At 34.6% G+C, this 63,424-nt stretch overlaps 1 protein-coding gene across 1 annotated transcript; it reads right to left on the bottom strand.

The window, feature by feature from the left end:
- Positions 1-17,771: 17,771 nt before the first annotated feature.
- On the bottom strand, positions 17,772-20,331 carry LOC124641703 (homeobox protein H17). Its single transcript, XM_047179869.1, has 3 exons — positions 20,307-20,331; positions 18,968-19,152; positions 17,772-18,491 (listed from the first exon to the last, which is right to left on the bottom strand). Exons 1-3 carry the CDS (start codon positions 20,329-20,331, stop codon positions 18,243-18,245), a joined length of 459 nt encoding a protein of 152 aa, XP_047035825.1. The 3' UTR covers positions 17,772-18,242.
- Between the last annotated feature and the right edge of the window lie 43,093 nt (positions 20,332-63,424).

The following is a 63,424-nucleotide window of genomic DNA, read 5'->3' as shown; positions in this document are numbered from 1 at the left end:
ATTTGGGTCGAATTCGTATCGTTAATATAGAGTCGTCGAGAGCGCGCACCCGTTTGTACCCGCGTCATGCGAACGGTCGCTTTTTGTCGTTTTTAATTATATTTATTGTTCTCGTTATTTATTTATTGTTTTGTGTTTTGAACCGTTCTCGCTACCGTGCGTGCATTTTAACGATTTCGATGGAGATAGCGGACGCATCCAAATTAGGCCGAATGTGGTTTCGGAGGATGCAAATGTGCTCCTTTGCATACGCTCGCAGAAAAAAGTCCCCATCGATATTCAGAATGAACTCGGATGAAAACATCATTAATGTTATGCAAATGACCATGAGAAGGAATTTTACTTTCAAAATAATTCAAGGTATATTGTTGTTCCTTAATAAGAGTCGCTTTATGGTAATATTTATTGAAACAAAAAGTACGACAGCTTTATAATTTTTCCGTTTTCTTTTTAGCTCTGTTGTAGTGGAAATGGGAACATATCGTTAAAAGAGATAAAGCTGCGCCATTATTTATTGATAATTGTTTATAAAAGCCAAAGAAAAGTAACACTAAAGTGCATATTTGCAAACAAAGGCCCGTCAATTGTATCCAATAAAATCGATGAGATGGCGCGTCACTCGCTGCCGTCGCCACCAGACAATGTGGAGAAATGTCAAGAAATTCCAATACTACTTACTGAAAACTGTGACATTCTTTTTTTGAACGATTCCATTCTGATTGGCGCATTTAAAGTTCCTTTTCTTACGACACCTCGTAATAATACGAAATGTAGCACAATTATTTAAAATGTCACCGTTCAAAAGACCAAATTCGTCATTATAAGCAATAATTCAATATCGAAATCGCTTTATAAGTAACTCTGTGGGCAGTCGTCGTCAAAACATAGGTTTTATGGCACTTATATTCTTAGAAAAAAATAGCAGTCCATATTTTGCAAATAATAGTGAACTATGAATTTGCAAATTGGATCAAGCGTTCTTGATATTTTGGCTATACTATTCTGCCTTAGAACTTAAAGCAGATACTGAACTTATAAATGGTTTATTATGTGATTAGTAATCGTTTATCAATTTCAATTCCTTATGTTTTAGCAGGCCCATTTTTATTAAGTCTACATCTTTTATTGAAATACTTTCACTCAAGTACTATGCTTCTAAAATATTCGACAAAGCCCTAAATTCCTAACAAAATATCACAAAGCAGGTAAAAGTAAAGCAACAAGTAAATATCACTATCAAAACCGATCGGTCGTAGTACACGTGAATGAGTTTAGTTTCGATCGCGAATGAATGAACGAACGACAATGACTCGGCGGGTTGCGCGCTGTGAAGGCGTTCACAGAACTACTCTATTAATTTTTGTCAATATGCGTATGGGCCCGCCATGATGTCTGGCGAATTTTGGCAATACGGTTAGCTGATGAATAGACATAGATGTAGGTTAAATTCTAAATAAGCAAGGTTGTTTTTCATATTGTCTGATTTAATAGAGCTGGCTGAAGAGAGCGAGAGTTACTCTTACATTATAGTTCGGCCATTCAGAGAATGCGTTCCTGACACGTCGCGATTGAACGATACTAACAGCGATTTACTTGCGTTGCAGTTACGATAAAAATATTTTTGCTGGTTGTTTACCGTTTTAACAATTGAGGAGCATTAAAACAACATTATTATATCAATAATCAATGAATGTAGTTACGTCGTCAGTTCAATCGCGACGTGTCAGGAACGCATTCTCTGAATGGCCGAACTTATAGGTACCGAATATAGCAGAAAAAACAATAGCAATAGGTGTGTTTTCTGCGTCTCATGTCCGTATTGTACTATCAATATGTCGTTAATATTATGAAAAAAAAAACAATTGAAAGCGGCAAGTAAATAAGGTGTTGTCAGATTTCACAACTGTCCAATTTTAGCAGTAATTTCTCGTACAGTTTTTATCAAGACTCACGAGCGGGTATGATCTTTTCTCTTCGTGGTGGCCATAAAAACGTACAAGCAATGTCAACATAAGCCTTTTTCGTAGGCGCTACCTCCAATTACCTTCGTAATGAGGAAAATCGTAATACCCGTCTAATTAACCATAACAAGAGAAAAGCATACCACTTCTTATTCCGTTTAAATATCTCGAAAGACTTTGTCGGCAAAAATCAATCGAACCACTCAAATATGAACATGAAAACAAGAAATATGATTCACACAATTAATTTACGAACCTACCTATATCAATGCATCCCACAATAGACCATTAACAACTTCCTCTAGATTGTTTTTAATTGTCTATGGAGTCTTAAAGTTCCTGCGTGGCGTCTGCGAGCAGAGACTACGCAAAAAGTATTTGTTCAAAGATATAACGAGAATCATTAGCAGATTGTCTCTGCAGTATTTATATTAACATTCTTTATGGGAAAAAGTCGCTGTGTTCCTGTCTATGTGATACGTCAGTTGGTTTTACTTATTATCGAGATTTATCGGACGTGAGTTGAGCGATAAGTAGGTGCCATGGCTTGGTATAATGGTGGTGTAAGTTACACCATAGCTTGCTCTACATTATAATGTTGTCTAAGGTTCTACTGATGCAACTGTCGCTAGAAATGGACCTTCGAGATGGAAATTCTCATTTTTGTCAATTAAAGACAACGACTTTACGTATAAAAAGGTCGAGGTTTACTCTTCTGCAATAATAACTTCATTGAAGCCATCAAATAAATCACACTCAAAAAGGCAAACTAGCATACTAACGTAATTTTGTGAAAATAAGCCCTTTAAAAATCACTGCCTGATTAAAAGGTAACAGGTCTAGTTAATGAAAAATAATTCAGTGTAATTACGAAATTAATTTCATAATGACAGAAAACCAACATGGCTGCCGACGGTCGATTAATAAAAATGTCTGTCCTCTGGCACGCCTAATTAAAAGCGATTCGCAAAGCATTTTAATTAAACAATAGACCCGTGAATATTTTTTATGGAGGTCCCATAATTAATATAATAATAAATAAGGAAATGAGGTTTGAATGTTAATGTTAAAATGTATCTTTTTAAAAGGACCTAGGTATTTTACGAAGGGCGAGTTCTTTATTTTTATTCTTGTGTTTTTTAGTAGGTATATGAAACAAATCGTCATAATTTCCTGGTCTAGTATTTTCGGATTTTCATGCTATTCTATTGTGCGTCTCAATAAATACTGAACTCACATTCGTAAGGTTATTGGACATTTTCATTTTTCAGTTTAATTACAGTGTATCCTAAGACAATAAATTTTAATTAGGCGTTTCCACAATTTACAATACTTTCCATAAACTTAAAATTCACGATACATTAATTACTTAAAAGTATACTTAGGTCCCTAATTACAAAAGAATAAAAACCACAAAATATCGTTTAAGTTACCCAAAGGTCATTTCCAGCTCATAAAACAAGCTTAATAGTTGCCAAAGCGTGTTGCCAGTCCAAAAATAAATTTCCCCGCGATACCATAGTTAATACAAATTATATTTAATTACGAAGATATTTATTCGAGTCAGAATCCGCAGTGTTCGGCCGACACGACAGAATTCACGAATTTTAATTTGGGCACACAGTGTTTATACGATACTTTTTGGTGATACCACTTGGGTTGCAGTGCGAATGACTGTTCGGACATTTTAGAAATCTTCTGAAGACCTAAGTAATACAAAAAAAAATGAACATGTACATTCTCGTTGATATATTTTCTTGATTCGTTGCGTTGGTAGAGCGATGGTTTTTTTGGACACACGTACCTATGGTTGTAATTAAAAAAAAATCTATTTTAATTGTGATTCACATATTCCAGAGAAAAAAAAACAACTTGTATACATAGTAGAGTAGTCCAGTGTCATAGTAGAAAACAATTTTCGAAAAAAAAATGCTCAGGATCCTATCTGGTTTTAAATGGTTGTTGTTTTTCTGATAAATTGATAAACATCTTGTTTCCCACTTAGCAAAGATAATATTGATGTTAAATCTTAATTATTCTTAGATAATGTCATGATTTAATAGAGTTATATGTGTAATAATTTTTATATAAATACTTTGGTCTATAAAAGATGGTTTAAAGTTATCTACGTTAATGGAGGTTTTATCTAGCTAGATCTTTTAACAAATTTTATATCGCCATTAGATAGCGGAAGCATTTAAGCAATTCATAGAAATCTTAGCAATTTATTAAAATTATATAGTTAAAGATAATATTTTATTATGCACACTGTAGGCGTGTCAATGTTTTTGGCCAATCCAAAGCGAAATGTTTTATTTTATACTTAGTACCTAGTGGTTTTGGTCAGCCAACTATTTTAAGTATCTGGATCCAAAACTATCTACCTACATAATACGAAATTGTTAAAACTTTTCGTGTTTATATAAATAATATCCACAAATGGCGTTCCATGAGAGTTTGTCGACATATGGAAATATGTCTAACGCTTAACATGAACTAGAGTTACTTTCAGTTTATAGTTACCAATAGTCTGTTTTATACATAATTAATTTACATTTGTTACAAAACATAACTTAAGAAAAGCGTGTTATATATATTAAAAAAACAAGATTGTCAGATACGATTGAACTAGAGCGTCAAACATCTTAACGAGATATATTTTAATAGTCTCACAGGTATCCCCATCAAAATTCATTAACCGTTCTCATTATAATTTATAGAGTACTTAACAAACTAACGACAACTTTAATAAACTAAACATGTCTTAAATAGTATAAAATTTCATCCGCCCACAACATGAGAACGGACCTACCTATGTCGTTTTTTTTCGACCCGACCGGTATTGTAAGAACTTTGTCACAATAAAAGCTCCTCGAAGATAACTCCGATGTCCGAAGCCATTGAAGCGAGGAGTTCTGTAGCTTTATTTAGACAAGGTTGCAACTGTTGTCGAGTGTCGATCTCAAAATCCGGTAGCTAAAAGTAATTTGTGAAATTACTTTCTTAGAATTGGAGTCAATTAAAGAGTGTATGTCGCCTGGTCTGGCGATTTCAGACAAACTGGACGGTCGATTTGTGTTGTTTTTTCGAAAATGTTTGTTTAAAGGTGTAGGTATGGCCAAGGGTTCAGAGATAAGGAAGGGACGGTAGGATGGCATAATAAGAAAGAGTTTGAGTATGCAACCTGTTTTTGATTAAAGAGAAAAGAGACGATAGAATTAGCATTCATTAGGGGTTTTATCACGTTTTTGTTGAGGAAACCTTTTTCATTGAATTAGTTTTCGAACTAAGGAGTTAAGGACTATGGACGACATTGAGTGTTTGTGACATAAGTTACTTTTGTTAATTGTGACAAATTAAGGAAGAAGAAGATACATTATGGAGCTCAGCATAATACTTAGTATAAGTGTAGTGTGTCTAAGTACCTAAGTATATTTTTTTATATTGTGTCGCCAAGTGTAAACTTAAGTCTTGCCCATTAAAAATGTCAAATGCCAATTAAATCGACATTATCGCGAAACCTATATCTTTTGCCACCTAAAGAAAAATATATGATAAGTATGTAGTATGAAACTACACACAATTTGTATTCAACAACAGCACGTTTTTAATTGAAACGCGAATCGTTAAAAAAACTTTTTACGAGGTGACAACTGTTGAACAAAACTATATAGTTCTAAAAATAATGTCATCATAACTTCATATTGTTTCTTATTATTGAAATAAAACGTATCATTGCATTCAATCATACAAACTTATTGTCCTACATTAAATACTCTATCCTACTCTATTATTCGACCATAGACAAGGAGGTTACATAAAAAAGGTATGCGTAATTGTAAGGTCTTTAATTGTCTCTGGATAACGATCTCTATTGGTTAAAAATTATGTAGTGTAAAAAGTGGCCGGTGTGGCTGCTACCGGGAATCGAACTCGACTAATTAGCCAATGGACGGGTGCACAGTTACTTCACGACACTTGTATGTGTAATAGGAGGGTCGGCATAATACTCTGGTCAGTTGCTTCATATTTATTTAGGATTTTAGGTAAGCATGCTAAAAATATTTAAATTGAAGCGTGATATTCTGTGAAACGTAGGATTTTTTTGGAAGCTCGTCATTATGCGCGTTACTTATAATGATCTATTGCAGATTTATTAATCAGACCCCGTATTTAGGTAAATTGGGCCTAGGCTTGCATTTGGGAAATTAAAATACAGACTTTTCTTTTGGGTTTGTTTTATAAACAGCACCTTCCAATGAGATAAACTTGAATTTTTTTGAGTATACAAGAAAGTCCAAATCCAAGTTTGAAAGGCAACAAACTGCCAAATTACAACTAAGCATTTTGAAAATGGAACACCACACATATTCCGGCCAGGAAAGTCACTGTTAAAACCTCGTTTGTTTGCAGCCAGTACGTTGGCACTCGTAATAGGTGTGCGACATTCGCCCAGCGGGATGCTACGTGGAAAGTCGCCATGTGCCCATTTAACAACTATAACTATAGTAAAAGTCGACACAAGAACTGTCTTTTTGTCATCACCTCGCCATATTGGCGGCATTACTCATTTCGAAAGTTTAATATGGCTTTTAAGCTGTAAATGGCTATCGGACAACCGTGAGACGAGTTTCGACTCACATTTTATTCTTAAACTATTTTAATTTGTTTAATTGCATGTAAGTGCTCGATTTGAATTTGAATTTGGAATCGATATTATCTGTGTAATGTGACTGGTTGTTATTGGCTTTGATAAGATTCGCAACGGGCGAGCAAAAAGGTTGGACCTTACTCAAAGTTGGAGTTTCACTAACGAGCAATGGCTGACTGGTTTTTAGTTTAAACATCTTCAGGATTATCAGAACATTACTGTTTTATAATAAAATCAGTTTCTTCGATAGCCTTACAGAAAGGTTGATGATGTACGTTTTGACTTTCATATTCAAATTGTGGTAGAAACATATTTCCATAAGATTTACAGTAGTATGAAACTGAATGTAGCGAACCATACATACAGGTCTAAAGTTCAGAACATGTCTACATAAATATGCGAGTACCGTTGAAGCCAGTCAATTGCTTTAACTTGCAAGATTTAACGTATACCATATAATCGTACATACAACGTTTAATAAAACGAAAATAAAATTCCAGTGAAGATGTTCTCTAAATGATTTCTCACGAATTAAATTCTCATGTACACATTGTCAATACAAGAGTATTAATAACAACAATTTATAAGGAGAATAGTCCACGCCTCACAATAAATCGAATCGTGTACCAAAATCGCAACGCATAAGGAAACGTATCGATCATCCAAAAAATCGATTACGAAGCGCGAATACGAAAAACAAATAAGCATAACTCATCGGACACTGATCGGTATCGATTATTAAAATGGCGAGTGGAATCGATTAATCGGAGAGAAATAATAAAGTGAGCGGCCGACGGTTAATTGCTTTGCGCGGACGTAAAACATTGCCCCTGATAACTTACTCCATACTCAGAATGTATGAATCGATTTAGAACGATTAATCGGATGTGGTAATCGTCATTCGGTAAATTGGTGCTCTATCCGTGATTCTATGCGGCTGTGCGTGTTTCTTGAGATAGACATCCTTTAATTAGATTTCGATTAATGATTCATACGGCTCTCGGAGATGAGACTAATTTGTGGCGTCTAAAATATTGTATTGCAAATTGAATTCTACTGCATGAGTGAGAAGGTATTTTATTAATGCAAATCTATGACTAATAGGTATTTTTCTGTTTCATTCCTGGACAGTAAGTTCTACCGGTAGTTCTTTTATGTCTAAGAAAGTTGGTTAACGTGTAGTCAGTAGCTCAAATGTCTTGACTATATAACTGTATTAGTTGAGTTGTAGAGGAGGTTAAACAGTTGAAGTAAAATATGGTTATTCAGCAGGCCCGCCGTAAGCGGGCGTGCAGCGCGTGCACAGCACGCGGGCGGCACGTCCTAGGGGGCGGCAAATCTAGCGAGTTATCACGTAATATTTAAAAAATACAATATCTTTTTACTAATGATTTGATTTCAATATTTCCGAACTCAGCAATAGCGCTAAGAATATTACTTATACTGCCGGTTTCAGTTAGGTACATCTGTTGAAAGGACATTTTCAAAATTAAAGATTCTTAAAAACGATTTAAGATCAACCAGTGGCGTAGCGTGGGGCAAATGCTATTTAGGGGGCGGCAAAATTAAACCAATAAAATTTCGGAAAAAGCCGCCCTAGCTTTGGTCGTCTCCTATCAATTTTGACTGTTTCACCCTTTGCATCCCCAAAAAAATTCGCGCTCGCTGCGCTCGCGGCTCCATATCAGATATCGCATTTTATCTTTGTTTAATTGTTAAGGCATTCAATTCCGAATAAACATTTTTCGCGCACGTCCGTTATGGCTTTTTATGATATGTTTACTTCATGAAAACTCTAAGGAAAAAATCGCGCTCGCTTCGCTCGCGGCTCTTGCACTTCACTTCTGTGCATATCTTACTTTTTGACTTTGCTTTGTTAATTTACAGTGATTTTTATTTGTTTTGTGTCCTTTAAAAATAAAAATTTCGCGCTCGCTCCGCTCGCGCTTCCTTACATATGGAATGTGTCTTATAATTTTTCAACGGGAAACCCACCAAATAACGTATTTTACTGACTTTAAACATTGTTATAGATATTTAAGTGCGTCAGTTTAAGTTAATCACAATCTTTCAATACATAGGGGCCACTTGGGTAATGATTGCACTGCATTGATGCCCTAAGCAATTGCTTAGTTTGCTTATGGGCTAACCCAGGACTGCTTAGGGCTTAGGTTACTCTGAACATTTCAAGTAAATAAAAAGTTATGTGTAATGTATGTTATGTATTGCAATAGTTATTTATCCAAAAGTAGGTGGGTTTTCTGCAATCAGAGCGGTGCATGTACATATTTTTTTCTGTTGGACAAATAAGATGGATATGAATGGGCGGGGGGTCCGGACACCCTGGATCCGCCCCCCCCCCTTATATATTTTTTGACAAAACGTATGTAGTCGTAGGGCGGCATAATCAGTTTTGCACGCGGGCGAACAAACAGCTAGCGGCGGGCCTGTATTATTCAGTTCGAGTTACAATAGATCGACTACAAAATGTTTTCGTATTTCATAAACATTTCAGCTGTGATCATTTAATTATCGTTATTTACTACTACTAGGTACTAACTACGGAGTTTTCCGCTCAAAAAAATGACTTTTCCAAATTGAACTTTAAAGAAAAAACCTGTTTACATTTTTAATGGTTTTTAACAGTTACTTGGTAATAAATCCAATTGATTCAGTATTGAAACTTAGATAATAAGAAATTATACTGCCAAAAATAACAGTTATGCAAATACATCAAATACCACGATAGCCTTGCAAAAACGGGAACATTTTTGAAAATATTTTCTCTCATGAAACCTTAGATGTTGTACAATTGAGGCAGCACACTTGGCTTTCAATTTAGCTGCGAAATGAAGAGATCCGCCGACACTGGAAAGGCGTAAAACAATTTTCATGGGCCCTTAGCAGTAACTAACCGGGCTACAGATAGGGCTACCTACTGACTTGTGGAGGAAAATATCTGTATCTTCTAAATATCATCATAGTATCTAGTACACTGCAGTAATGTTATACAAGTTTGAATGTGTGAATGTTTGTTGCTCTTTTACGCAAAAACTACTGATCGGATTCTAATGAAGCTTACGGCAGTAATAATTAAAGGTCATGCATCAGAATATCATAAGTAGGCGTCAACTACAATATCCAGTTGCAGAAAGAATTTCCCTGGGAACGTGGATAAAACCAATATTTCCATTGCTTTAAGTGCCATAATTTTTTTAGACCGAATAATGCTTTTTGCAAGTGTCATTTTCTAAATACATAAATAGCATTTCCTTGTTCAGTCCGTAATACCTGTAAGAATCAGAGTTACATATTGGCTTCTGATGCCAGCCACACAATAAACATTTTCTCTCATTATCTCAATAAACATACTGTATATATTTTTTTAATTGCAACGTAAGAACTCCACAAAATCCGTGGCAACCCTAAAGGAGGCTGCAATTGGCTGTCTGGCTAAGTGCCGTTGCCTGTGGGCTAATTAAAACATCAGGCAACGGCCATGTTGCTTCTGTCAGATAATCTTTCATATTTTGTCTTAGCTGTCAAACAGTGCTTAAGGCTTGCGGTCTGTCGTTTCAGCTTAATTTTAGCTTGGAGCATCAGCCCTTGAGATTTGTCTGCAATCAAACTAATGGCCGCGAAATATAGCCCTTTTTGTTGATTGTAATTGGCTTTCTTAGGAGTTAATATCTTCATGGACATAATATTTGTTGGGAAAGTTGTTGGGTAAGTTGTGTTTTTTTCTGCTTACCTATAATAACGCCGAGATTTACCCAATTTATAAGAGCCACCTTCAATGCAATCTTTGTTACAATTTCAATAAATCTAATTTTATAGGCCAAACAAATGAAGTCTTCATATCTTCTATACCTACTTCATTGGCATTAAATACAGTACTATATACTAGAATAGATAGGTACCTTTCTCGAAAGACTCTCACACCAAGCAAGGCAATATCCCATTCAGCCTCTCCATTTTCCTTTTTCGAACGGTAACTTCACTCGCAAAGGTAATATCGCATACACTAGAGACTAGCATTTGATATTTCGATCAGTGCACTACAATCCCAATATTTTATCTATCCGTTGTTTTACTTACTAGCGATAGAAATTTGACATTATACCCCGACCGTTTTTTGTTGTAGTTGACAGCTATCAGTTTTGACAGTAGCTGTCAAATGCACCAAATATTTGGTACCCCTGTACTTGTACGGAGCTAAAGTCAATTCCTATCTCTAGTATGCAAAAGAACAGATCGATAGCTTATTGGGATAGTGTGCTAGTTATAGTGTTACCTTTCGGAATGACAAATGAATCGATATGGCGTCGAGGGCGTGCGCTGATTAGTTATAGGTGGCACTTGGCTATTACGCAGCCGCGCCCACTCACAACTGAATTTAAATTAACTTCAGGCCGTACTTGCTGTTTTAGATACTGTTTCACTTAATCGAATCCCTAGAACAGGGATGGCGAATCTTTATTACGTGCTAAAGCACTGAGTGGCGTCGATATTGAGTAAGCAAATAGTGATCATTAAAAATCTAGGTAATTATCTTTTTTTTTAATGTTCTTTCATGCTCCATGCTCGAGTCTGCATGTCATCATGTTGTTCCATTTTTCTCCTACAAAAAATCGGTCTCCGATTTTCAGTTGCTTAATTGAGTCATTAAATATTTGTCACAAAGTCAGGCATTTAACAAACCTTGCTAGTTTTGTTCCCTTTTGCTGATTTGTTTTCTTTGCTAATTAGCAAATTACAACCACTAAAACAATACTTATAGTAATTAAAATTACTCCAGTACCTATTCAAATATTGACCAAGCTTTGTAAACAAAATCCCAGACTGAATATCAAAAATGTAGGGACGATTTGTAATTTGTAAGCAACTGCTCTGCAAACTCATGAGAACTTCTAGTAGGGGTAACGATTTATGAAATTAATCGACTATTGCAAAGAATAAGAATGATTCACGTTTTAATCTTACGATTGTGCGTCAGATTTGTTATTGGTTTATAAAAATAAATAATTGGTGCGCCGTGTTTATGATTGGGGAGAGAAAAATTATATTTTTAACAGTGCGAATATTAATCGGAGTTGATTTTGTACTGCAAAACTTATATTAAGACCTCAGATAATATATTGCTTAATCTTTACACACAGCGCATTGCTTCAATCTGATTTTAACTATAACTACCAGAATATATTTTTGAGAAAGAGTTGAAAATATTATTGAAACGTGGATGAATGAGAAGGAAACTTGGTCTATATAATTATCTAGTCAAAAGCCTCATTTAATAGCAATGTTCTTTGACAAAACTTTAACAGCCATACAAATGAATAACAACAAGCAACAACAAAAATACAATAGTAACAATTTTTAACCCTACCCAGCTAGATAAAATCAAGCAGCTTTGGTGGCCAAACGGCCAAACGGGCCTGAAATATTCAAAGAATCTAAATTGGCCCAAAAGGGTTAACCCCGGTATGCCATCGATCTGATAATTAAAAGTAAATTATGTTTTATTCATGTTTTCGCCCAATTACTTGTGTACTTGGCTGTATGTTTGTTGTTTCCTTTGCGTATTAATTATGACAAATTGGCGCGCTTTTCAGTAGTGATTAAATTGACCAAAATGTGTCTAATTAGGAGTTTTTTGATATAACGTGCCTGTTTTTGAAATGAATAATAGTGGATTGAATTACAGCGTTAATTCTATAATTAAATGTAAAACATCAAATAGTGATGCATTTTAATGGCTTGCGCATAGAATGTCTGAACAAATCTCTTCATTTAAAAGAGGTACTGTAATATTTATATTTAGCTTTTAAATACAACGCAAATGCATTTACTAATTACTGGTACTTATTTAGAAAGCATGTATTTTGTAGTACACACACATTACCTTAAGATATTAATCTTGATGCTAGCTACTTTCCCTGTCTACGGCGTAGTAGACGCTACAGCGTAGGCGAACATTGTAGTAAGTAGCGTAATGTTACTTTAGTACCTACTAATTATATTGTAGTTCATCTATGTTCCTTTTATAGACCATTTCCATAGATATCTTCATTCTTCTGATATCCGAGATATTTAGTTAGGTACTTTCTAAATTGAAAGTTTCATTGAATAAATCCATGTATTTTCTTACGATTTTAAGATTTTTTAGCAATAATTATTATTTCTGTCATTTTACGTAAAAATAGTTGGAATAGTTCAATTGAAATAGTTCTTGTACCTAAGTACCTAATGTGAAAGGTTCACTAGTAATACCTCTTTTTAAGCCTGGAATAAATAAAGTGGGATAATAATGGAATAATTACGTCATTTACCCCTTATTAACTTCCAACATATTTAATGACAATCATAAACAAGTTTCCTTTAATTACTGGCCTCTTTACTATCCTAATAATTGTCTATGTAATTGCGCAGCATAACTTGCCATAGACCTATAAATTCTCGCTTAAACCTTCTTGTAAAAACAATAGATATGCTTTGTAAAAGTCATAGACTGTTATTTAAGTTACTAAGTTCTCATAAAACAAAAGAAATGCCAATTTAATGACGATGAAAAAGAATTGTGGTGACGTGCTTAGCAATTCATAAAGTAAAACTTAGCCAGTTTATAAGGACCTCGGCGGGAATTAGAAAAGTTGGTATTTACTCCTAACTTTTACATATGAATTAAACTGTAGGTATATGTATAGAATAGTATGATATGAAATCCCCGCTGGCCTATATAAGTTTCTTTAACCTTGAGTATCTACCTACTATTATAAACTACCATCTCTAAGAATAATATAGGCACACTTATAATTTGGACTCAGATTATTCAGACTAGGTTTTTTGATGACTCACTTCACTTAATAGGATTTCCTCCTTCACATTTTTTTAAATATAATATAAAACAAATTAACCCATAACAATAATGATAAAACGCTTCATCAAAATGCAGTTATGTACGAGTACTGCTCAATTACTTAGATAGTGTGAGTGCACATGCAACAAATGAGTCTAATAAACGTTTAATTACTCAAACTGAAGTAGTATAAATATGAATTATTCTTATGCTCAGGCTGTTTTTCACATTTTGAGCTTTGATTTACATTTAGATGTTGACTTAATATCATTTTAGATTCAAATTTAAATAATGTTAACTTGAAACACTCAAACGTTACCTAAGACTTTCTGTCGAAGCAATTTACGTCAGTGTGACAAATAGAAAATATTTTTTTCAGCGTAGACGAGCTTTACAGAAACTACATGTACCCAATGTAATGAAACGACCCAATGATACTTATAAGATACCTACACGACGATCGACGCTTTAGTTTACAGTATATTATATAATCTATGCTTTACACCATAAAGAAATTACTAACTGCGGTCAACTTACATTGGTCATGTAAAACCTATAACTTAGTAAAGAGGCATCATTACGAATAAACTGGCCAATTACAATAAATTACCGGCCAGTAACGGCCATTTTGGAAAATATTTAATTATGCTTGTAATAAAATTGTTTGTACGTAGCACGGAGTTGGAGTTTTTTGCTGGGGACCAGCTAGCGTTTAAGTTGATGTTTACATGTATTTTTGTAGTATGAAGGTGATGTCTGTTTGTTTGCTTGCGTAGTTGTCAAAATATCATTACAATGTTTAATTGTTGCGTTGTAGCATGGAGATTCTCTTCTTAAAATGTATAAGTGACGAGTTTAGGTTGCATTATTAATGGTTTGCATTTAGAAGAATCTTCGTAATTATTTCAATTCTAAATTACTTAATACTCACTTAATATAATAAGAGATAAAATTTCTTTGATTTCGGAAAACATGACGTTGTAAGTAAAGTGTTTTCATGACTTCAGCTGGGTTTGCATTATTAAAACTTAAACAGAAGTAACGATATTTTCAAAAAAACTAAGTTTTCAATTTCGTCGTGATAATATTTTTTAGGTAAGTAGCTGAAAACAATATGAATCTTCTCAGCTATTGTCTCTAGAACCATGCCCCAACCCGCGGGCACCAACTAGTCCACAAATGAGTAATTAATGTTCCTCTGCGCGTTCAGACTTCGATGCGGCATACAAATCTCTACATTTAAAAGTATTAACATTCATTATGGCGCTGCAAGTTTTTAGCCAAACCACCAATTAGCGGCCCAAGCAGGAAGTTATGGCGTCCCTACCCCATAACAGAACATATATGGTCGCCATGATAAACTTTATGGCCGATGTCTTCATAGACTTTCAATCGAGCGGATAGACTCGAGTTGTTTATGGTAAATTGTGATAGATTTGACGAGTATTTTATCAGTGTTGTTGTTTATGATTTAAAAAATGGTTTTGTTTATGGTCTTCTTAATGATGAAGTTTTATTCGTTAAGCGTCCTATGAATAATGGTACATAAATTTCTATTCAAAATGTTTAAATAATGGTTCATTAAAGTGAACATTGAATTGCGTTATGATATCGATTACTGTAAATTTATTTTATAGATACTTACGTGATATTGTTTTTGAATGAAACCGCATTATTGTACTAATAACGAATTTATAATTTAATCAATAATTTACAAATGTTTGATAGTCCACTCATATTTTAGGTAGGTATCTATTAAAGGCGATTATAACATAGAACGAAATTATTCCAGAAACATTATTACTTTTACTATTTTTATACAAGATAGTGACAATACTGGTTGTTATGAGCAACGATTAATTTCTTAATAACTTGAATACCTACTTACAGCGTCATCAACAAGGTTAAAAACTGCACCAATTAAAATTATAGAAAATTAAAAAGCTGTCCACTCTTTATTATCGTACATATTTCAATATTTATTTTTTAAGTTATTTATGTGTATTAACCTTTCTACTTATAATTTTTTATACCACCATGTTCTATTTAAATTGTCTATTGTTATCACCGTTGCTCATAACAATTCAACGAACAAATAAAAAAAGTAATAAATAAGCACGATTTTAATTAATATGACACAAAAGCGATTAAAAATAACTCTTTCAAGTACTTCTTAAGGTGATAAAACTATGGCTTAGCAGTAGTAAAATAGAAGATTTATATCGGATACGACAACTTAAGTATTTTTTTCGCGCCATTAAAGACGCCATGTTGTAATTTAAAATTGTCTATAATTTCACGAAGATAACTTATGATCAGAAGTCAGCAGGTCTACCTAGCCAAAGCTGTCAAATATTACCAATCGACATTAAACTTCCACTATTGTGATAAGGTTGAACATCTATTGAAGAAATTCGACAGACTGAGCAAGAACAACTCTTAATTCTTTTTAAACTAATAATCAGAATTGAATTTATCACATTATTCGGATAATCAGAATTGTTAAGATTTTAGTTTGCCATATCCAGAACAAATTTTCTAAAAAAAGTTATGTCCACAATATCTATGATCAGTGATTCATTTAAAAAATCTAATGCTTTAGAAATACACTTAAGTAATACATAATAATATGTAGTCGATCTTACGTATACAATAATTTATTTAAATATTATTTACATTACTATTTGCACATCAGTAAACTTACTTAAACATAATTATTAAGTACAGAAACCTTTTAGTTAACATCCGTGTGGGTATGAGAAAGTGTGGGTTGCAATATTTAATAATGAAAATAAATGCTTTTCACTACTGGCAATCCAATCCTTGCTTTGACAGTTCTATGTCAAAATTGATGAAAAGAATAGGTAAAAAAATCTATCATGTCGCTATAGATAAAATTGATTTATTTTAAGTTTGTTTTTATAAACGTAGTAACAAAACACTTATCTTAGAATAGGAATAATTGGTTTTAATGTGTAGAAGCTAATTGAAAAGTTTTAAAAGTAAAACATTTCCCGAGAACTGATTTAAAAACATTCAGTAGATAACTTACTTATTTACCATTTAAATAAATTGACACTTAAACTTATTTACAATTTACTATCCAGTATTATAATTATTAGTATTTTGAGAAATTGCACTTATAGAGAGTTTTGCATATTGTGTAGGTAGTTACCTATATGTATGAGTGATCAAAACATTTTCTACAAGAAGTTATACACGCAAATTCGTTTTAACAGTTGAATAAAAACTTTTTACAATACACTGTGACTTATTATCTAAAACTTCCGTAATGATGGTGTGTCCGAACCCTTATATCTGGTATAACACCATAGATATAATATTACTAAACAAGATTGCGCACGCTCAAAATATATATTTACGAAAATAAACTCTATTCTAACGCAATAAGGTACTAAATTGGTTGCATAATACACAGAGGCAAATCCGAGCCGAGAGGGATAGTTCGAACGGAGGCTGTTTGTCTCTTTCTAACACCTTGCCAGCATAAAAAAATGTTGTGATCAAAAGTTTTGTCTTCCCAAAAACAATTGAATCACTTATATTTTTATCTTATTTTAACAATTGTAAGTCAACAAATTAATAACAATCGCATTAATTTATTCGTATTTATTATTAAAACATAAACAACATAAATTTTTATTTTGCTTTTTTTATTTTCTAGCGGTAACCCTGAACATTCTTGGCGCGTAATCAGCATTTAAAATTTTGTTTATATTTTTTTGTATTAAATCAATTTAAACTATTAAAACGGTGAAAAAGTGTTGCGTTTCTACTTGCAAAAGTGAATCCTATGGTGGTTGCAATATATCGTTCCACAGGTTAGCTAATAATAACATTTTCGTAAACCAAACAACTAGGGTGCCCATGAATTCTTGTAACGAGTCAAAATATGGGTGATGGATTTTAAAACTGTTGTACTATTGTTATAGCTTCCCAAAAAATGAAGAAAGGCGACATAAATGGCTCAGCAGTCTATATATGAAGTAGAAATACAAAAAAAACAGTCTTCACTTCGAATCTTCCTGCTTTTATACTGCTAATTTCCGCTAATTATTAAAAGCCTTTATTAGTATCTTAAGGTCACAAACTGCGTAAGTTAAAACTTCAATACTAATCTGTGTTTAATAATCTTAGCAAATTCGGATTTGTCTCACATAGCTTAATCTCATAGTCACCCTATTAGAAAGGGACAGACAGCCTCCGTACTAACTGTTTCACTCGGCTCGTTTTTTGGGTTTATATGCGCAGTCCTGTTTACTAATATTATGTCTATGTATAACACACAATAGTTTGTTTTGAAATTGGAACACATTTATTTTATTTTAGAAAATTGTCTTTGTCCTTGATTCACTTTTTACATATTTCGATCCTTGAACACTGGTGGGATCCGACTGCGGCCGACCGCGACCTTATTCTCACTACCGTAGCTATCAGAAATAACATTATCAGAAACTGTGTAGGAAATAGCTAGGTTATGTATTTTATACGTAAGAGTAGCATTTTACAACGCGTTATAAATTCGCGAAATTCTTCACCGGGTTAATGACGATACAAATTATACCTAGCGATAAAAAACAGGCAAACAATTTGCAAGAGCGGGAAAGAAAGCGACTCCACTACAATGGCCGATTGAAAATATCCAACAATAAACAAAACACTGCGAGAATAGGCCCTTTCAATTTAAATTTCGAACACAGTTTCAAGATGGCGGCTGATCGTTCGCTTCGCGCGATGCCGCGGGATCCATTCGTCAATGTGGCTGTAGAGAATTCAGTATATTCATGTTTATCGCGTGCTGGTGGCTCGGAGGACCTCCGAGGAAGCTCAGCTGAGGTCTGGAGGCGGCTGCCATGGCTGCGAAGAGTGGGGGCGCCCCACCACCTCCGAATAGCGCGAAGGAGGGAGGCAGGAGAGGCCGGGCGGATAGTCTTAGTTTTTCTATCTCGGCCTCTTGCAATCTTTTCGCTTTTGCTCGACGATTTTGGAACCATATTTTTACCTGGAATAAAATTATTTTGTTGTAACAGCTGCTTTTTATTCGTTAAAATATGTTAACAGCTCTGGTTAGCAACTGACTAAATTCATAAGTTCTTAACATTATGTTTGTGTTTTGATGATTGTACGAGATCTGGCAGTTTAACCAGTTTTCGGAAAATTGCTAATTATATGTAGCGATCATGATAACTAACCTATCTTTACATCAAATCATCCAACTCGTTTCAGCTGTTTTGCCATGAATTTTGAACATCATTACATAATAACAGTATTTCACACTAGCAGATTTCCTATGCGTTTCTATGCAAACAATTGGTGCGAAAAATGACATTCAAAAGCTTAACCGAGCGTCACGCAAGCTTCCCGAAATGTCTTGCGTATATTCGCTCGGTTTTGCTTAAAGTGTCAAAAACCGCCAGCGTTAAATGGCTGTTAGCGTCCTTCTTATAATATCAGTAAGCATTTTAACAACATAGGTACCTGTGTTTCAGTAAGTCTAAGCGAAGAAGAGAACTCGGCTCTCTCCGCGATGCTCAGATACTGCTTGTCTCTGAACTTCTTCTCCAAAGCCAGGAGTTGTTGCGTGGTGAACGGCGTCCGAGGCTTGCGGTTCGGCTTGTGTTTGCGAAGCTGGCAGCGGACCACCGGAGGACCGCTTGGCGCACCTGCTGAAGAAGATAACAATTTTAGATATACTTTTGAAGGTGTATGAAGCAAGAAACTAAAGGGTAATGTGTTGGGTCTATAGGATCGTTTGAATACGTAAAAGATACAAAGGGCTCCAGAATAAACAGAGGTGGGTTTTACTCTGTAAAAGAAAAGAAAGTATTCTGAAACTCAATCCCACTGCACCCACAGCGTCATATGATGATTTCCCACAAAAGAGGGATAATTTGTTGCCCAGTTAACTGGGTTGAGGTCAGATAGACACTACACTGATACTCAGCTCCATCGGGTAAGATTGAAAGGTTGATATTTGTAAAATGTTGTTAGATGATGAGAAGGCAAATGAGATGACGAGAAAGATCCTGATTATATAAAGAGAAACCCTGATATTAGCCTAAGGCGGACATGATATAAATCGCGCGTTATATTTTTAAATATTCTCTTATTGATTGTGGTCCATTAAAAGAATACCAAGGTAACTAAATATAGAAATATTGGCATCGTTATGCAGTATTCTGTAGGATGTATGTCGAATTACTTATTAAGCATTTTCGTAAGACTAAAAAAGAAGTGCGAAATAAAATGTGGTGTCTAATTAGGTGCAATATAGGCATACCAAAGAAACGAAATAGGTATCAACATATTAGCATCGTTATGCATTATTAAGTAGGATGTTTGCCGAATTACTAAGTATTTTTGTAGGACTTAAATAAATATTGGTAATGAAACAACTGTTACCTATTAACAGGTAAATAGTTTTCCGTTTTAGGTAAGTGAGAAATCGTTATACATTTATGGAAACTTCATAACAATTTAGGTAAAACTCAAATAAGTAATGTAATTTCTCTGACTCACGAATACCTTCTAGTTCTGGGTACTTATTGTTAATGGGTTCAATTAGATCGATTCATATGTAGCTATTATTTTATATCCAACATGCCAGAATTGAGGTTAATTATACCAAATAATAATATAGCTCATCCGACCACGTAAAAATGAAGCTCTAAGATTCTCTACCATTAATATAACATAAATATTAACCAACACTAAACCTAAACCTATTACTTCAAAATCACAAAACAAAGCGAACAACTACTCCACATCCGTTTCCTAGTCATCATTCAGTGTGAAATTCATACATTAGTTTAACTACCCACATCGAGCGTGGAAAACGTCATTTTGAACTGGCACCACAATATTACGTCTATGGCTGGCACAGTTATTGACGTTTAAAATTACAACCGCCATGTTTAGACAGGAAGAGCTTTTGAAACTTTTAGAGGTTATGTGTCGGTTGTTAGCCAAAATGGCCGTTATGCTGTAATCTCGTGTTTCGGTGTTAAACCTAGGGTTTGTGGGTATCTGTGGCAGACCACCTGGGTGGGTTTTGAAATTGTGGTATGGCCTGGTATTACGGTTGATGGTAGAACTAGGATAGAGCTCGGTAACGATGGATTGGTATAACCTATCCGTTGATTTGCAATTGGAGATTGAATTTAACTAATTTTTCTACTGCGTTTAATGAGCTATAATGCGCATTAGTTGTGTCCGTAAGTGGGCATTTCATGAAGTATTCAGGACAGTTTGATATGTAAAAAAACCTATTAAATCCATATGAATTTTGTCGAAAATTTCAATCTTTATCTTCATATCATAGAAATCAATGGTAGGGCATTTCTATGATCCACGATTCATTCCTACAAATAAATGTTGCATGAGTGTGATTCAAATAGATTTGGTGGAAACTGTGACCGTTAAGTAGTGCCGTTTATTTTAGAAGCACGAAAGTTCTAGGCATCAAGTAATTAGCAAAGAACCTATTATACAAAATTATGCGACGTCTCTTCATCCAAACCAAATATTTTACCAACAAACCATACAAAACTGAATCCACTTACGATAAACAAACAATAACAAAACACGATTAGTATAAATTAACATAAATTACAGTCCTTTGTTATCAGCATTAATTAAAGCCAGTGCGGTGTCATTAGCCGGATAACATCGAATGCTGAATCGTTTCAATCGATTTGAATATTAAAACATCGATTCATTGGACTGTATAATCGCACTATAGTCCGGCCTATTGTCTCACTTCCGGCTACTAAAGAGCCTATTAACTGCCAAATCAATCGATTAATTCAAATTTTAATTAGTTCTCGTAATAATGTGGTTGTTTTTTATTATTTTGTTGAAGTGATTCGATTATTACTGTTTTTAGTGTCTACTGTTTTAAACTTTCTGCTGATGATTCGTTAAATAAATAATTTTAAAATGTTTTTTAGTCAAGTTAGGTAATAGAACTAGACAAAATTACATCATATTAGTGTACTAGTGCAAATATAGGTATGCAGTGAAGCGCATAGCTAAGATTACATGTAAAAGAAGGCAATTAATGCAGAATATAGCAATAACAATATGGTGTTCAATAAACCATGTATGTGATTTATTAGTGAGGATACGGATGTGTAATAAGATCGACGGTGACCGCAAAAAATCATGACATTGATATAGTAAAAGCTTTCTTTTGTCTGTATGTTTTAGAATAAAGAGTATTACGTCATTATAAGTAGGTAAGGTTTCATTAGATGAGGGAAGCACATACTTACATACTTCAAAATTTTGTTACAACTGATTTAGCAGTTTAATGATGGCAGCTAACAAACTAAAATTGACAGACAGACACAGGTGCTCATATACCGATGGGACAGCAATCCGACACGACCGGAGAGAGATCAGGAACACTCCAAAATTTTCTTATGCATTAAGTTGACTAAACAAAGCTCCTAATTTAATTACCTAATCAATATAAATTATATAATGAATAATAATTAACCTGCGTACACTTGATTGCATATTTAAATGCGTTTTACGTAATAAAATCAATTCGCATGTAAATATTTCAATTTCCTTTCAAGAGCATTTGAATGAATATCATGAATGAATTTTGGGTGACCCTATTATGTAAACATTCACCTGTATTTACATACAAAACATTGTTTAGTTGTTATCATGGATGATAGTTCATAATTCCTAGTTGATCTTGAAAAATTAAAGTTAACAAAAGCTTTTTATTAATCCTCTATCATCTGGATTTTCACCTTTTGTTGATATCTGTACCTATTTATTTTCTTAGTCATGTATTAACTAAATAATCCGTAAGAAAGGATACATCAATTAATTAAAGTTGAAACTTGAAGTTATGTACCTACTTAGAAAGTCAATGGGCAACATGAGTTAATTGTTGAGAATATCTACCCTAGAGGAATGTCTGCTAACGAACACCAGAATTATATTAGTAGCCTGGCTGCTTCTATTGGCTGCTAATAACCATCATAAACAAAACGCCTATAAAATAAAAATAACACTTTCCCGAGTCGACCTTCAACGACTCAATACATCCGAACTATACAGAAGGCAATAAGGCGAAGACTATCCCCGAGAATGCCTATCCGCGGCGCTCCGGTGATAAAATACAACAATTTCAATAGCCCCCACCTGCGGACATATCAATGCTCGCTACCGAACGTTAATGAAGATATAATATCCATCTCTAAACGTATTTATTTTCCCGCGCGCGCCATTTTGTGCAGCGATGACAGACCATAGAGCATTTTGTGTAATGGCCGCCAATTAAGCGCGCCGTTTGGGCTACTTAATAGGATTTAGTTGTCAATGTCGCGATTTAATTGGATTGTTGTAATCTCTGTTTGTTATTGAATAAATTACTTTGTGTTCGCTCGTTTTTCTGCTGAATAAATACTTTAAAAGCCGTTAAGCGCATTTCTTTAAGCTACGTAACTGTTTTGTTGTCATTTGCTTTACTATTTTGTACCTAGTCGTAAAAAATGTGAGGCGACTTTGTTGCTTATCTATGCTCCACCTGGAGTAAATTAATTAACCATTTATTGAACGTGCTACGCTTTACAGATAATTAAAATGCAGTCAAAGTCATAATAGCAATGTTTCTATTAATTTCAAATACAAACAAGGTAAGAAGGAGGTGTTTAAGCTTGCGTTTTCTTCAAGCAGAACAATGGGACAGTTTAAATGGACGGAACAATTACATTTCCTAACAGCGTTGAGTGTCAATATAAATACGTACAATGTAACATTTGCCGGTGATATGACACGCAGAATTCATGGCACGCCAGCGTGTTAGTTATCCATCAGTAATCGCTTTAAAATTACCGACACGCTGGACTAATTAGCAAGAAAATGCGATCTCTAGCCATTTTCCGGTAAATAAGCATTATTGATGCACCACTAGCCCGTTCGACAAGAATGTTTTTCTAGCAATTCTTGGAAAATCGAACAATTATAGGATTATACACGGCATTTTATGGAGTGTTTTCCAAATAGAGCATATTTTATAAAGGCTAAGGGCATTTTTAACGATGTATTCACTCAAATAGGCTGTTTGATGAGGAAAAAGTTTCTTATTCGCATTAATAAACCATTCGATTGTATCGATTATGAACTGGAATGGTATTCTTTTAAAAGTTAATTTAATTGTTGTTGCCCTCCAGCAAGCCCACTGTAGTTTTATATAGAGTCTGTAAAAGTAAATAAATAAAATAACAGTCGCCATTTCGTATCTCTAAAATTGAGGTCTAATGTCTATTTCATCGTTACATGGCAACAATTATTTCTAATACCGCTAATACTAGCATTCAAGTCACTCATTGTTACAAATTAAAAATAATTAATCGATTATTATGGCGCACTTAATAACACGTATTATCGCATTCTCCTCACTATAAAATGTCAGTAATGATTAGATGCACTCAAAACGGGATTTGGTGCAAAAAATTTCACGCTCCATTGGGTCCGTGAAACAAAATACTGGTCAGACGTATGATCTATTATATTGTTCTTGATATAAACCAATTAAGAGTAGGTAACGAAAATTAAATGGCGGTTACGAGCTGTCATACTCTCCGATCGTCATTAAAAAGGTTGGCAATAAAAAGATAATGGATGTAAGTTGCATAATTTTGAATTGAATGAGTTCGGCTCGAGTCAAGAAGCGTCGCTCACTAATTACCGTAGGTACTGAAGACGTGAGCAGGGCCGGATTGGGAGTGAATGAATGAATGGTGGACAATTAGATCGCTTCTTATAGTCTGTGGACAATTAATAGCTCAGCACTTCGGACTTATAAGGCCTGGTAACAATGTCGATGCTATTTATATGAACGAACCAGTTGCTCTAAGCTAAATTAGGATACGATCATTATGTTCTGTATTCCTTCTACTTTGAATAATGGGGGAAGATGTGGAATGAGTGAAGTGCTTAAGTTGTATTAATATTTAAGGAGTTCCAAATTCTTTAAGTATAAGTAGTACCTAATTATTTACATATTTCCCATAATTCCTGTACCTATATCCTGTACCTCCTATATATAAGTCACTAAGCCATTTTTTTTTTCAATTTAGCGTAGAAATACTTAATATTAATGTTAGATGAGAAATGGTTTCCATAACACAACAAATTTTCTTTTAATTTTATAATTGGCTTTTAATTTTCTGATACATTTCATCTTCTAGCGTTATTATAAAGATTGAAGATTACACCACGCAGCCATAACACAGAAACCACACTCAATATGTCCATTCAATTTATTTTATTATCTCTTCCAAATACATGCCTGTCGGGCCATAAAACCCGCGGCAGTCGTTATAAGATGACGGAGTATGAAATTGTTTATTCAGAAAATATTAATTATAATTTATTATGAGGTTATTGTTTGTTAATCACAGGCTGATGCTACAGAAGGGGGTGGCGCTGTTTTACGAGCCCTCCATGTTCAAGATAATTAAGACATAAAAAGAATTCGCAGAAGTACTGGCAATAATTTTCGGTTTGAGTGGCGTTGTGGGAGGAAATTGAACAATTTCATTACTCTTGTCATTTTACTGCTGACTAGATTATTGGTTATAATAAAATAACGTGTTTTTCTGTAATTAAAACTCGTGTTATTGTCTGCACTGGAGGAATTGAGTTGATGTTTTGACAAAGGGAAGAATAAAATATAAAAATCATCAATTGTAGATGGAACTAGAGCTATAAACGTTTAGAATAGACATAGACTTATTAAGTATGTGACTTTTATCACTTTCAAAACGGCTGAACACTGAAAATTGATGTACGAAATGAACTTTCTATTTAAAATGCACCTTTATATACCTTTCACGTAATTCCGTAACGCAGAACAAACGTGTTGTTAGTTCCATGAAGGTTATAATTCGTAATAAATAAAGGTGTGTACTCAGTAACCGTTGTCAGAACACAGAAAATGACGCAAACCCAACATTTAACATCCTTCTGATTGTTCCAACGGCTAATTACCACGATTAAAGTTAATTGTGTATATTTTTAAATTCTGTCATCAGTATGTCGGGACATTAACTACAATTAAATACCGAACATAAAGATACTTAATTATTTGTAATGGAAAATGTCGGGTTTTTTACCTTTTTTGATTTTAACCTTGTTTCAGTTATTTTGTTGATTACAAAGTGTGAGACGTCATACCTTGAAATTAATCCGGTATTCATTATCAAACTGTTTAATAAAAGTAGTGCAAGATTTCAGAAGTTATTAACAGAAGTGCAACTTCAAAGCTTATATGACGAGAAATATAAAATCAATCGAAAAATAAAACTACTTTCAGCCTGAAATGATGACAAAAAATCACACTGAAAACATCATAACAACTTTTCTAAAGTTTATAATCGCGTGATCAGCTTAAAACAAATGAACCTCACGACCAATGAAACCATAGACCAATAAATTGTTCCTTAACAAAATAACCAGCAGTCACAGCAAAAAGTATGCAAAGTAATTTCAGTTAGTCAAAATGCAGAATGCAAACATAAATTGGTGTCAACAAAGCGTCGTCCATCTTGCGTTAATAGGTCAGAGCGAAGAGGTTGGTGGTTGGTTGGCTAAGCTCAAAAGCGCACACGTTTACAATTTCACAATTTGTCCGCGCGCGCTTTTTGCGCTCCCCGGTAATTGGCGCTCACCTGCACATGCTCACTGGCCGCCACAGCGCACCAAATATGGCGACCAGCCCGACGCGGACATTTCGCTTTTTAGGACTATCTGACAAATGTGTAATTATTTATTTAATATTGTCGGCGTGTGGACGCATTTGGGCACAATTCACATACCACATTAAACGTTTTTCGGTTGCCATTACAGTTGAGTGTTGAGGACGGTTTAATGCTGCAACTAATAAATACGGTAATGATGCTCCCTATCCGGAAACATGGCGGACGCTTTTTGTTGAAATTTATTAAGCTTTACTGTTCAATTTAATTGGTGAATTTCAATATCTCGCTATGGGGGGCGGTTGGTATTTTTTATTTATTATATGAAAGAGCGGAGGTCTATTATAAAAGTTGTGTGACCGGGTGTAGGTGAGATGCGGATAATAGGGGTGTTCTGTAATCGATTGGTCCTTAAGAATATCGATTTTTCTCAGCCCTTTAAAAGAGGTACTATAAGGTGTTAAATCTAGTGGACAGTAGCATTCATCTGGACACTGATAACATCATACCGCGGCACCTTGGTTTGCCTAGGTATGCGGATCGTAATGCCAATTTCTTTATGCAAAGCGGACGGATTTACGCAGCTGCGTTTGAAAATTATAGTGATAATTGTGGTGTAAATAAAGCCTATTTTATATCCTTACTATAGTTGGAGTTTTAAATTAACAGTTAAATTATAAAAACTATCGGATGCTTTATTTGAAAGAAATTGAGTAGTTTATTTGACGACTAACCTCTTTTCATCAAATAAGTCGTAGCAGAATCACAATGATGAAATATTGAATTCTCAATTCGAAATACGAAAGACTGTGTTCAGAATTTGAAAACTGACTTGAGGGCTTGTACGATTTTCACAACCATCCAGCCAGCATTAGCAAAAAGGTTTTATTCTAACATTTAAATACTGATAAAGGCCACTGGTCTCAGTTTTCGAGTTCTCGAGGTTATCAGCCACATTTAATTGGGTGTCAGTCATTATTGCAGACGTATCTACGTAACGGGAGTTCGTACTAACTGACCTTTTGCCATTTTCAGAGCAGAGGGCTCACATTTCTTCATGGTATTTTCACTTGCGGTGTTTAAGTTCAAATTATGCACTTACTTGTGAGCCGTTGTGTTGGAAATAGACTTATTTAAACGACTTTAAACCGCAAGAAAATTTCAGGATTATTATTGGCATGTCCTCGTTCGTTTATTGTAATAGAAATGGTTATGCACGTTCTGAAAATATACATAATTTCATGGTCAGAATTGAATCCTGCCACCCTAAAACATGATTAGTCCTAAACAGATTTCCCACACGACAACACTAAACTAGGCCCAGTTCACACGGATAACTAGCGTATTTTTCAACATAACCCGCAGATTCTTGCGACCGGCCGGCATCTATAATTGCATTGCGACCACAGCATACCGATTTCTATCCAATGCACCTAATAGGCAGCTTGACAGCCACTTACACTTCAGAAATTGGTCCTAATACTCCCGTATTTAGCAAAAATTGATTCAAACAAGAAATTGATATAATTTATTTAATTTCTGCACTTATTTAGCAATGTGCATATGATACGGGAAGTTTAAGAGTATGTGCACAATACCAACTTTTAGTCGACTGATAGTTGGTATGGCCTTTTGAAATCAGCAAGTAGATGAACTCAAGTACACAAGTAAACAACGATCAGGTATTTGACCGGTATCGGATTGACTAAAGAAAACTTAAAAAAAAAATCTAATTGAGAAATGTTACCTACTACACCGTCGATGAGTTTTTAAACGAGTAATTTCCATGTTTCATTCAAGTTTTTAATTTTAATAATTTATAATTTTTATTCTGCTACCGTATCTTTTAAGTGATTTTTTTTTTATATTTGTACGTCTTACCATAGACAGAACATAGCTATACTTATTTTTAAGATCTACATTTTTCTTTAACCTTTGTTTTACAAATTATAAATAAGCTATACTTATTTTTAAGAACTACATTATACTTTTACCTATGTTTTACAAATAATAAATACTTTGAGTTTGACTAAAACATTGATTGAATTCCCGATTTTCAAAAATATATTAAGTATTTTATTTTCAACCATCATCGGGCCAACAGTCACCCGACTATTTAGTACCTACTGCAGTGTGTGCATAGGCTCAATATTGCAGTTTCCATAGTTCGTTAGAAATCGGAGAGGGATTATAATTTGTCTATTAAAATAATTATATTTTTCTCAGTAGTTACGTGTGCTGTGGTTATTTGAAAAACACCGGTAGTATTTATTTTTTATGTCTTCTAATGGCGGCTAATTTTCGCTGTTGATAAGTATTTCTAATTGTATTGGAATTTCAATTAACGTCACCAGGGTGAAAGTGAGTTTATTACATTCGTTTTGATGTTAGCTAACGCTGTATTATAGCGGTACCATTTTCCCTTAACCGTAAATTGTAAAAAAATAAGATTTTGACGAATTGAGAACCTCCTCCTTTTTGGTATAAGGTGGTTAATTATTTATCTACTAATTACAACTCCAAGCAAGTTCACACTTACAAACTACACACATTTTTAAAGTACCTATCCACATTTTTTGTCTGTTTTGTTTACAATTCTTCTGTCATGTGTAGGATATAGGTAACTGAAAAAAAAAATACTTAGATCTCGATAGATATTTATCAGAACAATGTTGTTGTTTTGGTATCGAAGGCACTGATTAGTAAATATTTACATGTCGAAGGACCATTTTCCTTTTACATTCGAAAATTAAATATGTCTTCAAACTTGCCAGCTCTACATCATATCCCACCTCTTTGATTGAATACTCTTTTGACACATGACATTAAAACCATACTTTAAATCAATAAATAAGTAGTTAAGACTGTCACAACTCGATACTAACTCCAATTATAATCGATACTCGCATCAATGGCTAATTTAAAACGCATAACATACAGCCTGACCAAACTTGTCGATAACATAAAAATTCTCAGCTCAGCTTGTTAAATTGACGTTTGATATGATTTACTGGTGAACAAATAGTGAGGATATAGGACCTACTTAGTGTAAAGCCTTAGGTGTTGTGTTTGTTTATGACTGTAGAAGTTGCATGGTTTGATTTAAAAAAAACTTGAGAGACTATGGAAAAAGCATCATTTTGAAGAGCCTTTATGTTGCACGTATCCATGGGTACAGGCGTGTTAAAATTATGAAAATTCATCATCATCATCTCCTGCCCTTATCCCATTTTATTTGGAGTTGACCAAAATGTTTTCTCCTTCCACACTCTTTTATGTGCCGTCATCTTTCACAAACATTCAAATTCAACAAAGTAACATTCTTTCCAGCCATGTTGATTTTCACATAATCTATCCATCGTTTCTCAAAAATCATGAATGTTAAATACATAAAAAATCGGGTTACCATGGAACATATAGTGTAAATATATATAATTTATTAAAAACGTAATCTATATACCTATATTTTTTTAAAGAAATCGTAAAAATGATATTTCACTCTCAAACTCCGCACAAAAAATCGGAACGTGTGTCCTTAATCAATCGATATAATAATAATCGGTAAATAAATCGATTGTGCCGTGTCGGGTAGATTAGCGACAATTATTTGATTGGTGGGCGCCCAATGAAACACTCGAGTGCTATCGTACGCATCGAATTCGATACAGCCACGGTGCATTTGATGCATGCAGCGATATGCATGTATTTTGTGCCTTTTGACGAATATGTAACGCCATTACAGTTTTTTTTTCGGTTGATAGAAATGTTTGTACCGTGATTGTGTGCTGATTTCTATGGCACATCTATTCGTTGTTGCTTAATTGAGATAGAATCTTGACACTAGTACGATATCAGTAAAAAAATTTCAATATCTATTTCTGGTAAGCAAATCTGTTGACTTGTTGTACTGAAATGGCCGTTAGACAGCAGAAGGTGGCAAAATTTTCTGGACTTGAATTTCTAGCTTTTTAATTTTATTATATGTCACATCTGCACAGTGGGACACCTATGTATAGTAATTTGACGCTTTACAAACAATTTTTTCAGTCTTTCAGGCGAATGACCCATAGCCTAATGAAACTAACCCACCCGATCGATGCAAGATAAACATTGGAAATATTTAGATATTTCAGTTATTAAGTGCGATATTGGCTAATGAAATAGATCTTTAGGCAGGTACAAAAATAAAAAATCAATAATTAAAACTTACCCAATCGATTTTTCTTAAATTACAAAGATTTAATGATTCTAGGAACGATTCGTAACGGTCAAACTATTATTCTTAATTTCTTATCGCGTATAAACGTTATAATTTCAAATGGCGAGCGGCAATGAGGGACGTTGATTGGTTCAAATAATTTAATTGGCGAATCGTCATGCATGAACGGCTTTACGCAAGTTGCTTGCTTATGGAGACCAATGTTGGGGATACTTGGTATACAAAAAGGTTGACAGGCTGTGAATGCTGTGATGTATTTTTTATTGGTAAAAGTAAGACCCGCATTTGACACAAGTCACCGTGTTTACCGACGTGGTACACATTTTGAAAACAATAATGAAGGAAAAATCTCAGGTTGGTCTCCAGTCATACCAAACCTACATGATTCTTGGCTGCAGGCATATATCTATGTGTTCTTTTTTCGATTTATACTTTTTTGAGTTAGCGAATAGAGTGCAGTAAAATTTTCAGGGTTTTTATTAAAATAATAACACATTGAAATCGTTGTAATATTCAGGTAAACGAAATTGCAATGCTACGGCCATCAGAAAACTTTTAATATTATTCTTATTATCAAATCTGTAAAAGATTGAGTTTAATTTAAAAGTAAATAACCTACGTAAATCCGTCACGCGTCATACCACATTATTAAAAGTTATTGTAATTTTTGATTTTTTTGGTTTTAGGTAAACGAGAATTATGCCTATGTCACTACATATCAATACCTAGTGTATTATAAAAAATAATGCCACTTTTCGTTATAATTTTGAAACTCAAGAATGTCTGTCTGTCACTAATCGTAACCAAATTTAGTTTAGGCTTTGTTCGAACTATTTGGCAGATGGTTCAAAATCACTCATTCAGACTTATTCTACATTTATCACATTTTTTGGAACAAAATGGTGGACTGTGTCTAGCTGTCTCTCAAGAACTTACTACACGAATTTTCCATGCAGTTTTTTAAAAAAGGGACAGTAATTCATAAACAAATGATTAAGTATTAATAATAAAATAAATCTAAGATAAATTCCCGTGGCTTATTATATATTTTATAGTCTGTGGTCGTCAGAATGCACGTGTATCAAACTTTACCTCTTAAGTTTATTTTGAGTGCATTAGTCAAAACGTTATAGACAGGGCAAAAAAATGGTTTACTAACGTTTCTTTGTAGTCTATTTCGAAAAATATCTAGAATTCCTACAAGTTCATTAATTACAACTGTTAACGTGGCTAAATAAGGTGTTGCTATTTGTTAATTATTGTTTTGATAAACGAGAGCTTGTCAACGCCATCTAGCGGGCGTTTGTATTAATGATTGAGGACGTTTCGGTAGGGTGACTAAGTCGGTCGTAGGAATATATAGGAATTTATTACGGGATCAATGTGTGATAAAACTGCTACCTACTTCGGAAGAAAAGTTTTCTTAGACAAAAGAAAACTGTAAAAAATACATAATAGATAGGTATACCAGGCTAATTTTCACGCTAAAATAACAATGCAGTAGCTAGATTGAGGTCAAGATATGTATATAGGTACCTACGGATTTGTTTAGATATCTCAAAAACTTCTATCAATAGATTTTTATAACATTATTAGTAAACAAAAAACACATTTCGATCTTAGACTAAAATAACTATCAGCGATCCACAAACCATCAAAATAAAGTCTTATTTTTATTCGTCTATGTTGGTCACCCTACATTTTGACAAACGTATCGGATGCGCTCGCGCATGCGTGCGCTAACGATGGCTTTTGACATGTTCAATTGAAAAAAAAAAATTAATGAAAAGTTATGAAGTACGAAAAACTTGTCGGGGCCTGGTGTTTGGCAAAAAATATAAGCGAAAGTATTATTGTTGAAGTCATTCGTCAAAGTATTTTGTTTTAGGAGTCTTTGTGGCGTTTTAGAGTTTGGACTTCTTAAGATCTATTATGGCATTCAGCGTTCTAAAATAGTCTGGTGGTTGGAGATATTTGTTAGAGCTTAGCTGCTCAACCTGGCTTATTTTCTTCGTTATTTGATATCTAGCTGTTGCATTTGCGTCTGAGGAAACTGCTTCTCGAACCCGAAATGTTGCCTATATTCTTTCGTCCTTTCTCATGCTCAAGAATATCTGTGTACCACATCGACTTCGTGAATTTGGTTTGAGCGCGCGAGCAGCACACACAGTATGCTGTTAAGAACACACATCTTTCTGCTGTAGGTAGGTGCAGCGTGAGGGAGTGCCGGACACTAACTGACGTAAAACCCACCATTTTTCTTCCGAAGCCCCTTTATGTACTCTTTGGTCCAGGAGGCCAAATGGGGTTTGCTGACTCTCTCTGAGAAGCGCGTGGAATAACGCGTACCTACTTATCACGTTACTCATAATTCATCACCTACTTTTCATATCACTTATAACCAGATTCTGAAAACTGGCGCATTTGTTAACTGAAAAATAGTGAAAAGGTCTGACTAGTCCTTCTAGTCTTACTTAAGAAAGTATTTATCAATATCTAAGGATTTATTTTAGACCTGCTATTAGGAAACCTAGCAACTGTAGAATAGCTAAGGATATCTTAGTTAATGACTTGCCACTTCGTTAGTTTACATAGTCGTTAACATTTGAATACAAAGAGTCATTGGATAGTGATTAACCTACGACATGACGGTCGTTTGTAATGTTTTCCGAGTATTTTTTATGGATCCGTAATCAAATTGTTTCAGAGAAGTCGCTTTTTTATCATATTTTGATTACTTTAAAACTTTGTTTAGAATGGGGTAGCATGTCATCATCCTCCGAGCCTTTTTCCCAATCATGTTGGGGTCGGCTTCCAGCCTAACCGGATTCAGCTGAGTACCAGTGCTTTACAAGAAGCGACTGCCTATCTGACCTCCTCAACCCAGTTACCCGGGCAACCCGATACCCCTTGGTTAGACTGGTGCCAGACTTACTGGCTTCTGACTACCCGTAACGACTGCCAAGGATGTTCAATGACAGCCGGGACCTACAGTTTAACGTGCCATCCGAAACACAGTCAGTGGTGTCTAAGATATACTTAGAAAGTACATACAAACTTAGAAAAGTTGCATTGGTACTTGCCTGACCTGGGATCGAACCCGCGCCCTCATACTTGAGAGCTTGGTCCTTTACCCACTAGGCCACCACGACGAGAATTTGGTAGCATGTAAGTACCGAAAAATGAGATAAGGTTTGTGCTCCGATCAGAAGATTTTTGCGTCTAATCGGGACAGATCTTTTATTTCCATTTTCGCCCACCAAAAAAGATGTCAGTTTGTATAGTTCAATATCAGCCTAGAACTCTGATTCGTATAAAAAAGATTGTCCGAATCATTTAAAACTAATGAGTGATATTAATTTATTTACATACACAATACATGTAGTATTGTGTAAACTGTATGTAGACATTGTAGAGGTATAAAGGTTTTTCAAATTAAATAGACATATTTTGTCGCTTTTGTCTTTGTATTTTATTACGTTCAATCAGTCCCAATTTTCAGCATACTTTAATTTTTTTTTTAGTATCCTCTTCTCAACGTGCGGCAAGCTGTAATCACCTTGTGTTAGTCTTTTGAAATTTCCCAGATGGATGGCCGATGGCCTTAAAGTCTCCCGCGGGTCTAGCCTACTAAATAAAATCCTGATGAAATTCTACATTAGGTATGTAGAATTTCATCAGGATTTTATACAAAGAACCAATTTTTTATCTATGTAGATTAGACAAGGTAGTCACTTTGTCTGCCAGACGATTAACTGATTAACAAACAAAACATTTTCGTTCTAATTTAACCAATTGACCGTGAACTTGTTTTGAAAAGTTAACTTTTTCGAAAACCTTGATATTTGGTGGACGTCACAGACATTAGAATAATTGATTGTGTGCAAATTGTCTATCAAGGTAATTCAGAAAATGGCAAATTAATTTTAATTTCGTAGGCCGTTATTGCGAAATATCAATTTCAAATTAATGGCATTTTCGCCAGCTTGTCAAGCAAATACCTAGTAGCAATTAAAAAATTGACAATACCAGCGATATCTAGGAGCCTAAAGTTTAGCAAATCGGCTATTAAAAAAGTCATCCTCAGTCATGTAATTATGTCAGCAACATTCTTGTAGTTGGTACAGCAAAAATATTGATGACAAGAAGGTCTTGAAGGTCTTGCAGAACTCCGTAAGCTTGCACACCCTATTCAAATGAGCCATCACAAATCTTACTAAATAGATATATTATCACTACTGCAATTCTGAAGAGTTTGTTTGCTTGAACACGCTAATCTCAGAAAGAACTCCTTTTTTATGGAAAATCATCGAATGACCCTTTCCGCAGCGTGAGGGAGTGTCAGACTCTTACTGACTAAAACCATGTTACTTCTTATGTCCTCTATGTACCAGGGCCGCGGTAACTCGCGCGAACAATCCCGCAGTCCCGGCCGATTTGAAATTTTCTTTCAGTGTTAAACAACCCATTTATCAAAGAAGGCTATATGATGCTGGTAAGCGAAGTAGGTTCTATAGGGTAGGGTAGGGTAGTTCCTATAGGAAGCGGGTGAAACCACTCCTGGAAGCTGGTTTGATTATAGTGGGATCTCTTATAGTCTATCCAGTATGAAGTACCAATGAAATCTAAACAATTTGCTTAGATATTCAATGGAGCTTGTAGAAAAATAACAGCCACATTTGTCGACCATTTAAAATGTTGATTTTGTGGTAGCACTGTTCGCGGTTGTTCCATAGATGGGTGACCAATTATGTCAAAATGAGTTTTTTACACTTTAGACAATCCCTACGCTCTGGCATCCCAATATGCGCATACTGTGAATGCAGACTTACACTAGTTATACCTGCTTAAATTAGAACACATGTGAAACACTGTACTTACCTACTAAGTATTTGAATTGATTTCAGAATTCAGACTGTAAGAGACAATTCTTTACATTTCAATTAATGAATGAATTTAGATTTTACAACCTTCTCTATTTAGGCTTATATTAAGATTAATTGAATTTGTCTAGAATTAGGCACGAAAATTCATATACCTACCTACTTTTTATTTATTACATACGTACTACTGACGCAAGTCAATAAAATTAGCAAACAATTTGCAATAGTAACTAGGTAGGTATAGTTTATACTCAAACAAGGAACTGTTAAGTTAATTGTTTAACAAATACATTATTTATGTTATATTTTATGTCACTTTGCATCTATTAGCAATCATTCGATTGCGGTTTTAGAGTTCTTTATTTATTTATAATAATAATAATTTATGTTATTTCATTTGTGTAACAAATTGGTGTTCTGGTTATTAATTTATATTGGAATAAAACAGTGTTGTACATCGAATTCTCTGCATTAATTTTGGTATCAAATATCTGTATAGTTTAGATGAATTAGATGTAAATTAAACTCCTTTTTTTCCTTAAACAGAATTATTTTTTATATCTTAACACATAATATGTTTTTTAGATCCGTTGCATCCGGTTAGACTGGCAGGTGATCTCAACATAGTTGGGAAAAGGCTATGCAGATGATGGCATATGTTTTTTAGATTTGTGTTATGAAATGTTAAGCACGGTTCACGTTTTCAGTTAAATCTTATTACTTACTAGCTTCTGCCCGCGACTTCGTACGCGGATAAAGTCCCTTATGCCAGCGACTACGGGGTGAGCAAAATCAAAGATCTGAACCGTCTGATATTGTATTTTAAGGGCCCGTTGACTTGAAAACAACGGAATACGCATAGCCATTAGAAACGTTCCATATATTTAATTTTTGTACTTCAACGGCAAAAGCACAGCAGACTAAACAAAACGCTGAGAACTGAACCGCAAAAGACGTGACCATAGGGATAAAAGTAGTGATTCTAATTAGTCCGCATTTAAGTTGTGTGTGGCAAAAATATTACACGTATTAATACGTTAAAAAAAACATTAAATGTTACTGAGATGACAAAGTCGTGATGACTTAGTGGAAGTCGTGGTGGTTTAGTGGGTAGAGAACCAATCTCTCAAGTATGAGCGTATGTCTTTGATTCCTGGTCTGGCAAGTACCTGCCAATGCAACTTTTCTAAGTTCGTATGTACTTTCTACGTATATTTTGGATACCAATGATCGTTATTTGGAGGGGATGTTAAACTGTAGGTTCCGGCTGTCATTGAACATTCTTGGCAGTCGTTATGGGTAGTCAGATGCCAGTAAGTCTGACCAGTTTTACCAAGGGGTATTGGGTTGAGCGGGTAACTGGGTTGTGGAGCTCAGATATGCAGTTGATCCTTGTAAAACACTGGTACTCAGTTACATCGTGACTGGAAGTCGACTCTAACATAATTGGGACAAAGGCTCTTGAGATAATAACGACAATAATAATGAGATATAAGCACCGCAGGACATCTGAGGCTGATGACGGGGAGTAGCGACCCCGGTGGGCTATATATACTGAGTTCTCCAGGGTATACTGTCCCCCATCTCCGGCCGGTCGGAGTGAACCATGACGGGGGTAGGTCTCACGCCTCTGGTTTGGCTTGGCCGTCCAGAGTGGAGTCGCTAGAGCAGGGTTAGTAGCCCTGCTCGGAGGATAGGTGCCTCGTGGTAAGTGACCCACAGGGAGCGCGTAATCTGCGTTTAAAATCCGCCGAGGTATCCTCACCATTATTTTAGGATTATGTAAAAGACGGACTAATTACTTTTTTTGATTCAACATACTACCTATTTCATAACATTCATTTCTATACATTTCAAGTGTAGTATTGCTCTTGAAGTTCCACATCAGGTGTTCCAGATCTTCGATGTATATACGTCAATAGAGAGTGCTTATCAGGTTGAACCACTTTTGCTAAAACGTCATATCTTTATATGCTATAGTCTAGCTGGGCTCCTGGCGTTCCGCATCAGGTGTTCTACATCTTCAATTTTTATAAGTCAACAGAGAGTGCTTATCAGATTGAACAACTTTTGCTAAAACGTCACACCTCTATATGCTATAGTCTAGCTGGGCCCCTGGAGTTCCACATCAGGTGTTTTAGATCTTCAATTTGTATAAGTCAATAGAAAGTGCTTATCAAATTGAACAACTTTTGCTAAAACGTCATACCTGTATATGGTACAGAGAAGCTGGGCTCTTGGGATTCCACATCAGGTGTTCCAGATCTTAAAATTTATTATCTCAGCTGAAAATGCTCATCATATGAAACAATTTTTGCCATGGCACCATATTTGTATCTCTTATAGTTTTGTTGGTCTGTTGGTGTTCTGCATCAGGTCTTCAAGTTTCGAAGATAAATTATAGCCTATATGTTGACCAGGCTTAATACTGATACAACAAAGAAAAAATCATTGAAATCCGTCCAGTAGTTCCGAAGATTAGCGTGTACAAACAAACAGACATACAGACATACAGACATACAGACATACAGACAAACAGACAGAATTTTTTTTTTGGATTTGTGCTCCATTACTGTTTCTAAACCCCACCCAATTATTATTTTTTTAATATATTCAATGTACAGACACAGTTTTTTTACAGATTTATTATATGTATAGATTGCCTATCTGTGTAATTTCAGATTTTAGCTAGTTTCGGTTCATAAACTTTCTATCTTAACAAGTAAGACTGTCTGTTTACCTATTCACTTTAAAGCGTTATTTTTATGAACTTAACGCATGGAAAAAAACAAATTAAAAAGACACATTTCGTTTTGCAGTGGCTGTGGGTTGCTGAAGATGGAGCAAAGTGGCGAACCTTGGGGGAGGCCTTGGTCCAGCAGTGGACGTCTTTCGGCTGACATGACAACTGTGTTTTAAAGCCAAAATTGTAATTCGATTTACAGAGTCCTTCAAGGAGATTCGAATCTATTTTGGTTTTGGAATTAAAATTGTGCTATTTTTCTCAGTTTGAAGACAACGCAGGCTAAGTCGTGGGTTAAACCTAGTAATAATTGCTTTGATCTATTATTTGTGATTCATTGCTAATTACCATTCCAAGGTTGAATAAATACATTATTTAACGTTTAACAGACAATTGTTTATTCTATTTCGTGTTACGTGGCCTTTTTCGGGATTAGATTTAAAAGAAAAATTCTAGTTTTTCCCGTGGTATGTAAGTACCTAAAATACCAAATAAAATTGGGATATAGGCATAAGGATGATGATATAGGTACTTGCGATGGTCTTACTTGCGTCCTGTAAGTATCTATCTAGGTACTTCATTTACCTTCTTGCAGAAAAAAACCTTGTTATTTCCTTAAGTGTAGTGCAGCCAGATAAAATTAATTTCGTAACGCTATAGTTTATTTAATGTGCCCCTTTTTCATCTCGGTTGACGTCGGCTTCAAGTGTAACTAGACGCAGCTGACTGCCTATCTGACCTCCTCAACACAGTTACGCGGGCAACCCGAGGTTCCGTGGCAAGAGTAATTGTTAGAGTTTTTGGCTTCTCTCATGTTAGTACCTATTTAGTATAAGGTAGGTAGGTACGCTTAAAATAAAGTAGATTTAATTAGTAAGTAATATATTTTATAACACCTATAACAGAGAAAACCTCAATTTTTCTAGGTAGGTATAAGATCATATTAAAATATTCGTGTAAAATATAAATATGGTGGTTTTCCTCATCGCATATGCCTTAATAAACAAAATTATTAATTGCTCAATGAAGTTACCTTAGGTACGTAAATTTTGGAATTTCTTTGTTCCATATTAGTAATTTGTGACGTTTAGATTAATTGGGTATTTCCATCACTTACCACATTTTGTTACTTCGTCCCTAGGTAATGATTACTTACTACCTTTCAATGTGAAAGTAACTTCAAGCTGTTTATTTGTTAAACTGTAGGTAACCTTGCAAACCACTGAAATAAGTAACGTTTCATATCATCATCATCATCATCATCAGCCTATCGCAGTCCACTGCTGGACATAGGCCTCTCCAAGTGCACGCCACTGAGATCGATTTTCGGCTGCTCGCATCCAGCTCCTGCCAGCCGTCTTGCGCACAAGTCATCACTCCACCGTGCCTGAGGACGTCCTATACCTAGATTGAAAACTGTGAACGACAATGATGTATTTCGTCGGGGATAATGCAAATCCGCTTAACTAGCATTGGATAAAACCGCGTATCTGCAATAGATCTAGTTTTACAGAGGAAGATTAAATTCGTGTTTGCAAATGTTGGGATTGTAGATAGTTTCAGAAGAACCTTTTGCTGATTAAGCAGCTTTCCGTGTGTGATACCGATTTCAGGAAGCCGGCAGTGTTGCAATTTTTTTTCAACAAATTATAAATAGCTAATGATCCTCTATGTAAAAAAATACACACGAAAAAAATTAATTTTGTTGACTTTTCTTTATTTATTTAATTTTGTCAATTATTCCTTTCTTCTCATAGAGCACGATGGCTCTACATTTTCCTAATCTGACAAGTGACCGAATTTTCTCCAAACAGTCTACCGGCTTTAATCGTGGTAATTTTCAAAAAATATATGGCTAGTTTTCTAATCAAATATCATGCAAACTATACATGGTATTTTTATCCGGGTGTCCTGAAAAGTTCCCACCTCGGGAACTTTTGGGAGAGGGTGAAACCACATACGCAATTTTAAAATGGTTTGTTAAAGTAAGCTTAATATTGAACATCTGTACACAATTTTCTGTCCTCGAATTAATTTCTTTAAAAGCTTGAAGGTAAAGTAAGTACCTACAGATTGCCAATCGACAATAAGTTCGCTTTGTGTATGAATGTATGTGTGAGTTTAAATAAATAAGATTTGTAATATTCTCTTGGGTAATACTTACTTACCTTTATTAAGAACGTGTTGTTGGTATTTCTACAGGATTTTTGACAGAAGAGGCCATTTTGTAGCGGCCGGTAGGAGTTTTAGATGACAGTAAAAAAAATTGAACAAACTATTTCGGTATAATCTACAATAGTGATTGTCTTTTTATATCCTATTATTATATTTAAAAAAATATAAGAAAGAATACAAAATATAAATATGAAAATTTAGGTATAAATAAAATTTGTTGACATTTTCAAATAGGATTCTTGTTTGAAAATAAAATATAATGTTTTCCCCCTTTACTTTTCAAAATAAAGTGAAAAAGAATATGACTAGACCCACTGGCGACTATAATAAACCTATCATTATTATTTAATCAATCGTTTGCAAGAAGAACGGAAAACCACTGAAAACGGTAGTTTCTCATGCTTGCTGTCTGAACATTAACGATAGGTGCAAACAACAGAGTAGTGTAACATAGGTAGGTAATAAAAATAACATTTTGAAACCAGCATATCTTAGCTTAATTTGTTGATCGTTTATCCTTTTGGAGATAAGCTCAAGATCAAACAGATTTTCTTTGTAATAATTATTGCGCAAATTAAAAAGGATCAGAACGTAAGAAGATAAATCACAACGGCGAATCGATATTGATAAAATCCGAAGGATCAAAGCTGGGTCTGACATCATGTTTGCAAAATTGCAAGAATAGGATTTTGATTCCCAATCCAGCAATATGGTGTATGACCTACCTGAGCAAGAATCATTAGCCGCTTTTTGATAACTGTAGTCCATGTGAAAGAACACATAAGGACATTTTATTCCATTGAGCAGTTTCTTTCTAGGAAGGAAAACGGGAAATTGTATTCCCAAAAATGATTGCTCGCTAACAAAATGTTTTTGAAGGTCGGTAAGGAGTCGGTCGGTAAGATTTGATACCTGATTTTACTCGTAGATGAGATACTCCTTTGTAGGTAATTACCCAATTTCGTTAATCTAAGTTAAATCGTCTAGGAACTTACTGTTAGGAGATCCCCCTCTAAACATAGGGTTGGGCGCCATCCAGGGAAAGGCGCCGAACGGCCACGAGTGGTGCGGCGGGCCCTGGTACAGTCGCGGCAACAGCGGCTGCGGCACCACAACTCCTCCTCGCGACTCCATCTCCTCTCCATCATGGTGCTCTCTCTCCTCGCGCTCGTCTGCCGTCGACTCCACGTCCTCAATGTCCACGTCGCTTTCATCGCTCTCTGGAGCGGCGTCCGTACTCTCTGCGTCATTGCTATTTGTGTCCCCAACAGGGTCCTTCACGGGCGCGTCTTCCTTCCCCCGCAGCAAGGAGTCTACGCTAAAGGATATACGGCCTTTCCCGCCGCTTTCGGCGGTCTCGGCGCGCTCGCATTCGAGCGAAGTCTTCATTTCATCTGCTCGATGACATTTCAATTAAATTCGCGCGCTAACCCCGACGGCTTATCTCGCCATTTTCTTTTGCTTATCATCCAATCACTTTTGTTTGTTTTAAGAATCCGTTTGAATATTCAAATGTGCACTGCCCTTGTCATCATGCGTCTGATTATAATAAATTACTATTCATGCCGGTAATTCGATTTCTGGTAATCCGGCCCATTGTTATGGACCAAAAGTTCGTTAATTTATTTAGCGTTAGCTTATTGTTTTGCAATTTGAGTAATTCAATCTTCGTTTGAATACACCTGGCCTTATCAATTACACTATCCACGTTAATGAGTTCCGATACAATAGTCGAGTCAGTACATCACTATTGTGGCAACAGTCGAATTAGCACAATTGGCAGCACTAATAAAAAAAATGAAATCTGAATATGGAACGTGGATTTGAAATGAGAACGAGCGGTCGCGAGCGCGGCGCGGAAACTTGCGAATGTGTTCGGAAACGAGCGATATCTCCGTGTAATGATTCGCGTGGAAGCGCGGTGAAAATCGCGCCAGCATTGGGGCGCAAGCCGCGGCCGCGGACCGCCTCTCCTCCGGCCGACAGAGATGCAGCTACCCACCGAGGAATTTTAATAAGCGGCGCGGAGCGAACGAGACGACGATACAATCCGACATGTGTGTAAACGCGATATTGAGTAGGCGGGGTCCGTCGCGCTCAAATTAATAGTCTCTACGGAATACGCCTTATAGAATAACGCTTCGCTACACAAATCTCACCGCTATTGTGTTTGAATATAAAGTTGAGTTTAGCGTGTGTGCTACAACAATAAAGTGACGTAACGGAGCCGAGCGTGTTGGATTGCAGCGGCTATTGTGTTGAATGAAAAAGGAGTAAATAGACGGGTGCTGTTGGCGGCGTAGAGGGGACTTTACGATTTAATTATTCGCAAATGCGGAGGCATTTTGTAGCGAGCTAATGTCTCATTGTCTCATTAATATCTCGGGCGGGCCGACCATGTTTGATTTGTTTATGACGTAGGAGGTGTGTAGACGTTGAGCTCAATGTTTTGTTCGAGACAGTTGGAGTTCCGAAGCGGAGATTCAGTCGCCGTCGCTTGGCTCTGCTAATTTAGTTAGTACTAACATGTCTTGTTTAATACGTGAGGTTTATTCGACGCCGCTCGAGTTTACGATGTTTTTATACTGGAGGCTGTATTTGGGATTGTTCAAAAATTGATATTTGTTTTATGTAGTTTAGGAACATTTGTTTGATTTGACATCGTAGTCAAAACTTTTTGCAATAGGTACACCCTGTATAAAAAGGAATTACAATTTTCCTCAAGTCCCTTAATAATGCTGAAATAAAAGACACTGCTAACAAATGACATCCTTTAAAAATCGATTAACACAACAAAAAAGAAATTCCGAATCAAATCATTAGCGCCATGTCACTTAACAGTTAATACTATTACACAGATATCTACAATCTTATTGTGCATCGCCCGAAAAGATTTCCCCTCACCCTTCAAAACTAATCTCAACTCTAACACAAGGAGATAAGATTGAAAAACGCTTATCACCCCAAATTGACGTTGTCAATTCGCAAATATTAACAAAAGACGATGTGTTGGCTCATTTTGCCAACGAAAAATAACCTTTATAGACTTGCAATAAGGTCGATTTTGTGGTTGCCAAATTGTTACGGTCCCCTTATCCAATTAATGTAATTTAATAGCACAGAGAGATTAAGGTTCGCCTTAATTGAAAGACATTCAGTACATTTTTAGCATATGCCACGTTACAATGGACTGTCCGTCTTTGTTGAAAAAAAAGTACTGGATAACTAATTTTAATTAGTAGGTAATTATTTGCAAATACTGAGGTGAATGCAAATTGATATACTTTACCTAAGTGTTCAATACATACCTTGTTATTATAGATAAATAACTCAAAGAATGGAAAAGACGTATTTAATATTTAAAACATATTTTTAATGTTCGTCCTAAAACGGAGGTATTTTTTTTTCTACATAAGTATCTGTATTTTCATAATAGGTAATATTTGTCATATTTTTACTAAACATCTATCAATTCAACTATAAAACACCACCTTCTCATAAAATCTACCAAAAACTTCCACAACTGACAAAACAGAAAACTCCTAACATTACCCAGCGTAACATGAGTATGTTCTGACATAATGATGGACTGCAAATCCGCGGCTTAGCGCCATTAAAGTCCAAAACATAATTATTTTTGAGCTATTTACCATAGACGAATGTAAAACCTTTGTAGTAAACATCAAAGTATTGTCTTGTCTTGTCTGATCTTTAAGTCTTAGAAAAACAACTTATAGGAAGACCAGCTTCCGCTCACAGCTTCGCCCGCTTAGAGTTCGGTTATATCGCGTTTCCAAGACAATTCTTCAAAAGTCCGGGATAAAAACTGTCCTATATTCTTTCTCAAGGTCAACTTTATGCCTGTACAAAATTTAATTAAAATCAGTGGTTTAGACGTGAAAGTGTAACAGACAGACAGACAGATAGATAGACAGACAGAGTTACTTTCGCATTTATAATATTAGTAGATAGGGATAATAAGATAAATATCTTGTATGAAGGATAAAGATGTTAAGGTTGTTATGGAAAAGTTATGCCTAATAGGTGAAGGCTTACCTTTTATTTTTTAATAGGGAGTTGGCCGAAGTTTCCACGGGGAGGCCGATTTGTTTATATTTTTACTTTGTTTTTAAAATAGTAGATAATTAATGTCTGAAAATTATTCCTAAGTAGGTAAGTACCTACATGGTTTATGTATTCTCATTTTAAAAAGTATGAGCTTCCCGAGTTTCCCGAGGTATCATTCTAGTCTCGGGAGGACCACTTTCCGCATACGGGTAAAAATAACCTACTTATATCCTCACTCAGAGCTTGGCCATCTATGTACCTATCAAATATTTAAATCGCTTCAGTAATTTTGGCGTGACAGCTTGGAAGACAAACAGAAATAGTTAAAACAATTTTCCTACTCATAATTATATGGAGTAAGGATTTCACATTAAATTGTACTATACCTACTGTCAATTTATAAAATTCTACTCATACAGTTCACTAACAACAAACTAACTTCTTTTATCAACTCTCCTTGTGTAAACAGAAACAGTCTTTTATTGTAGGAGTCCCCTAGCTCATGATCATTTGATCATTACAAGTCAATGGGATAGAGCCCCCTATCTCCGTTTATCAGCCAATTTGGGGACACAGCTCAGATTCTTTATATCACTGAAATTCAATTATAAAGTGACTGTTGTGCTGTGAACTTATTTTAAAATAGATATGGATATAAGTTTTATTTGCAGTTTCCTTTTGTTTCTTGTCTTAAAATGATATGTGTAAATTGTTTGCACCTTAGGTGCTAATTCTAATATACTCTGATGTGAACAACTTATTTTGTATCAGTACATGAAATAAACATATGACAACTTATACAGCTTTTTTCAGTAGAAATGTAATGCCACTTCCTCTGAAAAAGCTGGTTTTCATTTACCAAGCAACCACAAAAAGGAACACTCGATAATTCAAGAAGTTTTTAATTAACGTCCCTATTACCATAAATACTGAAAAAGTAACCATCGGGGTGCGTAATAAAATTTCAGATATTCAGTTTCCCGTATTCAAGAAGGCAGCTTAAGTTAAATTTACGCAAAAATAATACGAGAAAAGTAGCAATCTTTTTAAATAATGACTTTCATATTCCCCCGAGTGGCGACAATTTAGAGATGAGGGATTTTGGCGTTTTTTTTTTATTAAAAAGTCGACGATGACAACGATAGTAAGTGGGGGACCGGCCATTACTCCGCGAAATGAGTTTTCAGTTTGCTGCTTTTTCTACGTGAGTACAGGGTGATTTCTTAGCTGTTGGGTTTTCTTTCAGGAGTTATTGTAGGTACCTAGTAAAGATATTTTTCATGTGTATGTAAGATTTGTAGAATATTATAACCATTGCTTAGAATTTTTTTTTTTCCACGTATATAAGCTCTGCATGCCAAATAAAAATTTACCGTTAGGTATAGGTCTAATAAGAGAAGCTTGAACATAATTATAGACATGACATGGACATGAAATTGAATATTAGTTTCACTTACATTCATATCCAGTTAGGTACCTAGGTATGCTATTTCGTATTTTAAAAGGCATATAAATCATTTGAATAATGTTGTATTAGTAATACGAAGCCTACATTCATAGTTCTTTGACTCAAAGAATCTAATCATGCTCCTTCAAACTAATTGATTATTTAACTATGAATGAATGTTTAACTGTTAATTTTACTTGTAAGTAATATGGCGTTTGCCAACTTGAGCTTACACAATTTTAGCAATAAACTACATTTTTCTGTGTGAGTCAGGCCTATGCCCAGAAGTGGGACAATAAAAAGTCTGATGATGACCGATCTGAAAAAAAATACTATCACCGTTTTCGGAACCGAATTTTCCAACTTAAAAAAACTATCTTAACTTCTTAATTAATACTTAAGTTACAACGACAACAGCAAAAACATACCAAAGATAATCTTTAACAGGATTTTAAAATAACTGTCAGTTAAATATTTGTTTTTCGCAATTCGTTATTGACAGTACTAAATATAAGCCACTGTTGACGCTGAAGTTGTTGACTGTACCCGTGGGCTTCGCGAATTGAACGAAAATCTTTGATTATTCAATAATTAGCGACTGTTAATGTTGCCATGTATGTGAAGCGTAAACTTTACAACTGAATGTGATTTTTCGATTGCACTGTGGTCAATTTTGATATTTTTAACAACCGACTTCATTTACTTAGATTGTCGTGACCTGGACATCATCAGAATCTCAGTACCCTAATACTCCTGCATAATATGTTCGTTTCCATAAAATTATTTTGAATTCCCAGTTTCCCTAAATAACCCGATAGTTTTAGTATTTATTTATTTAATTTTATACGTCACTAGCTTAGTGTTTACTTAAAACAATATTGACTACTAGCTTCCGCTCTCGGCTTCGCCTGCGCGGTGTGTTAATCTAGGGTATTGCCTAACTACATACCAAATATAAACGAAATCAGTTCAGCCATTTTCGCGTGAAAGAATAACAAACATACATCCAAACATTCTCACACACTTTCACATTTATAATGTTAGTAGAATATTAGTAGGATAGTAGGATTATAGCTTAATAATCAACCGTGTTTTCCTAATAATTGGAAAACACAGTTGATTATTGAGATATACGCATTCTTGCCGTCTCAACAGTCTTAGAGACTATGTATGAAAAGATTACGTCGAAAACTTTTTTACGTTATGAATTTATCGGAAAAAAGAATAATTGTTTGTGCAGAAGTTTTACCTCTCTTTTTTATTAATAAGTGAAAAAAATGTAATCGCTTATGAACCTATTAGTATTTAAGGTGCTTTAATATTACCTGCCAGGACTTGAATGGGGGGTAGTATTGCGTTTAGAGATTAGAGTCATGATTTTTCTCAAGGATTTTTGGAAGATTGTTCTTTGAAACCATTATCATCTGGCGTAAAAGGCTTTTTTGGTCACTAAGTAAGTTTCTTGTAAGGTCTCTCAAATCGTGAATGAAATGTAAACGCAACCCCGATCCATAAGAAATTGTTCAATTGGGGCAGTATCCAAATAATAATTTCAACAGTACAATAATTTTAGAATATTTGGTAATAACAACAGCCTGTATCTATAGACTCATAGAAAAGCGGTAACGTAATAAAACGTGCGTCGCCTCGCACCGCTCACTGTGGTCCTCTGTTCCGTTACGTGGACAAAATTTTGTTTCCAGGTTGATAAAATTTGGACCAAGAATATCCACATTTACTGTTCAAATTGGTAGATATTCAACGTTATGTGATAGCCGAAACGAATAAGTATACCATCTATAAACTTATATTGTTACGCTCAATCCTTCTCTGTATGTGAGGACTACTAGTACTTACTATCCATCAGTGGAATCGTGTTGAACGGTGTTGATTTTAGTTACTATAGGTATTTACATTAGGTTTAGTTTAGTGGCAATGCGGTTTTAATTGTAAATATATGTAGGTAAAGATTCCTAAAATACATAAATAATTACCAATAGAATAATTTAAAGACTAAAATAATCTATCGGTAAGTAAATCTAATCTCACACCTCAAAAAAACCCTAATAATTTTGTCCACGAATCCAGTAAAAAAGCCCACAGTGCAGTGTCATCGTAAAAACATTCCTCCGCGTTAATATTCCGCAATTGCTACTTCTCCTTACATTCACGGATGCTGCGGCGTTTCAGTTAATAGGAAAATAACTCTGCTGTTCAGACGTGAAAAGATCTTTAGGATTTAGAAATAATAGATGGAATAATTAGACGGTTTAATTAGTATTTTATTTCGATTGCTTGTAGCAAGAGTTTGGGCTATGGAATACGTTGATGATCATGGTCTTATCGTAGCTTAGACAATCTTAACTTTGTGTGTTTATGAATTGTTAATTTAATGCTTTTTTTATCGACTTACCAAAAAGGAGGAGATTCTCAATTCGGATGTTTGTTTTTTTGTTCTTAAAATAGAAAGTTACGACGAGCACCCAATTTTTTGATATCCTGAGAAGGTGCCTTCCGTTCCATCAAATGTAGGTACGTACTTGCCTAACATAACATTGAGGTACAGTTAGATAGTTTTATACCAAATCAACTAAAAGTGGCTTCAACCAACCCATATTTCCCTTAACTTTTCACGAACCATTTCCATTCCAAATTTTTCATAACACACAATCTTATCTCTCAATCGTTAATATGAAGAATCTGACATACACATTGTTTCTCCATGTAACTACGAAAGCTGAATACTGTAGCTTTGACGGTAATATCCGTTTGTCTGTCTGTTTGTATTGTATTGTGTTGTGTTAGTAGTGGCAAAAACTACGGTAGATATGCTGATGTAAATAATGATGATGGTATTGGTAGGAAATTGTTGTTTTATTTGCTAGGTGTAGAACCCTGTTTTGCCTGTATTATCATCATCATCATCCTCCTGCCCTTATCAAAATTTTATTTAGGGTCAGCGCAGTGTTTTCTTTTTCCATAAGTACTCTTCTATCTGCCGTCATCTCGCAAGTAACATTTCATTTTCATAACAAATTGTATCTATATACCTAATTATATCGGTTGATATGTTTTCAGCGCTTAATCAACCCTGTACTTAGTTAAAATTCACTGAAAACCCTTGAAAAGTCTTGAATAACAACCAAAATAAAAATATTGTCATGAAAAAGTAGATTTTTGAATTACGAATTCAATTTCGAATTTAGAACTTACACAAATATCTGCTGCCAATCTCAGCTAAAAATAGTCGTGACGCAATAACAAAGTGATTCTATTAAATAATCATTATTGTTACAGCGCAGTTTATTAAGATGAATGTGCACAATAAATTCGTAGGGCCGCAGCTCACTGAATTATTGTGCCATTTTTATAACGGCAATATTCGTTTCTCTTCTAATTTATTACGTTTCTTTGCGACGCTATTCAGATTTTATTAACGTCCTTTTTTTGTAATTTTCTGATTTTTTTGCTCTGGCAATGGTAGCTTTTGGGTAACGCGCGAGTCTGCTTAAGGTTATAAACGTACCTTTATGATCTTAGAGAAAACAGTGCCTGCAAATTATGACAAAACTTGTTTCTCTCGCTTTAGTAAATCTGCAAAGTAAACCTAAGAGATTATCCCAAAGCCTGAATAATGGCAACACTAAGAATAAGGTAATACGTGTACCTTTAGCATTAAAGGATGTAGACAGCACCCAACAAAAAGATTTAAAAAAAAGTCAGCTACCACAGTCGCTTTGTTGTGGAACAGATAAAAATAAACCCTACCTTGTTAAGACGAGTCGTGTTTAAAGCCCGAAAACAAACAGGGCCCTAAAACAACCAAATATCAAGTCTCCACTTAACCACATCACTTAACAAAACCATTTTTAGAAGACACTTACATTCACTTAATTTAATACCCCTCTTTAAAACGAGGGCGGCTCTTTAGAATTTGGTCGCATTATACGTCCAACAAATATTGTCCGAACAAAGAACGTGTAACAATTTTTGAATAGGGAAGTGTAACTAGTTCGATTTTCAAATAAAGCGGGGCGCCGGGTTGAGGAGATTATAGCGTTTTAAGCGCCATGTTTATTTTTACGAAAATGGAACGTGTTTTGTTTTCGCATTAGCACCTTTTACTGTGAGCTTCGTTTTTCGACGTGTGTGGTCCCGGTCTTATGATTGCTGAGTAAAGTGCGTTCGGAATCACCGCTCTGTCAATTGAGTAATTTTTGTGTGTTGGTTTTATGAATTAAAATGTTTTATTGATGTAGATTTTTATATGCCTTTCTGTGAACGTCGTAAAGTACACGTACAGCAATAAAAACTATAAAAATATGCGGTACAAAAAAATATTGACTAAGATACCACTTTTTATGCAGCCTTAATAAAATAAAAACACCGACAAAGCTATTTCTTTAACAGCGCTTCATATTTATTTGTACAATAATAGGAAACAAGATAATCCAGATAGTTTTTAAAAACGCATTGATCGAGTCAATTTTCAACGCGTGCTCGGAGATGCGCGCAAAAACTGTTTTTTTTTTTCTATCAAAGGCGTCTTTACACCTTTTGATAAACGGACTCCTTTGTTACAAAAAAAAAAATGTCATTGATCCACCAATTTATTTCGATATACGAAATTTCTAACGTCACTCTTATTCTTAAAGCAGTAAGTGTGAAAATAGTGCTAACAATAGTTTAATAAGCGCAAAAATATATTTGTATTGTATTTATATGACATCTTCTTTCCCGTGAAGATGGCTAGATAACATTAGTGGCTTATAAACGGTTGTTCATTTCAATGGGGTCCCATATAAAAGTCTTTAGAGGTCCAAAGATTGAATGGTTGACGTTTTTCCATGAAGATGATCCTTACTTGATAAATACGCGACTAATCAAATTATTTATGGCATTAAATCGTAATAAAATGTTGTGAACATCTGCACGGCGGTGTTTGGACTCTTTTGTTGGAGATTTGAAAAAATCACATAAAGGGTTGGTGTTTTTGTAAAGTGACGGTTTAGTATCATAATGGTTTAGTTATTTGTGTAATACGGGTACTTATGTTGTATAAATACTTATATTTTAATGCTGACTTCGTGTGAGCGCCATGACGCCATTCTGTTCTAAATTCGATTTCTTGAGGCTCGATTGTTAATTTTATATTTTCCTGTTAACGAACATTGGAAATTAAATTAACACCTGGACGTTAATATAATGAAACAGTAACACAATAAACAGCTTGCCAGAATTCATGGAATGTAATTTTACTTTGTTCTCGAACCCATTGTTAAGCCGTTTGCATTAATTAACCTTCTCAATTCGTTAATCGACTCGCATCTCGATTACCTTAAACTCAACTTCTCGATACCACATTATCGATTGGAATAATCGATTTGGAGACAACTAGAATTGCCAAATGCTCTATATTTGGCACATTGAACGATTGAACGAACGTTAATGTTCACCAACAGGGTGAATGGTCCCGTTTTCACCTCATTAAGCCCAAGTTAAGGACCCTATTATGTACTTTATGTATTCCTAAATTACCCATCACTTAATAGGGTAGGCAGGAACGAGGGAGCTTACCCTTCGACCGGTTTAAAATGACCTTTCTGCCCCGTCTTCGGTGGTTATAATGTTTTAAAAGGGGGGGTAAATAATGATGGTTTTAGAGGTCTATTTAAATTGGATAATTATTAGAGTTGGGGTGTTTTAAAGTGTTCGTATGATTACTGGCCTGTTCAAATTTAATGCCGGTTTCTCGTTAAGCGACTTTATGTTATACAAGTTTGGAAATTGGGTGATAAGTAGGTGTATCGATGTTTCTCTTGTTTCGTTGTTTATGATATTGTTCAAAGTGGAATTTAGTTTAAGTTTTAAGTTGTTTGTTTTTGATGGGGTAATTAGTAAGTAGGAGATAATTATTTACTTTTTCGAGTCACTTACACTGAAGGGCGACTTTTAGTTAAGTAGTAAGCGTATAAGCAGATTTAAGTAAGGTAGGTACTTATGTAAAATATTTTATTATCAAATTAAATTCAAATTAAACTATAACTTAATAATGTATCCATCTTTAAAAAAAAATGAAAAATCGACTTCAATTTGTTTCAAGCACCTCTTTCATTCATCCATTCAATGAATGAACGAAACGTGAACGAATGATAAATTCGCTTAAGACCACATTCTTAAGTTGCGAAATGACGTAGCTAAAAATAGAATAAAGCTAGGGTGTCCACGCTTTGGGTCGATATTAGAGACCCCCAGATGTCCAAACAACAATCGTTTGAAAGTCCTGCGAGTGTATTGTGTGACATGACAAACGTACACCTATTGTGGGACTGTCCCATTATTAAGAGTACTTAATATACTACTGGTTAGGGTGACCATGAGGTTTTGTTTGTTAGGACAGTTTCAGGTTTACTTAATTGAAAAATAGTACCTACAGATAATTGTAACGGAGTTTGGCATTGTGTTAAAACTACGTTACACATACATAAAATAAAATGTTTACCTAAATACAAAGAAGAAGTATCTAAACTTTGAATTGAAATAGGATAGACTTAGAAATACAAGGACACAAGAAGTATTTTATTTATGGTAAACAATCAGAGAGGCACTACAATACCTACCTAAATAGCACTTTTATCAAACACAACTTTTACTGTTAAAAAAGAATTTTCAACTTGTCAAAACCCTCCACAATCTGCTCAAAAAGTCCCAATTCTACACAAAAAAGAAATCCCAAAAATCCTTGTCACCGTACACAACAGTGATGTACCATCAGAGTCGTTCACAAACGCATAATGACCGACTGATAGCCGTTTAAAAACGAATTTGCTCACTTCTGCAACATTAAACAATCACCACTCTATGCGAGATATGTTCCGATTTCGAATTAGTTTTGTTAGCTATGCTTTATTATCTGTGCAAGGGGACTTTGTCACATAAAGTTATGGGCTATAAAATATTTGTGTGTATTATTATTTAATAGTTTAAGTTTGGGAAAAATGTCAGGAAAATACATAATTAATTTCTTACTTTTCAATACGTACGTTCATTTTCGGGTAACTGGGTTACCAGAAGTCTGAGGAAGTCAGATAGGCAGTCGCTCCTTGTATAACACTGGTACTCAGCTGCACCCGGTTAGACTGGAAGCCGACCCCAACATAGTTGGGAGAAGGCTTGGGAGATGACCATTTTATTGAATAAGTTGAAGTTCACAAAAATACAGGAAAACACATACATAGTTTTTCATACTTTTATTTTCAGTGAGTTTGTGAATTGAACCTGAAATGAAACCTAGTGTTCGAAGTTTGGAAAAATGTAGAGGCTTATATAAAAAAAGTATGTAACCTTCTTATTATGGTTTGGCGCGAATAGAAAAAAAAAACTACTTACATACCTATAGCCAATTACCACGACATTTGTTTTCGATGAAATAAAGTAATTAATCAGCACCATTTTTGGTAGTTACATAACAGGAAATTACGTAATTGGCCGCTAGAGTTAAAAAATAAAATAAAAATCCCTTATTTGAATTAGGAATGTTATCGGAATAGGAAATTAGTTATATTACAAACTTCGTGATAAAAAATAATTGGTATGAATTAATTAGAGGAAAAAGTTCAATATTAACGTAAATAACAGTTACAGTAATTAATATTAATTGTTCCATTTTGTTTTTAATATCTGTTCTAATTTTAGCTTCGTCATTGTGTAATGTAAATTATCTTTGCAACATTGAGTGCAAATCTGATAAGTTTCGATTATTTTGTGCAGGTAATTGAATAGGCACAATTTAATGAATTATAATAATTGTACACTACAATAGTTGATTCAGCGCATTTTAGGAAAATTTTTACTGTCTTCACAAACTAAGGAAATGTGTTTAAAATCTATGGTTGGAAATGTTTACTTGATTACAAAAGAGTGTTTTAAAAAGTTTTCTATTGTCTCAAAATAAGATAATAATAAATAATCAAAAACCACCACTAAATCACCTACACTTTAAAAACATAATAAATAAGTAACACAATAAAAAAGCTTTTTACCCAACTCTTTAAGAGATCAAAAAGGGCTATTATTAAAAAGGGCCTTTCCATCGGAAATAAAAGGGAAAGTTACCAAAATAAACGCAATAAAGAAACCCTGTATGCGTTGTATCGAGTTAAATGCGATGATCATTCGTTTAAACACATTATGTCGGGGCTATTATTGGCCACTTTGGCACCCCTATACTATCGAGTAGTTTAGGGCTGTCGGGAATCGAATCGATAAGATTTTTTGGATGGAATGTTTTAGATGGAACACGTTTTGAGAAAAAGTAGCTGCTATGATCACCAATCTAGGGTCATCCTCCGAGCCTTTTTCTCAACTATGTTGGGGTCTGTTTTTTGCTGTAATATAATAACACTAAATATTTATAATTAAAAAACGAATACACATAGGCAATAAGACTACTTATTTCATTAAAAAAAAAAAACTGAAATATTATTTTCTTTCAACCCAAATTGCAATTTTAGAAATTATTTCAGTATTTTTTGTTCACATATACATAGATCTAAACAAATATAACAGTCTATCTATCACCAATGAAACGAACATCGAAATAACAAAACTATCGATATAACTGCCAACCCTATTCCCAAAAATCCAGGGCCCGCACAACACTGATTGTGTAATATAAACTATCACATAAATAAGTAGGGTTGCCCGACAAATGCGCACTCAATGATTCGACAATTAAATCGTGAATTTATTGAATTCAATTGTTTTTCCATGCATTATGATGCACTACTGGTTGAATTCAACGGTACTTGGTTTTTGGTTATTGTGTTATTTGAAATTGATTCTTATTGTAATGGAGTTAGGGTTGAGATTTATTGGTTTTTAATGTTAATGTATATTTAATAATATAAAGTTGTAGTTGATATTGATTATATTTATTTGTATTTCTTTTTTTGACAGTTTCGCTAGTTTACAATGCTATTAGTAAAGCCATTTTTTACTTTTCATTTGAAGAAAATTGATGTACTTTGTATCTTTTTCTAAATGACAACTTAAGGTAATTCATGACTGAGTTTATAGTGTTATAATAATCTCGTAGCGATTCGTAGGCCGTAGTCCGTAGCGCTACACCACGTTATTACGGAATTGCACAACAATGTAAATAGTTTTCTTGCTTTTGTTCCTTATAATAGTTAATTAAATCACTTTGTGGGGACTATTTGAAACACAATTCTTTAGTTTCCCGAAACACATTAAAGAAAGTTACAACTTTTACCTGTTAGAAACAGTTATCCGAACACAATTATGTGTGTACAAAACCCGCGATTTTTTCAGACAATACCAGAATTTAGGACAAACAATAACTACATGACATGTACTCATCCCCTAACTAGCAGTCTTCTCGTTACAACTTCCCTTATTAAACCACGAAATCCGATCCGTCACGGTCGGTTTAGCGGCGACCGTATGTAAATACATGTACACTAACATATTTTAATAAAGCACCCTCATGGCCCGGGTTCGACTCCCGTTTAGTTACTTATTAAATACTATATTTTTCCATATCATTGTGCGGGACCTGATATTGGGGAGATTTTGGATAGGTTAATGTGAGAAAGAACTATTTTTATTATTGACAAAATCTTTGCTAAGATCATATTTTGTTTAGTCTTAAAAAAGTATTGTGTATTGAGAAATAAATGACGGTATTTCGTTTAAGGGTAGGTTAACTATTAGATTTTACCCTAAGTAAAAAAAAAACAAGAAATTACGAACATAAAAAGATGTCAAACCATTGAGTATTTATTTCATTAATGGTAAATTGCGCAGTAACTAGTCACGAGCGGTATTTTTTGTGTAAAAACACCGAAAAACAAAACTTTTCCTGTTTTCTAAATTTCCCAATACGTAAACGTCATTCGATGTAACAATTATATCGTGTTCCGATAATATTAATTAACCACAAGTTAGTATATAACGCGATATCCTTTTAGGGAATAAATGTGGTCAATTAAATTATTGACAAAATTGTGAAGGAAAATTAACGCATAACAATTAGGTAATATCAATTAGTGATTAACGCATTTATTTGTTGCTATGGTTTCTTGACGCGTGATGCTAAGGAAAATTCGGAAATTTTGGGATGAATTATCAAATAGGAAAATTTTGGAATAAGTGTCTTTACGTTATAAATACATTATTTCCTTCAGATTACCAGGAATACCAAAAACCCACTTTCAGCGTAGAAATTAAATCTTCCATATATTTTCCGTAAAATCTAGAAATATATTTCAGCATCATATTATCGTCTCAAAAAACTTACGCATAATGAGTGGGTTTTATTTTTCTTTAATTATGAGGAAAATAAGAAAAGTTTCTTTACCACTTTAACTAACCTTAGTTTTTATACTGCAGAAAAAGGAAAAAGACATCAAAACATTTTTTTATTGGGTACCTATTTAACTATGAAGCGGAAAAATATTGCCTACGCAACTGGCTCACTACTGACCAAACCATCCAACAAGGCGGATAACACCACACGCTTAACTAGATTTAACAGACTCACGCGCACAAAACTCCCTTTAGAATTCATTAATGCATTTGTCATAAACTCCTAACGTTATTACATTTTACCGAGGGTGGGACATAGTGATTTTTTCTTAATTTCCGTCCCCGATACTCCGTATATTCCGGGGACGAATTTGATTTGAAATGATAAGTCTGTGTGATATAAACTGACGAGGGATGTTATTGCGCTAAATTTATTTTTTTGGATTGCGATAAGTGGTTTACTTTAGAGTAACATTTTTATATAGGTAAATATTTTTTGGGTACGATGGTGAATTATGGAAACATATCGAATTTGGTAGCAAAGATCAACACATACCGTCTTACCACAAACACTTTTAAACGTCAGTTTAAGACTTGTCTAAAAAAATGTCAAATTATGACGTTGAAATAAGGTCCATTTTGGAACCACACTTTTTTTAGACAATTGTTTGACACATGGTTAAGTTTTTGTAGTAAGACCATTACAATTTTACTGAATGGACTTGAGAATTTAGTCTAAATACTGAAATGAAATGGTTTACGATTTGAAACTGTTTAAAAAATACACATTTTTATCCTCCTCATTTACTTAAACCATGTTTGCTTTGACTAGCAACGTAGTAGGTAATAAGTATTTCATTACAACGGGATGACGACAGAAATAACCCTTCCCAGAAATAGTAATAAAAATATCTTCGCTATATAAACGGAACAGTTGCTTAACCCAACTAATAGCTGCACTCTTAAATCTATTATCGCACAATCTACAAATCATTAATAACGGATTATGAATGACCGCTTAAAATTCTATAGGACACCAAACATCTGACGTTTGTAGACATTCAAGCAACACATGCGAGCGGCCTTTTCAACGCGTCCAAAATCATTTATCACAAATTCTATCTGTGTCTACCATTTATCATTGAAATGAGACTTAAAGAGAGAGAAAATGAAGTGATGGTACGTCACAAAAGTAAATACGATACGGCTAATGATACAATTAATGATTAATTATGTTCCGAAATTTACACTTTGTGAATGGACCGTGAATAGCGAATCCTTTGACGAGCGTTTATCGATAGAGGTAAAATTTGCTTGCCGTTGGCGTCGGCCCGTCTGACTCAGTAAGTCGGGTATTTTAAAAACGTTTTAGAGAATGGTGACGATGTAAAATTCATTGACTCTTCAAGGGTTGAGTTTCTCTAGAGAGTTACCATTAACAATTTCACACCGTTTTTGTGGCAATTATAGTACATTTTACGTCGTATTTAGAACACATTTGTATACCATTGAAGTTCTTAGAAATATGTATTCATAGTGGTATTAAAATGAATGGGATTGTCGGTGTTCTTACATACATATACTTGATACAAAATGGTGTTTGTTATATCCCAAAATTACAAAAGCAAATACACCAAATGTACCAATGTAACATTCTAAAAATAGGACAAGTAAAAACGAGAGAATGATGGTTTCATTTTATATCCGAAATAAATTACATTAATATCTATAAAAGTGATAACGTACTTAATAAATTAGGATTAGGAGGGAACACACTATTAAAGGCTAGACATTTCTAGTCGTAGGTGGTCTTACAATATCTTCCTACAAAACATAAAGTTACGTTTAATAAAATTCATAAGGTTCCTATGTATCGTTATAAAAATCGAAATAAATCTACAAGAATCCCATTAAAAATTACCCAATATATTTAAAAAAGTTAGAAGTATGAATGGTTGTGTACGAACTTGAATGGTACGTCATTAAATTCAAATCCTATAACAAATGTTACACAGAAGTTAGTAACACTGGTTTGTAATAAATTATAGAATAATTCGTAAGTACCAACAAATAAATCCTTAATAAGGTGTCGTTAAACTTTATTATTTAGTAACTGACTCCACTTAGGGCTATTGTTGAGTTTTTTTTGGTATTTTTATACGCATCTGTTGTGGTGTAGTATATGTGGGGTTTACAGACAATAGGTCGGTTTCTATTGGAGACTAAATGGCGTCATTTTAGTTTGTTGAACAATAAATTAGTCGTTTTTTAAGTAGTTAAAAATGACACAGCTTTAATAAGTTTCACACCGTTTGCCAAGCGTTTTTTCAACTTTTTTAGATCATCTTCCAGTTTAGCCAGATGCAGCCGAATAACAGTGTTTTTCAAGTGACATAATTATTTCGGTTTAAAGCAAATTTCTCAAAAAAAAAACATTATTTACTTCTATAGTTAATGAGTTTGATAAATTTAATTTAGCATACTACAAGTATTTTTTTTTATTTTTGTTCGCTTCTACTATGCTCATTGTGTTGCAGAAAAAACTACATAATTTGTTATTGTCTGAAAACCCTACATATACTGATCACGGTGACAATATTTTATAGTTTATAGAGCATAAGGCATTGTGCTACCGTTGAGCCGAGCTAGTTTATTATTTGACGCTCGGCCTAGCTAGTGGTTGTCAAACTTACTTTCATTGTAGGTAGGATCATGGTTTGAGAACCGCTGATTGGAAGTTTGTGATTTATTGATAATTCTACATATAGGTTTGCGTTATGAATTTTGTAGATAAGTGGGTAGATAATGTTTTAGTTTTTATTATTGGGAGTTTTTCGAAAATAATATATAAATATTTTAAATCTGGACGCTGGATGCAGGTCGCTTCCAACAGGTATCTGTGGAGATCAAAGGGGGAGGCCTATGTTCAGCAGTGGACGTCCTATGGCTGAGATGATGATGATGATGATTTTAAATCTTACTAAAAGTTCTGGATTAGAAAAAAAAAACTCTCTAAAATCATTGACGACATTAAAATCAACTTTCTATTAACAAACAAAAAAAAAAACATTCATTACAAAAAACGGGAGCAATAAATTTAAAACAGTGGATAAAAAATGTGGTCTCCTAAAACTGAACCCTAATTATGGAAATGTGTTCCGTCGCTAATCATGCGACTCTGTAGCTTGACACCTTCCGCTAATTTATTTCGTACCAAGTTTTTTTAATAGACACAACAAAGAATAAGTTTTCTTTAAAAGATTTTGTATTACACAAGGCAAACAGATACTTACATATTTTAGGAATTGGTATTGGTAGTATTAAATTTAATTCCAGAGTCAGAATTTATCAAATCAATGAGGGCTGTGTTATTTGTTTAATTGTAACAAAAAAAATGCAATAGATAACACAAATGCAATTATTACTCCCAAGACATATAATATTGTGTCCTCATAAATAACAATAGGTACTTAAAAAATAACTATGAGTACGAAAAATAAGAGGCATATACGAATTGCCAGCATACTTACATCACATACACACATAATCTGATAGTCATACACAAAAAAGCGCGACATAATTAGCAACCAAATTCTACAAATCAATTAAGCAGGCAGACGCCAAAAAACTTGGCGCCGGGTGTCACAGGTCACTAACAACGCCTCCCAACCCACATGGGTCAATGAGGACCGCCTTAATGAACCATGGCTAGGCCACATCCTGCAACAGTTGATAAATAACATATTAAGGCCATATTTCTTGCGGTATCATGTTTGAAGTTGAAGCACGATAAGCTTGCAGCGTCAAATTGCCGTGTTTGTGGACTCAGTTTTTTTGTGTTCATATCTTGTAGTATTGGTGAAAATTAGTTGAGTTTTGCTACTGCTTCTGTAATCGAAAAGCATTTCTAAAGCTGCTGTTGAACTATGTGTTTATTGACACGCCATGGTGGCGAGACGTTCGCGTTCAAAGAGCGTAATTTTGCGGACATTTTAAGAATATTCAAACGTAATTTGTTATTATTTTCTAGAGCGAGTAGACGAGAAGAAACATTGGATGTGTCACAGTGCCACACGTCAGTGCAATCTCGTCTTCTAGGTCTGTAATGGACTGATAGTCAGTCTCTTGCTAGCTATAGTCAGCTATCATCTAAGACAAGATAAGTCATGATGTTACTTAGATTTCAGGACAATTCTCATAGCCAAACAACATAAATAGACTTTTAAGAACTATAACAGAAACTCACTACAATTACCTCATTCGTAATAAACGCAACAAATGAACACCAAATCGTGCACTTATCGTACAAATACAATTACAATGCTGACCGCATCGACCGCAGTCAACACAGTTTTATTATCATGGGAATTTACGCCATGGACCGTGGTAAACAAATTGTTGTTACCTAGGGCTGCTCAATATATTCCTGCTTAGGTAAATGACCTAGGAGAGGGTGTAGATTGATGAGATGCAAATAGAAAGCTGAGTCAGATATCATCATCATCGTCCTCCGAGCCTTTTTCCCAACTATGTTGGGGTCGGCTTCCTGTCTAACCGGATGTAGCTGAGTACCAGTGTTTTACAAGGAGCGACTGCCCTATCTGACCCCCGCAAACCAGTTACCCAGATAAGGGCTATGTTATGTAAAGGCATCTTGGCATAGTGTAATTTTTCTTCTCCTAGCTCTGTTGCCCAAAATTTGGGGTCGACGGAATATATTTCACGATTCAATTCTTCGTTGTTACAATTCCACGTCAGAGGTCATCAGACGGATTTGAGAAAACTCTGCCATTTGAACTTGTTAGGTAATCAAACCACATACGTTCATATATAGACCATATATTTACTAGATAAGAAGTAAGAAGAGAGGAATGCTCATTCCTGCTTAAGAAGAGACCTTTCTGCAGGGGCCAGCAGGGGGAATATAAAAAGGCTTATGGGTAAACACATAGTTGGCTGGTTTTGGGCATTTCACCCTAAATTCACCCAATTGTGTTTTGCTACATTGGCTATTTCTTATTAACAAGTTGTTTTAATAACTGTTGTTTTGGCAATTTGGGTTTTACTTTCTTTTACATTTGGTGTAATATGTTCTTGCCTGTCCACTTTGGATTCCGTACTACAGACAAGATATTCTTCATTAGCTCTATTTTGGCAGCCCTATTACCTGCATCCCAATATGTAACATTTCGCACAAAGCTATGATTGGGCGATCACGTTGCGCATACGACTTCGATATGGGAATATACGCAGATATTAATATACAATATCAACAATAATACGAGTACTCATTAAATCGTGTTTTACCAAACCATTTGAGAATTTCCGTTTATTTTATTTTTAGTATCAATATCATATAACCTGTTCTGTTTTATTATTTGTATTTATGTTGCAATTATTCGTTTGTAAATATATCGGCCTCTGTATTTTCCCACGCAGGATAAAGGCTCTTTTATTAGAGAGCATAGCTGTTTCACATGGTTCGCTTTCATACACTCTTAGGATGAAATCCTGTCTCTTTCCAGTATTTGAATGAACCCACCCTTTCAATATACTTCAACACTGATATTCTTATTAATATTCTTCTAACGTGCTTTGTCTCTATCCAGTAGCCCTCAAAATACCTCTAAAACTTTATTTCTTCCTCATTCTACCTTCATTGTTCCGCATAATATTTCATCTGGCAACACCAAACCTTCTGCCGACCAATTATTATCGAGAGTCAAACATATACGGGAGGTGTGCTATAATTCAAAACCTGGTAACCGACGCGCAAATTCAATAACGAACCGTGATCGTCGCGTGCGCAGGCTACCTGAAATCAATGGCGGGAAGGCTTTGTGGGATCGTATAAACATTTAATTTATAAAATGGTTGCGAAGATTTTTGGGTTATTTTGAAGCAGGGTTTAGAAAGTTTGTTAAATTATTTATTTAGAAAAATGCGGCGTTGAAGTCGTTTATTGATTAATGGATTTGGTTAAAAAAAACGGAAATTAGAAAATAAAAATTTTGGATCGATAAAGTATACTTAATTAGGATAATGTATGATATTATCCTCGTTGATGATAGTCGATAAGCAAAATACCAATTCTTCCTCTGATTTTTTTGGGCAATCCCGAAAAACTCACGTGTCTACATCATTTGCATATAACAGTTTAGAACAAAAACCACGTGTCGATAACTGAACACCATAAAAACGTGGTAACCTGCTTTTAGTAAACACCAGAAACGTGAGTGGGATTTACAACAGATCCTAACATTGCAAAATAAGGATAACTAACTGTTAATAAGGTACAATATGTTCCTTTATTTATTTATTAGATTTTATTTTAAATATAACACGTGAAATTTTTGTAAATAGGAGGAAAAAATAAATGAGATTCGCTTTGCGTGTGGTAAAAATAATTAATGTATTATTGAAATAGGTTACCGTGTTTTATTTTAGATCACTGGGTTTTCGTTTTATAAAGGTTGTGTATAATAAGTGTAATGTAAATAAATAAGCGTATTTTTTTAAGATTTATTCTTCAAAGTCTGTTTATTATATTTTAAAATAAACTAGATCTATAATTTAATTTATTAATTCATATTTTTTTCGAATTGGGGACTTGACGGGTAACCACAATACACAGTTTTATATTATGTAAATAAATAAATGTATTTTTTTTGTTATCTTTTTCCAGTTGAGGAACTAGGCAGGCAACCACAATACCTACATAGTTTTTCAAAAGAAAAAAGCTGGGTCAGAAAATCAAGTTTATAATACTTACTATGTATATCTAAACTTTAGTCGTTATAACACAGCAACCCTATTAATCCACCAGTGTTGCCAGATAACAAATTGTCGTTGAAAAGCAAACTTTATATCGGGAGCCAGTGAATAGGATCACTTATTAATATTTGCTGTTGGGGTCATTTTTCAGGCATTCACGACAAAGGGTTAGTCGGTCGGATCGGTCGCACTGCCTCAATATTTAACGTGTTCAGCGATATTTATGACTTAAAGGTGCCTTGCTGGTGGTAGCGGGAAACTGATTCTGTTTTTTGCATTATGAAAGTTACATCAATTTTGTCTGAGATTTTGTATTGTCTTTTCTTGCCTAGGTTGAATTTTATGTGATAGATATTGATGCCACCTCTCGACTTACCTATATACATCTAGAATAATAGTTATGTAAGTCTATGGTGTTCTATAGTGAATACTAACAAAGTCTTATAAGTAGAAGGAACTATAACAGTAAACCTCCATGATTTGGCTGAATGAATAGATACCCAGAAATGTAGTCTTTTGACTGATCTTCTACATATGTACATGTAACCTACTAATTACTTAATTTGCAGGCTTCT

The sequence above is a fragment of the Helicoverpa zea genome, chromosome 23 (assembly GCF_022581195.2).
Source record: "Helicoverpa zea isolate HzStark_Cry1AcR chromosome 23, ilHelZeax1.1, whole genome shotgun sequence".
NCBI lineage: Eukaryota > Metazoa > Arthropoda > Insecta > Lepidoptera > Noctuidae > Helicoverpa > Helicoverpa zea.
The sequence above is the reverse complement of the archived record's forward strand: the minus strand, read 5'-3'. Positions and strand labels throughout refer to the sequence as shown.

What these genes read in the sequence shown, in the direction of transcription:
- LOC124641703 (XM_047179869.1), bottom strand. Translation starts at nt 20,331, where the DNA reads ATGACGTTTTCCACGCTCGATGTGG. An exon ending in GTTTTCCACGCTCGATGTGG is followed by an intron (nt 19,153 to 20,306) that starts GTAGTTAAACTA and finishes CTTCTTCAGCAG; the next exon opens with GTGCGCCAAGCGGTCCTCCG. An exon ending in TTAGACTTACTGAAACACAG is followed by an intron (nt 18,492 to 18,967) that starts GTACCTATGTTG and finishes ATTTTATTCCAG; the next exon opens with GTAAAAATATGGTTCCAAAA.